Source organism: Triticum aestivum, chromosome 5D, assembly GCF_018294505.1.
Source record: "Triticum aestivum cultivar Chinese Spring chromosome 5D, IWGSC CS RefSeq v2.1, whole genome shotgun sequence".
Lineage (NCBI taxonomy): Eukaryota > Viridiplantae > Streptophyta > Magnoliopsida > Poales > Poaceae > Triticum > Triticum aestivum.
In genome coordinates, this window is record NC_057808.1 from 323,843,397 (window position 1) to 323,915,485 (window position 72,089).

The window sequence follows — 72,089 nt, forward strand, 5'->3', positions numbered from 1 at the left end:
TCTAGTCCATAAAAAATCTCCAGCAAGTTTCGCGGTGTTTGGACTCTGTTTGATATTGATTTCCTGCGCTGTAAAAAACAAGCAAAAACCAACAACTGGCACTGGGCACTGGGTCAATAAGTTAGTCCCAAAAAATGATATAAATTTGCTATAAAATGATTGTAAAACATCCAAGAATGATAAAATAACAGCATGAATACTTCATAAATTATAGATACGTTGGAGATGTATCAAACACCAGGGCGCGCCTGGGTTGTGCCCACCTTGGTGGCCTCCCGCACCACCTCTTTGCTCTATAAATACCCCAATATTCTAGAAACCCTAGGGGAGTCAACGAAAATCAATTCCAGCCGCCGCAAGTTCCAGAACCACCAGATCCAATCTAGACACCATCACGGAGGGGTTCATCATGTCCATTGGTGCCTCTCCAATGATGCGTGAGTAGTTCATTGTAGACCTACGGGTCCGTAGTTAGTAGCTAGATGGCTTCCTCTCTCTTTTTATTCTCAATACAATGGTCTCTTGGAGATCCATATGATGTAACTCTTTTTGCGGTGTGTTTGTTGGGATCCGATGAACTTTGAGTTTATGATCAGATCTATCTTTTTATCCATGAAAGTTATTTGAGTCTTCTTTGATCTCTTATATGCATGATTGCTTATAGCCTCATATTTCTTCTCCGATATTTGAGTTTTGTTTGGCCAACTTGATCTATTTATCTTGCAACGGGAAGAGGTGCTTTGTGATGGGTTCGATCTTACGGTGCTTGATCCCAGTGACAGAAGGGGAACCGACACGTATGTATCGTTGCTATTAAGGATAACAAGATGGGGTCTATTTCTACATAAATAGATCTTGTCTACGTCATGTCATCGTTCTTATTGCATTACTCCGTTTCTCCATGAACTTAATACACTAGATGCATGCTGGATAGCGGTCAATGTGTGGAGTAATAGTAGTAGATGCAGGCAGGAGTCGGTCTACTAATCTTGGACGTGATGCCTATATAATGATCATTGCCTGGATATCTTCATGATTATTTGAAGTTCTATCAATTGCCTTGAGAGAAGCCACTAGTGAAATCTACGGCCCCGGGTCTCTTCTTTATTATATTTGCCTTCGCGATCTATTTTTATTTTTTATTTTATTTTCAGATCTATTAAACCAAAAATATAAAAACACCTTGCTGCAATTTATTCCTATTTATTTTATCTCGCATTCCCCCGAGATCTATTTATTCAATCTATCATATTTTTATCCCGTCTACTTGCCAATTTCTAGCGCCGTTGCCCGAAAGGGATTGACAACCCCTTTAATATGTCGGGTTGCGAGTATTTTTTATTTGTGTGCAGGTGACGTTCACGTAGTGTTGCGTGGTTCTCCTACTGGTTCGATAATCTTGGTCTCGTCACTGAGGGAAATACCTATCGTTGTTGTGCTGCATCATCCCTTCCTCTTTGGGGAAATACCGACGTAGTTCAAGCAAACATCAGAATGCAAGACGGATGACCTTGCCGAAGAAGTTAGGTTTGTGGACCCAAATTGAGCGGACACACGACCGGCGAAAATGAGAACGATGACATTGCTAAAGGAGTCAGAGTTTAGGGTGAGGGTGCTCGTATTATCATCGCACAAGAACTTGTACTCCTCAGACAAAGGGATGAGTGATAGGAGGTGGTAGGGGACGAATAGGTGGTGTGCCGCCACCATCCATGATAATATATACTCCATCCATTCATTCAATGTTTCATCATGTTTCTCTCGTGTTCACTCGAATGCTTCCTTCATTTTCCAAATTAATTCAAGTTATAGTTTTGTCATAAATTTAACCTTTTTAAAGTTTGATAGAGTTTTCATAGAAAAATTGGTAATCCTACGAAGAAGTCGTATATTATAATAATATATTTAATGTTAGATTGTTATAATATATGTAAGTATTAGTCTAGGGACAATTACATTTGAGCCCCTAGTTGGGGCACACCCGTTCGATTTGTCCCTAATTTTAACAAACCCTCGTGCCCAAGTGCATTTGCTTCTCTTATGTTTTTGCCCTTCCATCAAGGTTTTGTCTCGTCAAAGGCATTTGACCATTAGAGAGATGTTTTTCTGGACTGCTTTGCCCCTCCTTACAATTATAGTTAAAAGGGAGAGAAAAAAAGCAATGTTACACTTACATGTGGGACCGAACCAAAAAGAGATGAAATAATAACACCTCTCACACTTACATGTGGGAGCGACCTAAATAGAACAAACACACACACACTCTCTCTCCTCCGTCTCTCTCTCTCTCACTCACTCTCTGCACGGCATGGCGGCGATGCGGGGGGCACGCGGGAGCGACGGGAAAGATGCGGTCATTTTGCCCTGCATTTTCTCTCTCCCCAAACCCATGTCTTAACCCTCTCCACCGGTTCCATGTTGCTATCTCTGCACTTATCCTCCTATGGCTCGCCAAACCGAAGGCTAGGCGAGAGGGGCTCATGTCCTCCACTTTCTTTCTAGATTTGTGTTAGTTTGCGTCCTATATGGTTTGTTTGAGGTATATATGTCCAAATTGGAGGATCCAGATAGATTGTTTTGTGTCGTTGTTGGGCGTGGTCGTCTCCTTCGGCCTTAGCTCCACTACGATTATCCCTAGTACTTCGTACGATAACCTCCACGGTCTAGTGCTACTGGACATGTTCCCCCTCTATTTCTGATCTTCATAGGTGGATTTGAGCATGACACTATGCTCAGAGCTCGCGGTCTTTGTACCCTCTACTTTCCTTGTCTTGATCAGATATTTATCTTGCCAGAGTTGTCTTCCCTTATTTTTCTGCACCAACAAATTTCTCTATGTTCTTCATTAGCTTCCGTTTGAAATTGAATATATGGGTCCTGAGATGGGGAATGTTTCTCCATCTAATTGATTGGACTTGTCTCTTTTTATCTTACTTGGATTTCTATTGTTATTCTTATGTGCTAGAAGGAAGCCTTCCTTAGCACCGGTTTTCTTTTGTCCATGGCCTTGCTCCTTTTCAACCTTACGCTTGGAGGTCCACTTAACGGTCTTCTTGGGGTGTCCATACAAGGCGTGCTAAATCTTATGGATTTGAAGTTCTCGCCAAGTTCAGGGGCATCATCTCCTGACTGTCAATGCAAACTTATTTTTTTCATAGGGGATGGTCCGGTTTGTTGATCTTGGTGTGTAGTCATCCTTCATCCACTATGACGCTAACATTGTCTTCAACCTCGGCCTTTGTTGACCAGAGCCATATGAGGCCTTGGCCATGGTGTCTGCGCCCACTAGTGGTCATGAGCTCCTGACGCTCATAGGTGGCGAGTGGTGAGTTGGTAGGCGGTGGGACAGAGATCTGGCATGCTGCTACACCAGGTGGTGATGATTGCACCTGCGTGCATATGGGCGACTTTCCATTCGCTTGTTCCAACCCTTGCTGATAGTATCAACACATATATTTTCTTCCTACAAGTGCTTAACTGTTGAGCTCAAATTTCTTTTTCCTTTTTGCCAGAATTGTAATTACAAAAGGGGCTTTTTGGTCCCTCTCATGTGCTTTCTAACCATAATAATATATGCAGGGAAATATGCCAAAAAATGAAAGTACAAACCTCCCGACGTATGAATGCACACAAAGAAACCACCAAAGAGTACCCCAAAACTACCCATGAACAAAATCATAACCAAGAACGTGGTACTCAAAGACAACGCCTTATAAAAGGAATTGTCGTATGTACACTAATGTTGCTAGGTCTAACCAAGAGGTCAAACGGCGTGGTTATCACCCCTAAAACGAAACTTTGAGCTAACACCTTCAACAAGAGTATCATGTATGTATGTCGACCCTTCTTACTCCAATCGAAAAGCCTAGGCCTAGTGTTTTCACCCCCAAAAACACATACTCATTGCGGACACTGTTGTCATCTAACCTTGTTGCACGTGAAGGTCTGAGCATCACAAGCCCGTCTTGATGTAGAATGAGCTATTAACCCGCTCGCTTCAAAGGAGAGCGACAAAAGCGTGATGCCATCATGTCCACCATGTTTGGCATGCTGCACCGTCATTATGGACCGCGTCATCGATTTCAACCACACCCACATCCATTGCCCCAAAGCCTACCCGAGATCCACCGCCCACACCAATTCGGGCATGAACTCGTCCCGACCAGGCGCAAGTCGGTTTCACCCATGGTCACAATGCCATCGAGAAGGAGTCATTACCGAGGTCGATGACCTGACGTGGAGACCCACCCCCAAGCGACAACACTAGCGAAGCCGGGATCATGCGAGGAGTGATGTATTGGATCACCTCCAAGGTGAGGCAACACATAAATTAGCTGCATCGGCGGAGGAAGCGGAGAGGATTGAGTTGTGGCAGTTTAAGATATCTGCATGGTCTCTACGGTCTGCCCGGCGGTCGTTACACGCGGATGTGAGGTATCATTTGTTGTTTTAGAAGGTGCACATGTATCTTCTTTTTTTTTGTGCATAAAAATTCTTCTTTGTTTAGGATTACCATAACAAAAATTGTCATGTCGTTTGCATACATTGTAAGTAAATAACTAGTGCAGGAACTCCACTCTAGAAAGAATAGCAGCATATACCAGCCGGGACAACTGACAGGCCGGCCTTCCCAGTCAGTCAGTCAGACAGGTAGGGCAACCAATCAGAAAACACAAAATCTTTCTCTATAGCCGATCGAGGCGCGCGCCAAAGGAACAAAAATAAGTATGGAGGCCCTACGGCCGCAGCGGCCGGAGGTGGACGGGCACGCCGTACTTGGGGCGGAGGGTGAGCACGTTGACCGGCGCGTGGCGGTAGTCATCGGAGATGGTGAAGCGGAAGTTGGCCAGCAGCATGGCGAGGACGACCTTGGCCTCGAAGAGGGCGTACGCCTGCCCGACGCAGTTGCGCGGCCCGGCCGCGAACGGCAGGAACCGGCCGGCGCCCGCCGATGAGCGCCGCCCGGCGGCGAACCGCTCCGGGTGGAACTCATGCGCGTCGGCGCCCCAGATGGACTCGTCGTGGTGTATTGCCAGCACGGGTATCCACACCGAGAGCCCGCGCGGCAGGTGGAGATCCCCGAGCCGGATGTCCTCGAACGCCATCCGCGGCAGCAGCGTCGCCGGCGGGTACAGCCGCAGCGTCTCGTGGATGATCATCTGCAGCTGCAAATTCGCGCGCACACAAGAAAAAACATTAAGATTTTCGCTAAGAGCCGAACGATCAAATGACATAAGACCTTGCTTACGCATGCACGTGCACAGTACTGTAGGACATACCACGGTCAGTTTGGAGAGCTGGTCGGCCGACGGCGGGTCGTCGCCGCAGACCTGGGAGACCTCGGCGCGGGCCTTGTCCTGCCACTCGGGGTGCGTGGCGAGTAGCATGAGCGTCCAGGTGAGCAGCAGCGCCGACGTCTCGTGGCCGGCGAAGAAGAAGGTCTTGCACTCGTCGATCACCAGCCGCGTGTCGTAGCTGAACTTGCCGTCGTCGCCTGCACCCTTCTCCTTCTTCTTCTCCATCTCGGCGAGCAGCATGGCGAGGAGCCCCCGGCCGTACGTGGAGGTCGTCCGGCCCTCGTCGGCGATCTCGCGGCTCCGGCGGATGGACTCCAAGACGACGCCCTCCAGCTCGCCGTTCAGCCGCCCGATCTCCCTCCTGTACTTGCTGGGGAAGTACCTGCACGTACGGCAGCAACACGGATCGATGAGGCCATGATCGGCCGAACACACTCGTCCTCGAGCACATGTAGTGCACACTTGTTTACTCGTATGTGCGCGTACGGCAATGGACATATGCGCACGCACGGATGCGCCAGTGGATGATGGAATCAAACCAAAGCGCCGGACAAATTGGAGTCAGTGCCACTGCCCAAAAACTAACTGGACAGGGATGGGCTGCGCCTGCACGTCACATAGTTATCTAAGACCAATTACTGTGCTATAGCGGCTTAATCGGCTTGTTTATCTTAAGCTGTTAGGATAATTCCACACATTAGACTCGCATATGCACTATGCGAGATGTGGCTGCAAGTGAACCAAAGTGGCGACAAGGGCCAGGCAAGTAGCGAGGGAGTGAGTGGTGTGTTCGAGGCAGGCAAGAGAGGATCGAGCTGGCCGGCCTGGACGAGAGGTGATCGTGACTCACTGGCTGCCGGGGATCCAGAGGTAGCGGCTGGAGCGCGCGGTGAGGCGCTGCAGGTCCTCCAGGAGGTGGAAGATGCGCTTGCCGGTCTCGTAGCTGGTGTCGAACTCGGTCCGGGAGATGATGTCGCCGGTGAGCCGGGTCATGTGGCCGCCGATCTCCACCTCGCCGCGGCCGCGCGCCGCCGCATCCCGCAGCGACAGGATCGTCTGCTTCGTGCACTCCACCATGTGCCCCACACGCCCCTGCGTGCACGTACGTGCGATCCGAAGCTGCGGTCAGGAAAACGAACCGGTAGGCAATGCCACCATGTGTTCGACGAGGTGCGGCGACGTACCTTGAGCTTGTCAGGCATGAACGCCGGCGCGACGACGTGGCGCTGGTGCGACCACCTGGCGCCGTTGGCCATGAGCAGGCCGCGGCCGATGAAGTTCTTCGTGCCCTGCCGCTGCAGCCACGACTTGCCGGTGGCGTGGGCGTACTTGGACGACAGGAACTCCTTGATCATGTCCGTGTCCGTCAGGCACAGCCGCGGCTCGCTCCCGTACCAGTACACGAAAAGCTTCCCTGAAACGCGGAATCCCCATCGGTCAGTACGTACGCACGCCCGGCGGCCGGCGCGCAAGAGCAATGCGGTGGGGCTGTCTTAAATTCTCACCGTATGTCTGCGACCAGAGCACGTAATGGGGCATGAGGCGGCCGACGATGTCGTGGCTCAGGGACGTCATGTCGCCGGCGTTGGCCTCCGCAACGAGGGCCGACACCTGGCGTAGGTTGCCGACGAGCGGGCGCGGCGGGGGACCGTGGACGCCCTGCGCCGCCATGGTTCTACGGATCCTCATTGGCGTCAGGAAGTAGCAAGATAGGGTCACCCATACCGCCCTCAGAAGCAGCACCGAGACAACCGAGGCGATGGCGGTGATCATGGCCGCCACGAACGCCATTAGAGAATTGTATAGGATGTAACAAAGAGAGAAACTGAGATAGCGAGAATTGGAGGCGTTACTCTTAGCTGCCGCCTGCAATGCAGGCTTTCCCTGCGCTTCCCTGGGCTATATATATACCGATAGAGCTGGAGATTACTGGCACGTAGTAATTCCCAAATACCCTATTAAGATATTCTATTTCCTAAGATCGGTTGCCTTCTTACTTTTATTATTTCCTAAAAAACGTATATCTTCTTTTCTTTCGTATCATAAACGGGCACGACTTGTTTACTGACTGATAAGGCGAGAGACAGTGCATTACCGTGTGAGAGAAAGGTTATTCTCCTTTGGTGCGGTCACTACATGAGTGGGCGCCTTAATTAGAGACTAATCTACGGGATTGGATTGCTATGCGCCGAGAGGGTTTACTCTTGTTTATTTAGAAGCAATTGATGTGGTCAATCTATCTTTCCACTAGCAAAAAGTAGTAGTGTATCACTCATATTTGGAAGCCATTTATCTCTCATAAAGATTTTGGGATATAAAGGGGGCGATTCTTAATTAGCTGCTAATAATATTCGTCCAACCTATGGCCAGAGTCTATTTCAAGATCGGTAGAGATCAGGCGCAAAGATCCTACCAAATTCATATGCCAAAAGTTGCATATACACATACAGGAGTCCCAATACACATAAATATATACCCACACAAAAAATACACACGTACATATATACAGAACATCTGCAATCGCTGACTGACAGGTGTGCTCCATGGACGCCAAGGAACTAGACGACCGCTATACAATAATTTTTACTCAATTTATTATGCAAAATGCTCCCTTTGTACGCATAGCTTACGTACCACAGAAGAGACAGCAATATAGTACACTGAGAAATTCCAAAATGAGCACTCGAGGGCAGCATCACAAGGATGGCACCAAATGCTGTTCTGCTAATTATAAGGCTTAGGCAGCGGCATTGGAGGTCCAGCCCCAGGATTTCTTGTCTGAATCAGGCTTAATTAAGAGTATCAGTGTACCATCATTGCATAGAGTATGCAATAACCTGGTCAATCCCTTAAAAAGAATTGGCAAATCTCATTCAGCATCGATAGCTTTATATATTCTCCATTCCCTCTCGCCGCACTTTTCCCATGGACGATTCCGATAGGAAACATAACCCATGGATGGTTCCGAAGCAAAGTTTTTCTTCTTCTGACAAGAGGCATAAACTAGCTTAGCAATCCTGCAAACGGAGCCTAAAAAGTGCAAAAGGAGGCCATTTTTGTTTTTGTTTTTCAAGAGCAAGCCAATTAAGCCTAGCTAGTTCTCTGCACCTCCGGCAACTTGGAGAAAGAAAATGCTGTGTGCTTGGGCTTTAGGCATGCGTACAAAACCTTAGCCTCACACAATATGATTGTTTAGTGTGGAGCTCTCACATTTATATATGCCAAGAAAGGAGAGAGCTCACAGTTCAGTTGGAACAGAAAACAGCGTGAATGAGCTGTATCCGATCGAGGCGAAGTCGGTGCGCCGGCAAATCCTGCTTAGTGCTCCTGCTAGTGACGGTTTAAGAAGAGCAGTTTAGTTCTCTGCGACTAATGATCTGATTTGGCAACTCTTTCCTATGGAAGATTTGGTTCACACACACTCTTGCAGAGAGAAAATATAACTGAAGGCCGAGTCGGTGCTGCTGCTCTTTTGCTGAAGTCTCAGGCAGTTTTCGCTGTTGTCGGTTTTCGGTCAGCCAGTAAAAGTAGGAAGCGCTCGCCGTAAGACCGGCTGTCAGTTGTAACCTCCTCTCTGGTCAAGAATTGGTCAGAGCACCTGCCATTTTTTCAAAGAAATGAACTGCAAGCTTTTTGTTGCTGAAAATAATGCGTAACGGTAGTCGAAAGCTGAAACTGAGCCTTTTCCCCACTGTGTAGAACAAGCAAACTCTGTCATGACTGAGTCATGACGCTTGAATTACAGTCTCTTCCTTGCTGGGAATGTGGATGACCACCTGGAGCATGCAAGGGGGCCACCAGACACAGTGTTGAAAAATCTCTCGCAGAAGTTATTAGTATATTATAAAGATAATAATGAAAGAATCATCCTCCGGTCTCTGCACAATTCGCCTTTACTCACATACCCCCGTTTCTGAAGAGATCAGACATCGTTCTCCTTCAGTTTTACTCTTCTGCGCAGTGCAATGCTACACCGTATCCACTCGACCCAAACCCGCTGCAAACGCTGGCCATGAGGCATTACAAAAAAAAATGATTGGATATATATGCAACCAATTCAACACAACCAAGGACGTATCTTGGAGCCGTTCCATGGGAGCGATTCTGGTATGAAATATCCTGCACGCATCATGGGCAAGAAAATCCATCCCTCGTGCCCAAATTTTTATAGCTTTACGTACTTATATCACACGATATCTTGCCAATGCCGGTGGGCATCTCCCAGCTCAGCGACTAAACTTGGCCAGCTTATGGCAAGCTAAGACGAAGAACTGGTCACCAGTTAGTGAGACTGATTATATTTAGCATTTAGCAAGCACATGTCCACACTACTAGTTAATGACATCTGTGGAGTGTGCATGTAAATATAGTGTAACTCGTACGTCACAGGGATCTCAGAATCTCAGTGAGACATAGCATAGCCACAGAGAACTCTGACTTGTGCAGTGGTTTTGCTTTCTAGAATGTTTATGGCAGCTATTAGCCAAGCTCTGCATATTCAGGAAGCAACTTGTTGCTAGACTATATCGGTTTGAATTTTCTGAACCTTTCAAAGAAACTCGGCGACGAAAGCCGCTTATAAACTTTAATAGGACTTTGTTAGATTAGTGGCACCGTTTGTCTGTCCACCATTCTTTTTGACAGTTCCTCCAACTTGGCAAATAATTTTATCTATGCCATTACAGCTCAAATATGTTGTCTATGTTACTGACTAAACTAAACTTCAGTCTTAGCTTAGCCGTATGTCCTGGCACTTAGAAACCGTGTGGCGTTAGTTTTTTTTTATTGTAAGCTAGTGCGGCGCTAGGTTTTTTTAGCTAGTGTGGCGCTAGGTGGACTGCTTTGTTTTTCTGAGGAATAGCTAGGGTTTTTTTAAGGCAAACTGAGGAATAGTTTTTTTTTTAGAAAACTGAGGAATAGCTAGGTGGACTGCCAGCCCAGTTTCCCTTCTTTTTAGAGGAGAGGCTACTAGGCCAGCTGGGCCATACATTCAGGGCCTGTGGGCCAAACCCTCAGCCCATTCTACTACTGCCGCGTACACGTTTGGGCCTAAACAGTGCACCGCATCGGACAACTACTTTTGGGGTAACTTTCGCCCGGGCTCGAACCCTATATTTCGTGAGGCGAAAGGAGGCGTACGGCGCCTGGAAAAGGATCCCCGAGTACAGCTCAGAAAGGCAGGATACCGAGGGATCCCCTGCGGACGACGCTCCGTGTGCACCGCGTGTGGCCGGTGAACCTCGGGCCGTGGCTGGGCACGCGCCGCGGTTCCGTTGGTCCCGCACGGTGTCTGCTGTTACGGAAGGCATGAAACAGCACACCGAGTTAATACGCCGCCGTCTGCTGCTATTTGGGAGGAGATCTTGCACTTACACCCCTGCGTTGATTGAGCTACTTTAGCTGGCTAAACTTATGGGCACAAGTATAATTCTTTCCTTGACAAGCATAGGAAAGAATGATCCGGTGTGTGTATATAGCATGTACAGTTGCTCTCTTTCTTTGAGTTTATTCGGACCAAGCTGATTGTACCTAGGTAGAAGTTACAAATCGTCCTTGTTCTATGTGTGGCAAAGACAATACGACAATCTATGCAACTATAGAAAAAACAAGAAACACAATATACCAGTGAAGATTTTCCTACAAAAATCATTTATGAGCCTGGGCTTAGCTGCTCTCGACATCATAATCATCAATTCTCCTTGAGATTGGCAGTGTATGCTGTATTGAAGGTTGTATCTCTCCCGTATATTCACTAGAATTGAAAATGCCCCATCGCATTAAATCCTGGTAGGTTACGTTATGAGGCTTCCAGTACATTATAGCGATAGATGGCCATCGAACAATCGTTTTGTAAACATATCTTTCACATCCATTATGGAGCTCAAATAGGTCTGCCAGTGAGAGGACTTGCGGCCAACTTCATTGTATCATGTAGTCCGAAACCTGTGCGGAAAGTGGTTGGCTGGGTGAAACCAAGATATGGCTATGTCAAACTAAACGTTGATGCCGGATTTGACAGTGACACACTGGATGGTTCAGTCGGCGCAGTTCTTCGGGATCATAGCGAGCAGTTTATTGTTGTTGCTAACGAAAAACTTGATACTTGTTTTGATTCATTTACAGTGGAGGCAATAGTTGTCCGTTTGGTTGTGAATCTTGCATGCACCGTGGGTTGCAACAAAGTTGAAATTTGTTTAGATAATGTGGCTCGTTGAAGCTCTGAAAGAGGGTAGTTCTACCTCTGTTGCCAGTGCAATCTTCGTTGATTGCTACCTCTGTTGCCAGTGCAATCGTCGCTGCCACTTTCTTCTCAGACTCACGAATCAGATGATCTCTGATTGCCTTGTTGGCGTGACATTGGAGTGAACATGCAAAGGACAGACCACTCCTGCCTCAGGGCACCTGCCTACATCACCAACACAGAGCGACACAGAAAACTAAATCAAATATCTATCAGCCAAAGCTTGAGAAACTCAGGTTTGGGGATTGGAGATTGTTGTGCCTATCAACTAGATCTAGTGGGAACTTCATCCCGTCCTTCGCCATGGTCATCCGCATAATTCACCCCGGTGGACGCACTCCCATGTCCAGCGAGTAGTCTACACGAAGATGAGCAGTGCCGCGTGGCAAATTGGGCCATGTCTTCGATAGATTAGATGCTGCTTTTCCATGGACCAAAATCGCAAGACAGACAAAAAACGTCTATCCAAATTGAATTGCACTCACGCCGTACACAATGACCCCATCATACGAAACTGTTCCCACCAATATATCTTCAATACTATACTTTTCAGTGGAACTGAACTGACACCTGAGCCTCCATTTGCCAAATCCCAGTAGCACATGCAACGACCGTGATTACAGGAATATGAGCCTGGAAACCAAAACACCCCTCTCATTTTTGTACGCTTACTCGAGAAACCGATGGAGGTGTAGATTTCATGGCATTTGATTATGTGTTAAATTTATAATGATAATCATCGTGTATTTTTTTTACAACAACAAGGTAGTTTCAAGAATTGTGATGTTTAACAATTATATTGATTTTCAATATCTTTCATGGCGCACTTAACAAATTTACGGTGTATCGTAACTCTCTTACTGGAGTAGTTTTTTTTTAAAACACACAAGTAAAGAGCAGTTTGTTGGATGAAAATAGCATAAGCATGACAGATGCTTGTCAGTTGGTGAGAGTTTTTCCTTTTGAGACACGGAGTTGTCTGTGTTTGTAACACGCCAAACGCACATCACTGACATTAATCAGCAAGATGCCCCCGTCTAATCAGTGTCCCTGTCTATCTACTCTTTAGCTTTGAAGCCTCCTCTCCAACGTGAAAAACAAAAACCGATCAAGACACCAAAAGCGACCCTTGCAGAGAAGCACGGCCGTCTTAAAAATACAACAAACCAGAGGGGTTAACCCGCAAAACCACCCGTCCACGCACGGTGCGCCAGGGGCCCAAATAAAAAACAAAACAGAGAAAACTCGCCGCCTCCTTGTTCTCTCCCCTCTCTCTCTCCCCCCCCTCCGCCTCCGCCTCCTCTCGAACTCGTCGAGCGCCGCGACCGACGCACGCGCGCGCGGCGGCGAGATGAAGGTCTCCGTGAAGACGCTCAAGGGCTCCAAATTCGAGATCGAAGTGAACCCCGCCGACAAGGTACGGCCGCTCCCGCCCCGCCTCCCGATCTGTCCGTCTGTCGCCGCGAGGGTTGGCGTATCTGGGCGAGATTTAGGGTGTGGGTTATTGGGGTTGCCTGCGGGGCACGGTTTTCGCGCCGAGGGGTTGGTGGAGTTCGCGGGGAGCTGGCGAGGCGCGAGTCGTGTGCAGCGCGAGCGATGGTCCGCGAATCCAATCTGTGGTTCGTTTGGTTGGGCTCTGCTCTGGGCGGAGCGGGGAGCAGATGCGGAGTTCGTCTAGGTTATGGCCGCGTCGATGTGTAGGTTATGATTGTTTGGCGAATATACAGGGGTTTGGAATCTGTGAGGCTGTACTGATTGGTGTGTTACCAGATGCACAGCCAACTTGAATCCTGACCATGAACCAAAGTGTAGAAGCCAAGGGTCGCTCTCTTGGGACTTTCTCCTTACATGCTACAGGTGGCATCTATTGATGGACCTTTTCATTTGTGTGTGGATGAAACTCTTGAAATTGCAAGCCCTTAGCTGCCGTATTTTAGTGGCGGCTGGTGGTCTATGGGTTATGCTGTCATAACTGCAGAGAATTAATTTATGCAAAATGTAGAATGTAATGCTGGATTATTTTCCTCTCTGTCTGCTAGAGCAATTGAAGCTTTAGAAATACATACATTTGTTGGCTGGTAGAGAACAAGCCTTCTCTGGAATATGTGAATTTCCGTAATTGTTAGGACTATGTGACGAAGGTGGTTGTTCTTTTTTAAGTATTTTGCATCAAACCCAAGGAATGGAATACTGGCAACTATTAGAGGAAAATCAATGTTACAAATTGGAGTCAGTATTGGAGACAGGATTCCGGCTGGCCACATCTTTTTTATCTGTGGACTGTAGTTACCTTTTCTTGGTATGAATGTGCAAGTGCAGTTGCAGTACATAGTGTAGCAACAGAAAGGGAAGGGGCGTTATTAATTATTACTGTATTGCTACTTAGAATTTTGTTACTCATGTATTGTCTATCACTAGTGAAGCAAATAATAAAGAAATATTTGGGTTGACTAACTGAAATGAGATAATTATTTATAGTGACACATGTCATCACTTTATGTGCAACTTCCTTATGGTTGGCCCATTATGGACCATGACATGCGTAAACAAATCGTGACGTTTGAAGGTGGTTGTTCTTTTTCAAGTATTTTGTATCAAACCCAAGGAATGGAATACTGGCAACTATTAGAGGAAAATCAATGTTACAAATTGGAGTCAGTATTGGAGACAGGGTTCCGGCTGGCCACATCTTTTCTATCTGTTGACTGTAGCTACCTTTTCTTGGTATGAATGTGCAAGTGCAGTTGCAGTACATAGTGTAGCAACAGAAAGGGAAGGGGGGTTATTAATTATTACTGTATTGCTACTTAGAATTTTGTTACTCATGTATTGTCTATCACTAGTGAAGCAAATAATAAAGAAATATTTGGGTTGACTAACTGAAACGGGATAATTATTTATATAGTGATACATGTCATCACTTTATGTGCAACCCCCTTATGGTTGGCCCATTATGGGCCATGACATGTGCAAACAAATCGTGACGTTTGACGTTTCACAGTAACATACCAAACACAAGTTACATCTGGCTTTGTTTTCAAATACAGATACACCACTTGTAAACTATTTGCATGACGTTGCTAAAAGCTACTGCATTTGCTAGCTAGGGCCAACGGCAGGCGCATGCAGTCACTAAGTAACCAAGGATCTTTGCCAAACAATCATAGGTGTAAGATACTGGGGTCTTTGCCGTGTGGTTACATGGTATGGGGTTATGTAGGCTTTAGATTCTACCAGCATGGTAGAATCATAGGTGGGTCTTTGCCAAACAATCGTAGGTGTAAAGATATGGGGTCTTTGCAGTGTGGTTACATGGTATGTGGTTATGTAGCATTTAGATTCTACCAGCATGTGAATTCCTGGTTCTTTGGATTCTTTGCAATTGGAATGCTGTAACTTTGTAATTGATTCATTGATTCAGGTTTCTGATGTAAAGAAGCTCATTGAGAGTTCACAAGGGCAGAATGTGTACCCAGCTGATCAACAAATGCTCATATACCAAGGGACAGTTCTTAAGGATGAGACTACGTTGGAGGAAAACAAAGTTGTTGAAAACAACTTTCTTGTGATAATGCTTAGACAGGTATGCATCCTGCTTGATACTAGTTTATATATGTCATAAAATTGTGGAGTAGCATAGCAATGTGTAGAATGATAAAAAAATCATAACAATACCTTGTGCATCGGAAGTATTTGTTTCGGATATCAAGATCTTGAACTCTCGGAACGTAATGAACTTCAGTGTCTATTGGAATTGTCTTAAAAGTTGCAGGTGTTTCTATTTCTGATCCTAGTTTTTGTTAAACTTCGTTTTAGTATGGCTACAGCCTAGAGTTGCTTCAGGACTGTTTCTATTAACTGATCATACGATAGATGATTGTTATTATTGCTTCTGACTCTCGACCTTTCACAGAATAAGGGCTCATCAAGTGCAGCTCCATCTAAATCCAAGGAACCCTCAAATCAGGTGAGTTGGAACTTGATTACACTGATATGGGTTACTCACCACTAATGTCTATTTATGCTCTTTTGGTGCAAAAAATTCTTTCACCCGTACCATATATCCAAAACTTTGTCGTGATTCTTTGGGAGTTATTTGCAGACAGTACCTTTTGCCATATTTTTTCATTGAAACTATGATGGTACAGTTTAAGTTCGTTGTTTCTTTAATTGGCAGATAGTTAAGCTCTGAGCCAACTATATAGTTGAATTAGAATGGCAGATTTTACGAAGTACACAACTATGAGCTCCGACTCGACGCATTTTTGTCATATGTTTTTTTTTTCTGGTTAAGTCAAATTTCTCATTTCCTCACAAAAAATATATACTACTCCCTCCGTTCCTAAATATATGACCTTTTAGAGATTCCAATATGGACTACATGCAGATGTATATAGACATATTTTAGAGTGTAGATTCACTCATTTTACTCCGAATGTAGTCCATATTGAAATCTCTAAAAGGTCTTATATTTAGGAACGGAGGGAGTTCTATATATGACTTGCATTATGTGTTTTCTATTGGTGAGATTCTACTTTTTGACCTGCATTTATTACGCAGGCACCCCCTACTCAGACAGTGCCTGCTACTCCTGCCTCTCAAGCACCAGCCACGCCAGCACCTCAAGCAGTGGCTGCGCCAGCACCTATGTGAGTTTTACTCATATTAAAAAAAAACTGATTTGATCTTTTTCAGGCGTATTCTGTTGTGTTCAGGTTTTTTTTGGTCTCTTTAAAGATATTTTTTGTATATAAAATACCACCTTGCCATTTTAAATGACATGCCATGAGATGCACAAGTCTGTATTTCTTTCTTTTTTATCAGTCACAGAAGATGTGATATTTTAATATCTTGGTATAGTTCCTTTTTAACTTCAGCAGGAGAGTCTCAAAAGGTTGTTAGTAAGTGATAGCCTCCTATCAATGATTTGTAATTTTGTATTATTATTGTTATGCTATATGTCTAGTGGTTGTTGGCAGCTAGATAACCCTATCCTTACCTTTACCGACGCAGTGTACCTGTCAGTGCTCCTGGTCCAGCTGCCACCGCCTCCCCAGCTCCTGCTGTTGCTGTCTCGTGAGTTGATTTATGTTCTTTATTTCATCTTATTTTGATTTGTAATCTCGTAAAATGTTTTTCCAATTTGAAGAAGTTATATTACTTCCTCTTAACCCATTTGACATGATCTTTACTACCATCATTTGTACAGCACTGAAGCAGAAACTTATGGTCAGGCTGCTTCGAACCTTGTCGCGGGAGGCACCCTAGAGGCAACAATTCAGTCAATTCTTGAAATGGGTGGTGGAACATGGGACAGAGACACTGTGCTGCGTGCCCTACGTGCTGCATTCAACAACCCGGAGCGGGCTGTTGAGTATTTATATTCTGTAAGAAGATATATTCTCCCTTAGTTTGGTTATGACTTAATGTTCTTCAATATACACAAATAACTATTGCAGTGAACACATCATGTCTTGCTTACAAATGAGTAAATGACTAGATTATATGATCATGTGTCTTTTACAAACTTAGTTGTCTTCGAATCTATGTAATATGTACTACAGTAACTGCATGTTTTACACAACTTATATCGCAGATCTCTTGGCTATACAACTAATACCCTTCGATCTTTAATGTAGGGTATTCCTGAGCCGATGGAGATTCCTGCACCACCACCAAGTGCCCAGCCAGCTGATCCTGCCCTGGCTTCACAAGCAGCTCAACCTGCAGTTGCCTCTTCCGGTCCTAACGCTAGCCCCTTGGACCTCTTCCCTCAAGTACTCTCTCCCTCTCTCTCTCTCCCTCTATGTGGTCTGCGGTTACCTCTTTTACATATTTTTAACACTTGCCCTTTGTACCTTGCAGGCCCTGCCAAATGCTTCAGCAAATGCTGCTGGTGAAGGAAATCTGGATGTTTTGCGTAACAATGCACAATTCCGAAGCTTACTTTCTTTAGTGCAGGCCAACCCTCAAATCTTACAGGTACATTTCATGTTGGCTTGTTGCTCTTTCTCCTGTGTTAAGTAGTCTACTTGTGACAGTTGACTAACAGGATAATTTTTTTTTACAGCCATTGCTTCAAGAGCTGGGAAAGCAAAACCCTCAGATTTTGCAGCTGATTCAGGACAACCAAGCAGAGTTCCTTCGTTTAATCAATGAGCCAGCTGAGGGCGATGAAGACGAGTATGAATCTTTTTCATCTCCGTGACGTTTTACTTTGGGCTTTTTGCATGTTGCTTGACAATCCCATACTTGCTGAACCAGGAATCTACTAGAGCAGTTTGCTGAGGGTGTGCCTCAGACCATAGCTGTCACTCCTGAGGAGAATGAAGCTATACTTCGTGTAAGCTCATAGATCTTGAGAAAGTTTCTCCACAACTACCCGCATCTGCATTTCCATGTACTCCCTCCGTCCGAAATTACTTGTTGCGGAAATGGATGTATCTAGACGTATTTTAGTTCTAGATACATCCATTTTTATCCAATTCCGCGACAAGTAATTCCGGACGGAGGGAGTACTTTGTTATGCTTATTTGTGGCACCATGAAGAAACCTCACTGCATTTTGCATATGCAGCTTGAAGGAATGGGCTTTGACCGGGCGCTTGTTCTGGAGGTGTACTTCGCCTGCAACAAGGACGAGACCCTGGCCGCAAACTACCTGTTAGACCACATGAACGAGTTTGACGACGGAGCGCCGCAGTAAGACAAAGCAGGTTGTTTCTGAATACATGCACAAGCCCATGGGAACAAGGGTGTGGGGAGACTGATACTCCTGCACTCGCAGGGCAGGCCTTAGAGATCTTTTTGAGATTTTGTCTCGTCCTTTAGTTTGTAATTCTTTTCTGCCTTGCTATTAGTACATACTCTAGATCGTCTTTAAATGTTAATTCACAGACTTAACGACAGCGTATAAAAGTTCTCTGTCAGTTTTTACTGGATCTGCTGATCTAGTGATAGACGAAGTGGCTGTTTCTTCAGGTATCCTGGGTCCTTCGCTTCTGAACAAGCGCGGAACCCACCGGGTGGTCTCTGTGCGATTGAGCCCGTTCCTGTTGGCTTGTTGCCGTTACCTGCAGTGCCTATATTTGGCTCTCCTCTCTTGGCACGCTTTGATCGCTAGTGTTAGTTACGACTGACAAAAGCATGCAGCTTTCATTAAAATGAACATAGGTCTACAGGGGATTATCGACTTTGTCTAAATTTGTTTTGCACATTAAGAAAAAGCGCCTGTTGGGGCATATATAGAGGCCAACGCTTGCAAGCAGACTGCAACATTGCTAGCAACAAAACAAGCTTGTAGTGTGTACTAACGTATGCGGTGCCAAATTCGCGAAATCACTATTCTTCCATTTCCGGAGAGTGGGGTCTGGCACGGTGAAAACCCCACCGTTGTCATGCCCGTCACAGTCGAGAAAATCGTATATTTGCCACTTTGAACATGTGGCTTCGCAGAAATGCCACACACAAGATGGGCTTGGCAGAAATGCCACACAGCTAGTGGAAAAGGTTGCCCAAACGTCTTGTCTAGGTCTCAACCGCGACGTTTGAGAGCTTTTATTGTTGGAAAAGGGGTGGAGGAGCAGCGCCGCCGCGCCAGAGGAGAGGGCCGCTCGCACTCGCAGGGGATTTGGCGCGGGTGGAATCATGGCTCTGGCTCAAATCCGTCGCGGGTCTCCGTCGAGCCACCTTCGGTTGGACGCGCGCATGAGCCGTGCGTGCGTGGCGGCCGATCGATCCACCGCATCTGTTCGTCGATGGGGACCGTCTTCCAAAAATACAGTATCCCTGTAAGGTAACCTCCAGAGCTTTCATACCATGGTTCCTACTGAGAAGTACGTATATCAGCGAGCATGTTCAATCCACATTCTCCCGTTTCTCTTCACCTTTCCGTTCCCATGCTCGTCTCTATTTGACCCAGGATAACAGTAAGATGCATTTCAATGGTGCATACGGCATAGTCATATGAACATATGTTTCACGAGCAAATGGCATGTTCACAAAAAGACCATGGCAAGCAAGGAGCAACAACATAACCAGTAACACGGCACGCAGAATGATACTTCCTCCGTCCTATAATATAAGAGCAATTTTGACACTATTGTAGTGTCAAAACGCTCTTATATTACGAGACGGAGGGAGTAGATGTGGAGCAACAATAACCAATTTACCACACAGTATTAGACAGAGATTTTCTCGAAGCAAGAAGAATGATAGACGACATGGCGCAAATGATCCAGCGAGTACAACGAGTCTCAACTACCTCCATGCTTCAGTTCACCATGCCCAGGCCACCGTCTCACAAAAAATTACAGCGCATGCTTCAGCATTACAGTGCAGCTAACTCCATGCTTCAGTTCGCCATGCCCAAGCCACCGTCTCGCAAAATATTACAGAAAGACATCTATAGGAGGATGTTTCGCCGTTCAGATCAGAGCTCTATGCCTCCACAGCAGAATTTAATGAAACGCCAGTTGATAAGTTACTAGTACCTATCTATGGTAACCACTGATCAGCAGTTTAATCCAGAATAAGCAGAGTATATATAGAGTGACGGAAAAGGAGTTCATTCGTCGTCGTCGTCGTCATCATCATCAGAAATGTCTATCACGCCAGCCCAACTGCTTGGATTTGAAGGAGGTAAACCGGGCAGGTCGGCCGAACGAGGTGGAACCACCTGATCAGCGGCGATGGAGCAAGGAGCTGGTGGCTGTGACTGATCCATAGGGGCTTGGGTCATAGCTGGAGGCACAGCAGCAATGTCCATGATCGTAGATGGATCGGACCGATCTCCGTGGTCCGCAGGAGGGACGGCAGTGTCCATGCGCTGTGCTGCTGGCTGGGACTGGCCTCTAGGGGTTTCAGTCATCACCTGATCAGTGGGAGGGACAGCAGGAACGTCCTTGGATGGAGCTGGTGTCTTCGACATGCCTCTAGGGGCTTCAGTCATCACCTGATCAGTGGGAGGGACAGCAGGAACGTCCTTGGATGGAGCTGGTGTCTTGGACATACCTCTAGGGGCTTCAGCCGTCACCTGATCAGCGGGAGGGACAGCAGGAACGTCCTTGGATGGAACTGGTGGCTTGGACTGACCTCTAGGGGCTTCAGCCGTCACCTGATCAGTCGGCGGGACGACAGGAACGTTCATGCATGGAGCTGGTGCCTTGCACTGTTCTCCAGGGGCTTCAGTCATCACCTCATCATCGATAACAATGACCTCCAAGTGTCCAGATGAGATTTCCTCATCCAGTTTGGCCTTGATGGAGCTGATCCCACTGGTGCCTCGCTTCCTTGACCGTGAATATGTGATCTGAATCGCACGTTCCCTCTCTCTTTTTCTCCGCACACTTCTCTTGTTTACAAGCGGCTCGTCCGATCCACTCGAGCATTCCGGTTCATAGAAGTTCTGCCACAGACTAAAGCAAACATATTCTTTTTTCCCAGCACAACTCTTGGTTTTGCTCCTTGTCTTTTGCCTCTCCGACGCAGCACGGTTTGGTTGCTTCAGTTTACTCTGAGGGGCGGCAGGCTGAACAGTTGCTTTCCGAAAGTCTTCAAACTTATGTTGCTTTGGTGCCTTCACTGTGGAGCTGGTTTTGTTCGGTTGCTTCAGCATAGTTTGAGGGGCAGCATGCAGAGAAATGTGCTTCTGAGCCCCTCCATGCTCAAGTTTCTTGTGTGCCATCTGTGAGGAGATGTTGTCCGGTACTTTTGCATTGCCGCAACCAAAACTCTTCTCCGATGCAACCAAGTCTGGCTTCAGCTTTGTGAGAGGTGCAGCAGGTAGGCTTCTTGATGTTGCCACCCCATGTTTCTCGGATGCAACTGGGTCCTTCTCTAGCTTCAGTTTTTTTAGGGGCGTGGAAGGCGGGACACCGGAGTTCTCAACACCATCCGGCTTATGCAGCTTGCCTACTCTGTCTGGGGTGATACTTTTTGATGGTTTTGCAACCCCATGTTTCTGGAATGTAACAAAACCCTGCAACTGAGGAAAAGGCCCTATGGAGTAAAGGGAAGAGTCTTGCTCAAGCTTCATTTTCTGAGGGGGCGCAGCAGGCCATGGGACAGTGGATTTCTCAACACCCTCGGACTTGCACCACTTCTCTGCATTCCTGGATGTGCTGCTTCGTGGTGGTTTTGCACTGTTGCAAGTCCCTAGAGAGAAAGCTCCATATTCCTCCGATGCGGCCAAGTCCTGCACTAGCTTCAATTTTTTCTGGGATGCATAAGGCTTAACATCATCTGGCTCATGGAACTTTCCTGCCTTCCTGGAGGTGTTACTTCCCGACGATTTTGCATTGTCGCAACTCCCTAGTGAGAGAAACCCATGCTTCTCTGATGTAACAGATGTTTGCTTCCGTTTCAGTTGGCTCGAAAGGACATCCTCTGCCTTCTTTGAGGAGCTACTACCCACTGATTTTGCATCACTGCGACTCCCCATAGACAAAAGTTCAATATTCTCCCATGCAACAAACTCTTGCTTCGGCTTCAATCTTCTCCGACTGCGAGGGGCTGCAGACAAAACAATTGCTTTCTGCACTTCATCTGAATCTGATTGTTGTACAGCTCCTTGTGACTTGGTCATTTCAGTTGTTCCAGTCCGAAGAAGCAACTCTCCACCTGAAGAAGCCATGTTGTAAGTTGATGTGGCAACATGAATTTACTACAATAACAAGTTACCTATAGCAAGAATTGTCTTTGGTTTTGAAGTCTACGCGAACAATATTTCACACTAGTGTTGGAAGCACCAAAGTTCACATAATGAAATGATTAAGCAAAAAAATCACTATAGCAACATGTTTACACGACCCACCAAGTTACTCAAGTGTAAGTGTTCTGGAGTTACCATACAGTGGACTTGATCCTTCATTCGTAAGGCAACAGATGATCTATTTTTTGTCAGACATCATGGTTTTAGTTTCAGTGCCACTCCTGACACAAACATCTTGCTTTTTCACTTAATTGTATAGAATAAAGAATATATAATAGATAAACACCTACAACATCAGCAAAGAATTTTCTAATACAGGGCAACTATCTTGATTCTTGAATGCATTGCTACAGAATTAAAAATAAAATGTGGGCACAGACAGTTGTATGCTGAAAAATTAAGACACAAGAATGCAAGAATAGTCATATACCAAACAAAATTTAGGCGTAATAGTAAAACTGAAGCACGGCATCCAAGTTTGACCTTGATACTCTTTATGGTTAGTTCAGAGCTCATAACCAAAAGTGTATTAGATACTGATTCTGACTGTACCTTTTCGGACCATCCTTTGCCCTCGTGGTTTGGTTACCACATATGTACCACCACAATCCATCTTGTGGCTGCAGAAAATAGCATCAGTCAATACACCTTTGAAGTTCACCTTGCAAACATTAGTCAAAAGTAAATATTATCTAGAAATACATTAAGAGAAGTCATGGAGAGTATTAAAAATAACAAACAAGTGGCATATGCATCTAATTATGAGTTTGAGAGGTTATTCTGCATCTAAATGATTCAGAGCAATTAACAAGAAGAAATGCACCACCCAGAGTCCAAGGGCATATCTTTATCGACTTTGTGGGAGAAAACAACAATTAAGAATGTAAGGTGCAACTTTACAACTATATCGATAAACATCATGAGTTATATGTCAGGGTAAACTTATGCAGTCTTACTTGTGCCACTGGCAAAGCATGTTGCCACAGGTTGCATCTTCGCTAACATTCTCGATACAGCAGGAATCAGATGGAGGTCCCAAATTCGTTGCCCTCAGAAGTGTAACGCCACACCATTCACACTGAAATTTAACAATTTGAACATGCTAGTAAGAGGTAAACTAGAAAGAAATTTAACAAAAAGGAAACAATAAAAAGAGAACTATGGAAAGCAGTACCTTCCATGGAATCCCCTGGATGTTGCAGGATTTTTCCTCACTGAAATCATGGGTAGTGGTGATACGGTAGCCACCCGTCGGTCTCTGGGTAGGGTGGTGCAAGCATAAATCCAAATCATCAATGGGCCGTAATGGTTAAAAACATAGCTGCCAGAAAATACTAACCATGAGATCCTCAGCAGTGCAAGTGTTGATAGCATCCATCCAATCACGGAAAACAGGACCATGGCTGGTACATGAATGCACAGAAAAATTAAGCTACAGGCAGGCTGGGCGATGACTAAAATTTGAACACGTAACCTTAGTTAAAAGGAATAAGCATTTACCCGAGGTTCTTCATACCATGCTTTACAAATATGATTGCATGAATCATCAGATGCAGCAGGGCATTCTTCATATCAGCATTTGTGCGCCATTGCAGCATTGGCTCATAGAGTATTATTTTGCTAAGGTCTCCAAAGGAACAGGATCCGAAACAACTGCTTATAGACAATCAAATCAGTGCTTTCTTTATTTTATTTTCATATAAACTTTCTAAACACAATTTAATAGTTGAGCACAACACTACATAACACACATTTTATAGTTCAGAACCAACATATAGTAAGAAAATGCTCTTGCTAAAGTCTATCCAGCTATTGGAATAATGAGCTCATTAATGATGTGTTGCCATCTACGTATAAAAAATGAATGTTGAGCTTAGCTCAAGCAAGCAGACAATGGGGAAAATGCTACTATATTTGAAAAAATAAATAATATTTGAAGTCATAGAGTGTTATGGTTTTGCTCATGTCTCCAAAGGAACAGGATCCGAAACAACTGCTTATAAACAATCAAATCAGTGCTTTCTGTTTTTCTTTATTTTATTTTCATACAAATGTTGCAAACACAATTTAATAATTGAGCAGAACAGTATATAACACACATTTTATAGTCCAGAATCAACATATAGTAAGAAAATGCTCTTGTTGAAGTATATCTAGCTAATGTGATAATGAGCTCATTAAGTAAAGTCCGGAATCAACATTAAGGATGTGCTTAATGTTGTCCAGAATCAACATTAAGGATGTGCTTAATGTTGTCCAGAATCAACATTAAGTATTTATTGTCATCTATAAAAATGAACGTTGAGCTTAGCTCAAGCAAGCAGTCAATGGGGAAAATGCTATATTTGAAAAAAAAAATCAAGGTTTGAAGTCATAGAGTATTATGGTTTTGCTCATGGCTCCAAAGGCAGAAACAAGTCAACAACTGCTTATAGACAATGAAATCAGTGCTTTCTTTATTTTATTTTCATATAAACTGTGCAAACACAATTTAATAATTGAGCAGAACAGTAGTATATAATACACATTTATAGTCCAGAATGAACATATAGTAAGAAAATGTTTTTGTTAAAGTATATCTAGCTAATGCAATAATAAGCTCATTAAGGATATGCTGCCATCTACAAAAATGAATGTTGAGCTTAGCTCAACCAAGCAGTCAATGGGAGTATATTTGAAAGCAAACACACACACACACACACAACAAGATCTGAAGTACCTTACTGTAAATAGCATCTGGAGCACAAACAATAATTTTTGTAGGAATACTTATTTTTTCCTGTATCTATAGACACACATGCAAAAATTTAAATACACCGATTTGACGTAATGCTGTAATAGCCAATGAATCATTTCCTTTTCCTAGGCATTTTTGCACTGTGAATAGATACGTACAGCGAAGCAATAACCTCTAGCAGAGTCTGCAATGCACATGTATTTACGCCTTACGAAACATGAGTTTGTAATCCTATTATTAAGGTTTTTTAATCTCGAACACCAACGGGGAAAATAAAACTCGGGCACCATCGATGTTGGAGCGAACTCTACGACACACGCAAAAAAAAAAAACTAATTTGAAGAACAACAACCCTCGGGAATCTGAACATTTTACACGATTCCCTCGGAAGCACCCAGCCTCCCACATGGAGAACAGGGAATGGAAGGCAAGATTACGAAGAATCGAAAGAAGAAGGAAAAAAAAGGCGTCTTTTATGTGAATCGAGGCGTCAAATGCTAAACAATGAAACATTTCTCTTTGAGGAGATTGGGAAGAATCCAAAGCACCACGATCCTAGGCAGGACTGTCGTTGGAAGACGCTAGAACAAATTCGGTGAGCAAGGCATCGCCTACCGGGGGCACCAACAAGAACCTACCTGCCCCCCACCCCCCCACCCCTGCCCCAACCCCAAAAATCGAAGAAACGGGGAGTGCAAGAGGCGCACGTACGTGGTCGTCCTCATGCGCGGGTAGGCCCACTCGACGGCGAAGGCGGCGGCGTCGAGCTCGCCGCGGAAGTAGAGCCGGTCGTAGTGGCAGAAGAGCTGCCACAAGTCCGGGCTCTCGTCGGCGTCCGGATCCGCCATGGCCTCCCCCGCTCACAAGCGCTCTCACACAAATGCAAGGACGAAGCGGCAGCAAGAGCCCTCCCTTCTTCTCGGGTGAGCGGCGACGGCAAGAAGAACCGGCGGGGAGAAAAGAGGAGGGGAAAAAATTTGGGGTTCTTGATCCTGGAGACGGCCGCCGCTGCCGGTGCATGCGAAATTGGCGAGAGAGAGGAGGGGTCTAGGGAGGCCTGTGCGACGGTGTGGGTAGTGGGTAGTGGGTGTGTCAGTGAGGCTGACGAGTGGGCCCGGGCGGAGACGCTGGTTCTGCGTGGGCGCTGTGTACTTGCGGGAAGGAGAGGGCAGGGAAGGGAGGGACCGAGGAGGGGAGGCTGGAGGTGAGGTGCTGTGTGCTTGTGTGGGTGGACGGCTGGGATTCTGCGGCGCTTGGTGGGGGCGCGACCTGAGCCGCCGGATGGGAGGGTCACGCGGGCTGGACTGGCTCTAGCTTTGGTTGGGTTCTCGCATGTGGGTGTGGGTGGCCCCGCGCCCGGCGGGCAGGGGCTACAGGAGTAGGGCTTCACAAGACCGGGAAAAGGGGCAAAGACGCTTCTCGCAGAAAGGACAGTAAATGGAAGTGTGCAACTTCTTTCAAACTGTGCCCATCTACCATCTTGTCGTTAACCTCTTTACTGTGCCCATCTTGTTAACCTTTTTTTTAGGGATCTTATCTTTTGCTTCTGCTACCTGTGCTCACCCTTGGCCCCTGGATTGAAGGGAATTTGCGGGGTTTCCGCAGCGAACTCGGCTCCATAGCATTGGCTTTGGAGCAGAGAGGAAAGCATTGTTGGAGCTTTTCTCTAAACACTGTTTTATTGCGGTGATTCTGAACACTGTTTCTACCCCATGATTTGCATCGCACAACAAATCGGAAGATTCGCCCGGGCCTCTGCTGCGCCGCGTGTAGCTGGGAGAAAGGGGGCGCGCTCTGGATATCGCAGAGGGATGCCAGAGCTTGGCTGCCTCGGGCCTCGGCCACCACGCAAGGGCATTCCCCTATCAAAAGAGAAAACTTCCCCATCCACTGAATGTTTTTCTCTCTTTCAAATGGGCTTCCAAGAATAATTTTGTGCTTCCGCGCGAAAAAAGAAGTGATTTTGTGCTATTCTTGTCTTTTAATCCTATTTGTACGGCTTTTTGTTCACGTGTTCCGAATGGGGCTCGATGTAGTATTTCACGGATGCTTTGCGGGAGAGAGCAAACTAGAAAAAAAAAATCAAGAACCAAGAGCAAACACATAAACTTGTTTTCTGAAGCACCATGTAACCCCAGTTTTGCATCACAAATGAATATGATCACCTATGAGACAAAAAACAGTGACAAAAAGAAGTGTCGCCTAATTAAGAGCAATTCTAGTAGAGTCTTTATAGTGGCCAATTGCCATAATAACTGTCAATATGGCAATTCTGACCCAAAAAAAACTAGCGGAGTCGACATACATGTCAGAATCACCAGGATTTATGAAGCGCTCTCAATATTTGGCCTCTCATGCTCCATATTTTGTGTGCCAACTTTTGTAGCGCCTCCATATGAGAGTTGTGTGTATGGCGCCAAGGAAACTTCAGTCCACCACCTCGTGTGGGGACCAGAGAGAGACCGGAGAAAAAGAATGCCCCACTGATGAGTGGGTCCCATGATATGGAGGCAACCAACATGTATACGCTGCGCATCACCTTAGCAGCCTCCATAATGCATCGAGCGCGGTCCATATGCATATCGAGGTTGTCAACATGGCGACTCTGCTAAAGTTGCTCTAAATGGTGCTATTTATGGTGTCATATAGAGTTTGGTGGCATGGGATTTACTTACGAAACTTTACTTACTCGAGGATTATGAATGCACATTTTGGATCTTTAAACTTCAATGTTGAAATGTGTACTTGAGTAGTAAGGTTATGAGAGGTAAACACATGACATGCGAAGGTGAAAATGCAACTAATCCCCAAGTGGTTTTGGTAATTCATAACAACATATATCTCGTTGAACTAATATCCATTTGAGATAAGTATTTCAGGATGTTCAATGATTGGCATGACATGGACTAGAGATGTGGACCCCTCAAAATGCTAAGGACAAGGATTGCGAAAAGCTCAAGACTCTACATTTTTGTTTAAATGATCCAAGATCACATTGAGTCCATAGGAAAGCCAATACTATTAAAAGGGGATGAGGTGTTGCTTAGGCTGGCCATAGTGGGAGTAACATAACCGGTAACATGCACTTGGGACTAGCAAACATGCTTATGTGGCACACAATTAAAGAAGAGAGAGAGGGTTAGAGTAACATAGGTAGATATCGTATCATGTTAAATGCTATGCTACTTTGCGTCATGCATGGCAATAAATACGATCATCTATGATACTACTTTATGATACTATGCACTATGGAGGTAGTATCATACACTAGTATCATATGCATGATACTAGTATATGATACTCCCCATTATTAGTAGCCTTAATGATCTATTTGCTCAAGTGCTTAGTGATATTGCTCCAAAACCCTCACCACTTTCTCTAGCCAAATATGTCCAAACCCTAATTCCCAACTCGGCCTCACCGATATTTCCCATTCGGAGCCACCGAGTTCATCTGGACTTAGCACAGCCAAAATCCTAACAATTCGGTTCCACCGATATGGATCTCAGTCCCACCTAGATGGCCTTGCTAGCTCTCTGTGACTTGTTGCAATCACTTCGGTCTTACCAAGATGTTGCAATCGGTCTCACCGAGATGGCATGACTGATTCTCGGTTGCATTATTGCTTCACTTCGGTCCCACCGAGATGATGCAATCGGTGCCACCGAGATGAGGTTTGCCCTAAGCCCTAGCACATCGGTCCCATCGAGTTGTTCCCGTTGGTCCCACCGAGATTCCTAACGTTCATATTTTTGCACAGATTAGTGCCACCGAGTTTTTTTGGTCGGTGCCACCGAGATGGGTCAAAAGTGTGTAGCGGTTGGATTTTTGTGTGGAGGCTATATATACCCCTCTGCCCCTTCTTTCTCATTGAGGAGAGCTATCAGAACATGCTTACACTTCCACCATTCATTTTCTAAGAGAGAACCACCTACTCATGTGTTGAGAGATCAAGAGATTCCATTCCTACCATTTGAACCTTGATTTCTAGCCTTCCCCAAGTTGCTTTCCACTCAAATCCTTCTTTCGCCATAGCCAAATCTGTGTGAGAGAGTTGAGTGTTGGGGAGAATATCATTTGAAGCACAAGGGCGAGGCTTTCATCATCAACACACTGTCTATTACCTTTTGGAGAGTGGTGTCTCTTAGATTGGTTAGGTGTCGCTTGGGAGCCCCCGTCATGATGTGGAGTTGAACCAAGAAGTTTGTAAGGGCAAGGAGATCGCCTACTTCGTGAAGATCTACCCGAGTGAGGCAAGTCCTTCATGGTCGATGGCCATGGTGGGATAGACAATGTTGCTTCTTCGTGGACCCTTCGTGGGTGGAGCCCTCCGTGGATTCGTGCAGCCGTTACCCTTCGTGGGTTGAAGTCTCCATCCACGTGGATGTACAATAGGACCACCTATTGGAACCACGCCAGAAACCTTCGTGTCTCCATAGCATTTGCCTTATCCAAACCCTTCCCATTACCTTAGTATGCAATGTTTTATATTCCGCCGCTATACTCTTAGAATTGCATGTGTAGGTTGATTGCTTGACTTGTCATAATTGCTAAAGTCCGTCCAAAACTAAAATTGGGGAAAGGAAAGATTTTTATTTGGTCAAGTAGTCTAATCCCCCTCTAGACATACTTTCAATCCTACAAGTGGTATCAGAGCTTTGGTCTCCGTAAGCCTTGATTTCCATTGCTTTGTTGATCATAGCCTTGGTTTCACAACCTAGAAGAGTATGGCGTCTACTGAGAGTAACTATCACAATAGAGGTACTTATTTTGATGGTACATATTTTGCTAGTTGGAAGCATAAGATGAAAATGCATATTCTTGGTCATAACCCCGCCGTTTGGGCTGTTGTTCGTATTGGCTTGCAAGGTGAATTCTTTGAGGATGGTAGAGAACCGGATCGTGAAGCGACCGTGGAAGAATTGAAGATGTTGCAATACAATGCTCAAGCTTGTGATGTTCTCTTCAATGGATTATGCCCCGAGGAATTCAACAAAATCAGCCGCCTTGAGAATGCAAAGGAAATTTGGTATACTTTGGTTGATATGCACGAAGGTACCGAATCCGTCAAAGATCCAAGTTGGATGTGCTTCAAAGTCAACTTGACAAGTTCAAGATGAAAGATGGTGAAGGAGTCGCTGAAATGTACTCTAGATTTGCTCTCATCACAAATGAGATTGCCGGCTTAGGAAGTGAAGAGATTGCTCTCATCAAGGAGATCCTTAGAGCTTTGGATGGCAAATATGATACCGTGTGCACATTGATCCAAATGATGCCCAATTACAAACATCTCAAGCCCACATAAGTCATTGGTAGAATTGTTGCTCATGAGATGTCACTCAAGGATAAGGAAGACCTCCACAACAAGTCAAGTGGTGCATACAAAGCTTCTCCTACAACATCAAGTGACAAGTTAGTCTCCAATGAAGAATTGATCTTAATGGTGAAAAGCTTCAACAAGTTCTACAAGAGTAGAAGCAAAGGGAGAAGCTCCAAGTCAAGGTCCTACAATGAGAAAAGATCTTCTAGTCGTGATCGTAATTGCTACAATTGTGGAAGACCCTGACACTATTCCAATGAGTGTATGGCTCCCTACAAGAAAAGGGAAGACTCATGAAAAAGGAGAAGTAGAAGAGACGAATCACCTCCGAGAGAGAGGAGTAGAGATGATTGTTATCACTACTAGGGAAAAGCCTAGTCATTACCACCAACACTAGTTAATAATAATCATCATAGTCATTACCACCAACACTAGTTATTTAATCATCATAGTCATAGTGTAGCACATCATCATCTTCAAACTCATTCTAGCTAGCTAATCACTCCTGCTGCTGCTCTCTCTCTCTCTCAGGTAAAATAGCATAGAACATGTGTAGCACTCCTGGTTCATCATATTGGAGCATGCAGATGAACCTGTCTCCTAATTGTGGCCCGCGCTTCTGATTGCTGCCCCCTAGTACTTCTCTGCTGCGATCCTTCACAATTTTGCTCCAGTCTTTGACTATTAAGACTTGCTCGCTTCAAGAAATTCTAAATGCACTCATGTGCAGTGTAGGATGTCTTGGCCGTAAGCTAACCATTTTCATGCGACCTTTAGCCTCGATCCAATGAGGCACAACTATCATTGGGAGTCCCCGTTGAAGAACATTGTAGTAACATACTTAGCAATAAAGTTTAGCTTAAAAAATAATGTATGCAAAAGATGCACCGAGGACAAATAGTAAAAATCTTACCATCTTTCCTAAATAGATGTGACCGTAGTTCAATACGCACGCTAGTGGTCGCACGTTTTGAGTTCTAATATTTCGAAGTCCAGGAAAATAATCTGTCTTGACAGTATCAAGATCCTCAAGCCATGAAACATAATGACTTATCTCCTCGCAGTTTAGTTCAGCCCTGGGACAGTAATAGGTCATGTCTACCAAGCGCCAGACATGTTTTTCTGAATAATAAGATGTCAATAGAAATTAGTTGTCAACTATTTTTGAATAAACAATATCCAAGACATAAATATGGTTGAGAAACTCACATAATGGTAGAACTGGAGGCGTCTACACATCGACCCAGATGTCGATATTACCTTCAACTTCATCTTCCAGACGAATATCAAAGGTGATAAGCATATCAGGTTCAAATGCATAAGCCTTGCATAGTGCTCTCTAATTTTTGCATTCAAAATAGGTGTAGGTGTCTGCATTGTATAATTTTACGGCAAAAGTATAACCATGATCGGTCCTCAAGTGAACTCTCTTTACCTCCATACTTTCCATAGTACTGAAACCAATCTTATCCAAGACATACATTCTTGCATGGCAGGGGATACACTAGTAGAATAGTAAAAAAATAAAATTATAAGTTGAAGCAAAAGAAGCATAAGTCATGCTTAATTACGAAAAAAGACTTGTCGTTGTGACTTATTGTATCCACTTCGAAGGTCTCATCCAGCTTGATGCTGAAGCGCCTACCACCAACTAGGTGAGGCCTGTCACACAGGCCGCGCTCGCCTTCGCAGTATTCGCACATACCGAAATCCTTTTCATCGTCAGGCATTTCCTATGTTCATAGTTGAAACATTAATTGAAAATCGATCGAAGGCAACTACCAGGAAACTCAACACACGGATCACTATTACTCAATATGCAACGGGTTGACTTTAGGTCTGTCGAGTCTTCCTTCCTAAACTCTCATCTCACGTATATGGTGGGCACTCCCTCTCTGATATTGCGACCGTCGGTGATGGTCGCTACTCCTCCTTTACCTAGTGCATTACAAATATCTAGCACAAGGAAAAGAAAGAGAAGCGACCCCCACGACAACAGTCGACATTCTTCTTCTCTCATATATGGTGGACACTCCCTCACCGATTTTTCGACCGTCAATGATGGTTGCTACTCCTTCTTCCCCTAGTGCATAACAAAGGTCTAGCATAAAGAGAAGAAGGAGAAGCGACCCCCACAACAACAGTCGGCATTCTTCTTCTCTCATATATGGTGAAGACTCCCCCTCGCCGATTTTTTTACTGCCATGTATGGAGCCCTGACAGACTTAAAGTCAACTCAAAATGTCGTTTAATTCTCTTTCTAGAAAATCCGGGGCACTTGATATTTCCTACATATTCTAGCACAAGTCATGCTTAAATTCACGGAAAAAAGGCATGACCTTTGCTAAAATAGGACATATTGAGAGCCTGAAATTTGCCGGAACGGAAATGAATCAACACTCCGGCAAAACATAGGCCACTCGGATTTTCCCTGAGATACAAAGATGTCCATACACATACAACGATGCTTAAACTTGCAATTCCATCCGGATCAATTATCATAAGCATTCGCACATGAGCTCACCGACTAAATACCCTAGTTCTACTCTATTCAACACACCGAGGAGTGGAGAAGGATGAGGTGGACTTTTAGCTCACCGACTCGGGTGTAGAGGAAGTAGAGGTAGCTCGGATGATGATCACTCCAAGGAGACACGACTCTACAAAGCCCGCATATTCCACCGAGTACAATTTTAGATCATCAAATCTCATATAGCATTCTTTGATGACAAAGTGATAATGACATAAAAATAAATAAATTTTCCAATACATTTCTATATTGAAAAACAAAATTACAAAAAATTTCTATACCTAAATTTTCTTACTAAAAATAAACTAGTTCTATTAATTCAACTAGTTCAACTAAGCACTTACTATAAATAAAAATAATTAATTTTCTTACTAATTCAACTAGTTCAACTAAGTACTTACTATAAATAAAAATAATTATTTTTCTTACTAATTCAAGTAGTTCTATTAAGAACTTACTATAAATAAATTAGTTCTATTAACCACTTAAATTCTTTGTACATTCTACAAATTCTACCTATCTATACCATTGAAAAAACCTACATTCTACCTATCTATACTATCAACTAAATCTATCGAGGGAGGAGGGGCTATGGAGGGAGGAGGGGCTATGGAGGGAGTAGGGGTTGTGGAGGGAGGAGGGGCTATGGAGGGAGGAGGTGCTGTTGATGGAGGGGCGACTAGAGGAGGGAGGAGCAGGGGGAGGGACGAGGGGAGGAGGAGAGGCAGCTAGAGGAGGGAGGAGTGGGGCGGAGGAGGGAGGAGGGGTAGCTAGAGGAGGTAGGAGGGAGGAGGAAGAGGAGAAGGAGGAGGCTTACCAAGGCAGGAGGACGGCGGCGACACCCACAACAATGCAACAACGTCGGCGGCAGCGGCGACGGGGGCGATGGTAGGAGGAGGACGGCGACCGCGATAGTGAGACATGAGAGTGAGAAAACGGGCGGGCGCGCGTGGGTATAAGGCTGGATTAGCAGTAGCGCGGTTTAGGAGAAAGCGCTACTACTACACTTAGCCTGGCGGCAATGGTGGGGTACTTTTAGTAGTAGCGCTCTTCGCCCTGGCCGTGCTACTGCTATGTTCATAGCAGTAGCGCCTTTTGTTGCACCGCGCTACTGCTAAGTAGCAGCAACGCCCCATTTTATCCAGCGCTACTGCAAAAGTTCTGTGTATAAGGTTTTCCCTAGTAGTGTATGAACGAAGACCCTCTCAAAGAAGCAAGAATTAAGAAAGGAAAGACAAGTCATAAAAGAGCTACACAAGACGAAGACATCAAGCTCATATTGGTGACTGGATTTACGGCTCCAACTCCGACAACTACTCTAAGAGAAACTATCACCCCGACTCCGAATATACACAAGATGAAGGTGTTGCTGGTCTTGCACTAGTATCATCCAACTCCCATGACATATTTGATTCACCAAATGAAGGAATTGGAAGATGCTTCATGGCTAAAGTCCCCAAGGTATCACACCCCGAGTATCTTGATTTCAATAGTGATGAAGATGATTTCCTAGGTGATGATGATTTGCTTGTTGATAAAACTAGTGCTGTGAGCTATAATGAACTTGCTAGTAATCATGCTAATCGAGATGAAAGAAATGAAAATGATAATAAGGAGATTGATTGTCTAAAAGAACTAAACACTCTTAAGTTAGCTCATGAAACAAATCAAGAGGATCATAGAGAGCTCCTAAGAACTCATGAGAAGCTACGCTTCGAGAAGCTAAATTTAAAGCAAGAGCATGAGTTCCTAAAATCAATCAATGATGATCTTCGAAAAAGGGTTCTTATTACATTGCCAAACATCTCCTCTTGTCTACTTACATGCCACAAGTTAAACCTAGTAACAAGAGCAAGAAAGATTCTTCTTCTAGTAGTAACAATAACCATGCAAAATCCAATATTGTTTCTTATAGTAATTCTCTTGATTCCACTAATGATTCTCTCAGCCAAGTTACACTTGAGCAAGAAAATAGCTTATTGAAGGGAATTATAGAGAAAGGTGTTTACAAGAGTCTTGTCGGGAGTAAGCAATTTGAGGAAATTGTACTCAAGCAAGGAAGACACCGGAAGAATCAAGGTGTTGGTTTTGAATGAAAGTTCAATGCAAATGGAGTTCAATGGGAAGAAGATCAATACCCCAAGACAAAGTTTGTTCCTCAACAAGAGAAGTATGACCCCACTTCATTTAAGGGAACACAAGCTCAAGATGATCTTTCACCACAAGACCACAAGCTAAAAGGCAAAGGACAAGCTTCAAGAGGAGATTGACTCATTTGAAGAAGCTCCTAAAGCCATGGTCAAGTGGGTTCCCAAGAATACGTCAAGCTCTACTTCATCAAGTTCAACTACAACTCCAAGGATTCCCATCAAGTTGATGTGGGTCCCAAAGAAGAAGAACTAGAGTGTTCTTGAGGGTGAATCCACCAATATACTTCACTCATGTTCATTTTGGCAAGGACTTGTGCAATCAACTTTCATATCTTGCACCAAGTTCATGGAGTCACAAACCCTCTTGTTGGTAAGACAAGGGACAAGGTAACCTAATGCTTTCATGGACATCATCATTTGTGCATTTTTCTCTATGTCTATGGATATCCTTGTATGTTCCTTGTTGGACTAACCCATGTAGGTATTGAAAGTGCAAAACTCCAAAGGATTGCTCCGAACTCTTGATGATCTACATCAACATTGAGCATCCACATCTTCACTATCTACATGAATTCATCATCGACAAAACCCAAGGTTAGTTCATCCCTCTTTGGGGGGTTATCACATCTAGGGGAGCTTCGCTCTAAAAATTGAGCTAAAGCAACTGTAATGGTGTGAACACATAATGCTTTATCTAAAAGTGGCAACCCCACTTGTGCTTAAACAATGAGTATGACCTATGATCAAATGTTCTCATTTGACTCCTAAGTCAATATACTCATATATAGATGACCTAGTCATCGCCAATTGCTTGATAGATTCTAAAATTGGTTGTGCATGTTTGACACATATTTCATTTGCTATTTTATTGTGTGAGCATGTTGATTTGCATATTTTCTCCATTTAAATACATCCATTTGTTGCTTTGATTGTCTTAGTTTTTGTTAGCCAAGTGGATGTATAAGAATTCCTAAGAACCTTCTTGATACGGGGCTAACCCGGTGTAGGCCGATCTTTCACGATTGGAGGGATTCCCACGATGAACACGAGGGGAATAAGAGGAAACACTCAAGAACAAGTCCAATCACACATCCACTAGACTAACAAACACATAGATCCACAAGATACAAGAACAACAAAGGGAAAGATAGAAGGTAAAGTTCATCTCCAAGAGGAGGCCTTGAATCCTAGACGGATCTTCTCGTGAGGGGCCTTGAATCCCGTAGGATCTTCTCACATGCTCACATGGAGGACTTGAACTGAAGGAAATATGCCCTAGATGCAATAATAAAGTTGTTATTTTATATTTACTTATATCATGATAAATGTTTATTATTCATGCTAGAATTGTATTAACCAGAAACTTGATACATGTGTGGATACATAGACAAAACACTGTGTCCCTAGTAAGCCTCTACTAGACTAGCTCGTTGATCAAAGATGGATAAGTTTCCTAACCATAGACATGTGTTGTCATTTGATGAATGGGATCACATCATTAGGAGAATGATGTGATGGACAAGACCCATCCGTTAGCTTAGCATGTTGATCGTTCAGTTTTATTGCTATAGCTTTCTTCATGTCATATACATATTCCTTTGACTATGAGATTATGCAACTCCCGGATACCAGAGGAATACCTTGTGTGCTATCAAACGTCACAACCTAACTGGGTGATTATAAAGATGCTCTACAGGTATCTCCGAAGGTGTTTGTTGGGTTGGCATAGATCGAGATTAGGATTTGTCACTCCGAGTATCGGAGAGGTATCTCTGGGCCCTCTCGGTAATGCACATCATAATAAGCCTTGCAAGCAATGTGACTAATAAGTTAGTTGCAGGATGATGCATTACAGAATGAGTAAAGAGACTTGCTGGTAACGAGATTGAACTAGGTATGATGATACCAAGGATCGAATCTCGAGCAAGTAACATACCGATGACAAAGGGAATGACGTATGTTGTCATTGCGGTTTGACCGACAAAGATCTTTGTAGAATATGTAGGAACCAATATGAGCATCCGGGTTCCGCTGTTGGTTATTGATCGGAGATGTGTCTCGGTCATGTCTACATAGTTCTCAAACCCGTAGGGTCCGCACGCTTAACGTTCGATGATGTTTTGTATTATGAGTTATGTGTTTTGGTGACCGAAGATTGTTCGGAGTCCCGGATGAGATCACAGACATGACGAGGAGTCTCGAAATGGTCGAGAGGTAAATATTGATATATTGGACAATGATATTCGGACAACGGAATGGTTCGGGTATATTTTGGAGTACCGAGGGGATTACCGGAACCCCCTGGGGAAGTAATGGGCCTTCATGGGCCATATGGGAGAGAGAGGGGAGCCCGCAAGGGGTGGCGCACGCCCCCCAAGGGAGTCCTAATTGGACAAGGGGGAGGGGGCGCAACCCCCTTTCCTCTTTCCCTCTTCCTCTCCCTCTCCTTCCCTTTTCCCCCTCCGAAAGAAAGGAAGGGGGGGCGACTAGGATTGGGAGCCCTAGTCAGTCCCCCTATGGCGCACCCCATGGACGACCTCCTCCCTCTCCTCCTTTATATACGGGGGCAGGGGGCACCCAAAGCACAATAGTTATTCTCTTAGCCGTGTGCGGTGCCCCCTCCACAGTTTACTCCTCTGGTCATAGCGTCGTAGTGCTTAGGCGAAGCCCTGCGCGGATCACATCACCATCACCTTCACCACGCCGTCGTGCTGACGAAACTCTCCCTCGACCCTCTGCTGGATCAAGAGTTTGAGGGACGTCATTGAGCTGAACGTGTGCTGAACTCGGAGGTGCCGTACGTTCAATGCTTGATCGGTTGAATCGAGAAGATGTTCGACTACATCAACCGCGTTCAGCAAATGCTTCCGCTTTCGGTCTATGAGGGTACGTGGACACACTCTCCCCCTCTCATTGCTATGCATCTACTAGATAGATCTTGCGTGATCGTAGGAATATTTTTGAAATCGCATGCTACGTTCCCCAACAGCGGTATCAGAGCCAGGTCTATGCGTAGATGATATGCACGAATAGAACACAAAGAGTTGTGGGCGATAATAGCCATACTGCTTACCACCAACGTCTTATTTTGATTCGGTGGTATTTTTGGATGAAGCGGTCCGGACCAACCTTACATGACCACGTTCATGAGACTGGTTCCACCGACAGACATCCAACTTGTTTTGCATAAAGGTGGCTGACGCGTGTCTGTTTCTCCAACTTTAGTTGAATCGAATTTGACTACGGCCGGTCCTTGTTGAAGGTTAAAACAACACACTTGAGGAAAAATCGTTGTGGTTTTGATGTGTAGGTAAGAACGGTTCTTGCTAGAAGCCCATAGGAGCCACGTAAAACTTGCAACAACAAAGTAGAGGATGTCTAACTTGTTTTTGCAGGGCATGTTGTGATATGATATGGTCAAGATATGATGTGATATAAGTTATTGTATGAGATGATCATGTTTTGTAGAAGTTATCGGCAACTGGCATGAGCCTTATGGTTGTCGCTTTATTGTATGAAATGCAATCGCCATGTAATTGCTTTACTTTATCACTATGCGGTAGCCATAGTTGTAGAAGCAATAGTTGGCAAGACGACAACGATGCTACGATGGATATCAAGGTGTCAAGCCGACGACGATGGAGATCATGACGGTGCTTTGGAGATGGAGATCAAAGGCACAAGATGATGATGGCCATATCATGTCACATATTTTGATTGCATGTGATGTTTATCTTTTATGCATCTTATTTTGCTTAGTACAGTGGTAGCATTATAAGATGATCCCTTACTAAATTTCAAGGTATAAGTGTTCTCCCTGAGTATGCACCGTTGCTACAGTTCGTCGTGCCGAGACACCACGTGATGATCAGGTGTGATAAGCTCTACGTTCACATACAATGGGTGCAAGACAGTTTTGCACATGCAAAATACTCAGGTTAAACTGGACGAGCCTAGCATGTACAAACATGGCCTCGGAACACTGAGACCGAAAGGTCGACGTGAATCATATAGTAGATATGATCAACATAGAGATGTTCACCATTGAAAACTACTCCATCTCACGTGATGATCGGACATGGTTTAGTTGATATGGATCACGTGATCATTTAGATGACTCGAGGGATGTCTATATAAGTGGGAGTTTGTAAGTAATATGATTAATTGAACTTAATTTATCATGAACTTAGTCCTGATAGTATTTTCATATCTATGTTGTAGATCAATAGCTCGCGTTTAGCTCCCAGTTTTATTTTTGATATGTTCCTAGAGAAAACTAAGTTGAAAGATGATAGTAGCAATGATGCGGACTGGGTCCGTGATCTAAGGATTATCCTCATTGCTACACAGAAGAATTATGTCCTTGATGCACCACTAGGTGATAAACCTGTTGTAGGAGCTGATGCAGACATTATGAACGTTTGACAAGCTTGGTATGGTGCACTCGGTATGATGACTACTTGATAGTTTAGTGCACCATACTTTACGACTTAGAACCGGGACTTCAAAAACGTTTTGAATGCCACATAGCATATGAGATGTTCCAAGAGCTGAAATTGGCATTTCAAACTCATGCCGTGTTAAGAGGTATGAGACCTCTGACAAGTACTTTGCCTACAAGATGGAAGAGAATAACTTAGCTAGTGAGCATGTGCTCAGAATGTCTGAGCACTACAATCACTTGAATCAAGTGGGAGTTAATCTTCCGGATAAGATAGTAATTGACAGACTTCTCTAGTCACCATCACCAAGTTACTAGAACTTCGTGATGAACTATAATATGCAAGGGATAACGGAAAAGATTCCCAAGCTCTTCGCGATGCTGAAATCGGCGAAGGTAGAAATCAAGAAAAAGCATCAAGTGTTGATGGTTGACAACACCACTAGTTTCAAGTAAAAGGGCAAAGGAAAGAAAGGGAACTTCAAGAAGAATGTCAAGCAAGTTGCCACTCCTGTGAAGAAGCCCAAAGCTAGACCTAAGCCCGAAACTGAGTGCTTCTACTGCAAAGGGAATGGTCACTAGAACCGGAACTACCCCAAATACTTGGCGGATAAGAAAGATGGCAAAGTGAACAAAAATATATTTGATATACATGTTATTGATGTGTACTTTACTAGTGTTCATAGTAACCCCAGGGTATTTGATACTGGTTCAGTTGCTAAGATTAGTAATTCGAAACAGGAGTAGCAAAATGAACAGAGACTAGTTAAGGGCAAGGTGGATGTGTGTTTGAAATGATTCCAAGGTTGATAAGATCACCATCGCACACTCCTTTTACCTTCGGGATTAGTTTTGAACCTAAAATAAATGTTATTTGGTGTTTGCGTTGAGCATGAATATGATTGGGTCATGTTTATTGCAATACGGTTATTCATTTAAGTCAAAGAATAATTGTTGTTCTATTTACTTGAATAAAACCTTCTATGGTCATACACTTAATATAAATGGTTTATTGGATCTCGATCGTAGTGATACACATATTCATAATATTGATGCCAAAATATGCAAAGTTGATAATGATAGTGCAACATACTTGTGGCACTACCGTTTAGGTCATATTGGTGTAAAGCACATGAAGACACTCCATGCGGATGGACTTTTGGAATCACTTGATTATGAATCATTTGATGCTTGCGAACCATGCCTCACGGGCAAGATGACTAAGACTCCGTTCTCCGGAACAATGAGCGACCACTGACTTATTGGAAATAATACATACCGATGTATACGGTCCGATGAGTGTTGAGGCTCGCGGCGGGTATCGTTATTTTCTGACCTTCACAGATGATTTAAGCAGATATGGGTATATCTACTTAATGAAACACAAGTCTGAAACATTTGAAAAAGTTCAAAGAATTTTAGAGTGAAGTGGAGAATCATCGTAACAAGAAAATAAAGTTTCTGCGATCTGATTGCGGAGGCGAATATTTGAGTTACGAGTTTGGCCTTCATTTAAAACAATGTGGAATAGTTTCACAACTCATGCCACCTGGAACACCATAGTGTAATGGTGTGTCCGAACGTCGTAACCGTACTTTATTAGATATGGTGCGATCTATGATGTCTCTTACCGTTACCACTATTATTTTGGGGTTATGCATTAGAGACAACTGCATTCACGTTAAAGAGGGCACCATCTAAATCTGTTGAGACGGCACGGTATGAACTATGGTTTGGCAAGAAACCTAAGCTGTCGTTTCTTAAAATTTGGGGTTGCGATGCTTATGTAAAAAAGCTTCAGCCTGGTAAGCTCGAACCCAAATCGGAGAAGAGCGTCTTCATAGGATACCCAAAAGAAACTATTGGGTACACCTTCTATCACAGATCCGAAGGCAAGATATTTTTTGCTAAGAATGGATCCTTTCTAAAGAAGGAGTTTCTCTCGAAAGAAGTGAGTGGGAGGAAAGTAGAAGTTGATGAGGTAATTGTACCTTCTCTCAATTGGAAAGTAGTTCATCACAGAAATCAGTTCCAGTGATGCCTACACCAACTAGAGAGGAAGCTAATGATAATGATCATGAAAACTTCAGATCAAGTTACTACCGATCCTCGTAGGTCAACCAGAGCACGTTCCGCACTAGAGTGGTACAGTAATCCTGTTTTGGAAGTCATGTTACTAGACCATGACATACCTACGAACTATGAGGAAGCGATGATGAGCCCAGATTCCGATAAATGGCTTGAGGCCATGAAATCTGAGATAGGATCCATGTATGAGAACAAAGTGTGGACTTTGGTGGACTTGCCCGATGATCGGCAAGCCATTGAGAATAAATGGATCTTCAAGAGGAAGACGGACGCTGATGGTAGGGTTACTATCTACAAAGCTCGACTTGTCGCAAAAGGTTTTCAACAAGTTCAAGGTGTTGACTACGATGAGATTTTCTCACTCGTAGCGATGCTTAAGTCTGTCCGAATCATGTTAGCAATTGCCACATTTTATGAAATCTGGCAAATGGATGTCAAAACTGCATTCCTTAATGGATTTCTTAAAGAAGAGTTGTATATGATGCAACCAGAAGGTTTTGTCGATCCTAAAGGTGGTAACAAAGTGTGCAAACTCCAACGATCCATCTATGGACTGGTGCAAGCATCTCGGAGTTGCAATATACACTTTGATAAGGTGATCAAAGCATTTGGTTTTATACAGACTTATGGTTAAGCCTGTATTTACAAGAAAGTGAGTGGGAGCTCTGTAGAATTTCTGATAATACATGTGGATGACATATTGTTGATCGGAAATGATATAGAATTTTTGGATAGCATAAAAGGATACTTGAATAAGAATTTTTCAATGAAAGACCTCGGTGAAGCTGCTTACATATTGGGCATCAAGATCTATAGAGATAGATCAAGACGCTTGATAAGATTTTCAATGAGTACATACCTTGACAAGATTTTAAAGTAGTTCAAAATGGAATATTCAAAGAAGGAGTTCTTGCCTGTGTTGCAAAGGTGTGAAGTTGAGTAAGACTCAAAACCCGACCATGGCAGAAAATAGAAAGAGAATGAAAGTCATTCCCTATGCCTCAACCATAGGTTCTATAAAGTATGCTATGCTGTGTACCAGACCTATTGTGTACCTTGCCATGAGTTTGGCAAGGGGGTACGATAGTTATCCAAGAGTGGATCACCGTACAGCTGTCAAACTTATCCTTAGTTACCTAAGAGGACTAAGGAAATATTTCTCGGTTAAGGAGGTGATAAAGAGTTTGTCGTAAAGAGTTACATCAATGCAAGCTTTTACACCGATCCAAATTACTCCGAGTCTCAATCTGGATACGTATTGAAAGTGAGAGCAATTAGCTAGAGTAGCTCCATGCAGAGCATTGTAGACTGATACGTCTCCAACGTATCTATAATTTTTGATTGTTCCATGCTATTTATTATCTACCTAGGATGTTATATGTATTTACATGCTATTTTATATGATTTTTGGGACTAACCTATTAACCTAGAGCCCAGTGCCAGTTTTTGTTTTTTCCTTGTTTTTGAGTATCGCAGAAAAGGAAAACCAAATAGAGTCCAATTGACCTGAAATTTCATGGAGATTATTTTTGGACCAGAAGAAGCCCACGGAGTATCGGAGATGGACCAGAAGAGTCCCGAGGCACCCACGAGGGTGGGGGGGCGCACCCTACCCCCTGGGCGCGCCCTCCTACCTCGTGGCCGCCTCGGAGACCCCCCTGACTTGTTCCCGACGCCAAAAATCCCTATAAATATGGAAACCCCCGAAAAGAAACCTAGATTGGGAGTTCCGCCGCCGCAAGCCTCTGTAGCCACCAAAAACCAATCGGGACCCTGTTCCAGCACCTTGCCGGAGGGGGGATCCCTCACCGGTGGCCATCTTCATCATCCCGGCGCTCTCCATGACGAGGAGGGAGTAGTTCACCCTCGGGGCTGAGGGTATGTACCAGTAGGTATGTGTTTGATCTCTCTCTCTCTCTCTCTCTCGTGTTCTTGATTTGGCACGATCTTGATGTAGCGCGAGCTTTGCTACTATAGTTGGATCTTATGATGTTTCTCGCCCTCTACTCTCTTGTAATGGATTGAGTTTTTCCCTTCGAAGTTATCTTATCAGATTGAGTCGTTAAGGATTTGAGAACACTTGATGTATGTCTTGCGTGGGATACCCGTGGTGACAATGGGGTATTCTATTGATTCACTTGATGTATGTTTTGGTGATCAACTTGCGGGTTTCGTGACCTTGGGAATCTATGCATAGGGGTTGGCACACGTTTTCGTCTGGACTCTTCGGTAGAAACTTTGAGGCACTCTTTGAAGTTCTTTGTGTTGGTTGAATAGATGAATCTGAGATTATGTGATGCATATCGTATAATCATACCCGCGGATACTTGAGGTGACATTAGGGTTTTGGTTGATTTGTGTCTTAAGGTGTTTTTCTAGTACCGACTCTATGATAGATCGAACGGAAAGAATAGCTTCGTGTTATTTTACTATGGACTCTTGAATAGATCGATCAGAAAGGATAACTTTGAGGTGGTTTCATACCCTACAATAATCTCTTCGCTTGTTCTCCGCTATTAGTGACTTTGGAGTGACTCTTTGTTGCATGTTGAGGGATAGTTATATGATCCAATTATGTTATTATTTTTGAGAGAACTTGCACTAGTGAAAGTATGAACCCTATGCCTTGTTTCCTAGCATTGCAATACCGTTTACGCTCACTTTTATCGCTTGTTACCTTGCTGTTTTTATAATTTCAGATTACAAAAACCTATATCTACCATCCATATTGCATTTGTATCACCATCTCTTCGCCGAACTAGTGCACCTATACAATTTACCATTGTATTGGGTGTGTTGGGACACAAGAGAATCTTTGTTATTTGGTTGCAGGGTTGTTTCAGAGAGACCATCTTCATCCTACGCCTCCCACGGATTGATAAACCTTAGGTCATCCACTTGATGGAAAATTGCTACTGTCCTACAAACCTCTGCACTTGGAGGCCCAACAACGTCTACAAGAAGAAGGTTGTGTAGTAGACATCAAGCAATTTCTGGCACTGTTGCCAGGGAGGTGAGTGCTTGAAGGTATATCTTTAGATCTTGCAATCGAATCTTTTAGTTTCTTGTTTTATCACTAGTTTATTCTATAAAAGAAAAACTACAAAAAAAATGGAATTAAGGTTGCCTCATATGCTTCATCTTTTTAATGTCTTCCGTGAAAATAAGGATTCCGATAATTGTGCCAAAGTGCTAGAAGAAGAATGCATTAAAATGTTTGGCACTAAAACTTTGAATGATGAGCATGATTGCAATGTTGTTAGTACGAACTCTTTGAATATCCATAGTACTAATGATGATTGCACTATTCATGATGAAAATGTCTCTTATAAGCATGTCAATTTTTGTGGAGTGCATAGAGTTTGCAAGTACACACCAAATAGGGAAGATAGATTTTGCAAGAGGCATATGTATTTAGAAACCAAATGGTTGCAAGAAAGGCTAGATGTTTGTGCTAAAAATTTAAATTTTCTTAGTCATCCTTGTGAACTTTGCAATGAACGTGGTCATTTAAATATCCAATGCAAATTGTTTCATGACCGTATCGTGTCCAAAAATTATGATGACACTATTTCCCTTGCGCATCATAATGAACTTAGTTCGCTTGTGGGTTATGAAGAAATGAAACATATAACTAAGGATATGCCAGAATTTGTCCTTGATAAAGTTCTTGATTTTGATCTAGAGGAAATTTATATGTATTGTGCGGTGAATTGCATTGAAAATCCTTATATTGCCAATTACATAAATACAAGAAAACAAATAGAAGAGAATACAAATGAAAGGGAAGAGATTTCCCAATATCCTCCTATTCTTTCTTATGATGAATCAGGTAAAGAGGAGGAGCCTTCTATTCAACCAATCTCATTAATAAGGAGCTCCAAAAAGAGGATTAAACCCACACATGATGCGAAGAAGAAAAAGAAAAGACGGAGAAGCAAAGGTAAAAAGGCATCCCTCTCAAATGATGTTGCTCCTACTACTCATTGTGATGATAATAGTTGCTATAATATTGGTGCTATCCATACTATTAATGATGAGAGTGATTATGCTTATGATATGAAAAGGCCCAAGCTTGGGGATGCCATGTTTGATGAGAATGACATTTTTGAGAATTTATTTGCTGCAATTAATGTTTGTACCAAGCTTGGGGATGCTATGTTTAATGAAGATGATATTTTTAGTCTCCTAAGTTTTGACATGCAAATTTATTATGATGATAGCATGCCTCCTACCTATGATGATTATATTGATGAAAGTGGGTTTGGAAGAGTGTCAACTTTAGGAAGTAATGATCCCACTATTTTGGATGGTGTTGAATCTTATTGTGACAATTATGAAAGTAGATTTGGAGAGGTCATGACTTTATTTAGTAATGATTCCGCTATCTTGGAAGAGGTTTCAATCGATTATGATGAGAACAAAGTTGCTACTTATGATGATTATTGTGATGACACTTATGCTATAAAAAGTAGTGATGATTATATTTATAAAACTTGTCATGATTATGATTACGCTTTTTCTAAACATTAATCTTTTAATATGGAAACAATTTATAGTATTCGAGTTTCTTATGATACTCCCACTATTCCGAATGAGAAGAATTTTGCTTATGTGGAGAGTACTAAATTTCTATGCTTGTAGATCATGAAAAGAATGCTTTATGTGCTGGCTATATGGTTGAATTCATTCATGATGCCACTGAAAATTATTATGAGGGAGGAACATATGCTTGTAGGAATTGCAATAATATCAAGTTTCCTCTCTATGTGCTTAAAGTTTTGAAGTAATGCTTGTTTTGCCTTCCTATGCTAGTTGATTATTGTTCCCATAAGTTGTTTGCTCACAAAATCCCTATGCATAGGAAGTTGGTTAGACTTAAATGTGCTAGTCATATTCTTCATGATGCTCTCTTTATGTTTCAATTATTATCTTTTACGTGAGCATCATTGAAATCATCATGCCTAGCTAGGGGCGTTAAACAATAGCGCTTGTTGGGAGGCAACCCAATTTTATTTTTGTTCTTTGCTTTTGCTCCTGTTTAGTAATAAACAATTAATATAGCCTCTGTTTAGATGTGGTTTTATGTTTTAATTAGTGTTTGTGCCAAGTAAAACCTTTGGGAAGACTTGGGTGAAGTCTATGCGATCTTGCTGTAAAAAACAGAAACTTTTGCGCTCACGAGATTAGCTGCCATTTTTTTTACTGAAGAGTGCTTTTAGGTTGATTATTTTTTCATATGATTAATAGAAAAATTCCTCAGGTCCACCAATTTATTTCAGAATTTTTGGAGTTCCAGAAGTATTCGAATGATATAGATTACTGCAGACTGTTCTGTTTTTGACAGATTCTGTTTTCTATGTGTTGTTTGCTTATTTTGATGAATCTATGAGTAGTATCGGAGGGTATGAATCATAGGGAAGTTGGAATACAGTAGATATTACACCAATATGAATTTAGAATGAGTTCACAACAGTACCTAAGTGGTGGTTTTATTTTCTTATACTAACGGAGCTTACGAGTTTTCTGTTGTGAAGTTTTCAAGTTTTGGGTAAAGATTCGATGGACTATGGAATAAGGATTGGCAAGAGCCTAAGCTTGGGGATGCCCAAGGCTCCCCAAGGTAATATTGAAGGACAACAAAGAGCCTAAGCTTGGGGATGCTCCGGAAGGCATCCCCTCTTTCGTCTTCGTTCATCGGTAACCTTACTTGGAGCTATATTTTTATTCACCACATGATATGTATTTTGCTTGGAGCGTCATTCTATTTTATTTTGTTTTGGTTGCTGTTTGAATAATATACCAAGATATGAAATTCTTAAATGTTATAGAGTCTTCACATAGTTATTCAACTACTCATTGATCTTCACTTATATTTTTTGGAGTAGTTTGTCGTTTGCTCTAGTGCTTCACTTATATCTTTTAGAGCACGGTGGTGTTTTTATTATTGATCTCTCATGCTTCACTTATATTATTTTGAGAGTCTTTTAGAACAGCATGAATTTTCTTTGGTTATAAAATTAGTCCTAATATGATGGGCATTCAAGATGGGTATAATAAAAACTTTCATATAAAGTGCATTAAATACTATGAGAAGTTTGATACTTGATAATTGTTTTGAGATATAAAGATGGTGATATTAGAGTCGTGCTAGTTGAGTAATTGTGACATTGAGAAATACTTGTGTTGAGGTTTGCAAGTCCCGTAGCATGCACGTATGGTAACCGTTGTGTGACAAATTTGAAGCATGAGGCATTCTTTGATTGCTTTCCTTATGAGTGGCGGTCGTGGACGAGCAATGGTCTTTTCCTACCAATCTATCCCCCTAGGAGCATGCGCGTAGTGCTTGGTTTTGATGACTTGTAGATTTTTGCAATAAGTATGTGAGTTATTTATGACTAATGTTGAGTCCATGGATTATACGCACTCTCACCCTTCCATCATTGCTGGCCTCTTCGGTACCGTGCATTGCCCTTTCTCACCTCGAGAGTTGGTGCAACCTTCGCCGGTGCATCCAAACCCCGTGATATGATACGCTCTATCACACACATAAGCCTCCTTATATCTTCCTCAAAACAGCCACCATACCTACCTATTATGGCATTTCCATAGCCATTCCGAGATATTGCCATGCAACTTTCCACCGTTCCGTTTATTATGACACGCTTCATCATTGTCATATTGCCTTTCACGATCATGTAGTTGACATCGTATTTGTGGCAAAGCCACCGTCATAATTTCATACATGTCACTCTTGATTCATTGCACATCCCGGGACACCGTCGGAGGCATTCACATAGAGTCATATTTTGTTCTAAGTATCGAGTTGTAATTCTTGAGTTGTAAGTAAATAAAAGTGTGATGATCATCATTATTAGAACATTGTCCCATGTGAGGAAAGGATGATGGATACTATGATTCCCCCACAAGTCGGGATGAGACTCCGGACGAAAAATAAAAAAAATATATAAAAGAGGCCAAAGAAGCCCAAAGAAAAAATAAAAATAAAAAAGAGGCCATAAAAAAAGAGAAGGCCCAAATAAAAAAATGAGAGAAAAAAAGAGAAGGGGCAAGGTTACTATCCTTTTTCCACACTTGTGCTTCAAAGTAGCACCATGATCTTCATGATAGAGAGTCTCTTATTTTGTCACATTCATATACTAGTAGGAATTTTTCATTATAGAACTTGGCTTGTATATTCCAATGATGGGCTTCCTCAAAATGCCCTAGGTCATCGTGAGCAAGCAAGTTGGTTGCACACCCACTTAGTTTCTTCTGTTTAGCTTTCATATATTTATAGCTCTAGTGCATCCGTTGCATGGAAATCCTCCTTGCATTGACATCAATTGATGGGCATCTCCATAGCCCATTGACTACCCGCGTCAATGTGAGACTTTCTCCTTTTTTGTCTTCTCACACAACCTCCATCATCATATTCTATTCCACCCATAGTGCTAGCTCATGCTCATATATTGCGTGAAAGTTGAAAGAGTTTGAAAAGGCTAAGTATGAAACAATTGCTTGGCTTATCATCGGGGTTGTGCATGATGGGAGCATTTTGTGTGACGGAAATGAAGCATGGCCAAACTATATGATTTTGTAGGGATAAGCTTTCTTTGGCAATGTTATTTTGATAAGACATAATTGCTTGGTTAGTATGCTTGAAGTATTATTATTTTTATGTCAATATTAAACTTTTGTCTTGAATCTTTTGGATATGAATATTCTTGCCACAATAAGGAAGATTACATTGATATATATGTTAGGTAGCATTCCACATCAAAAACTATGTTTTTATCATTTACCTACTCGAGGACGAGCAGGAATTAAGCTTGGGGATGCTTGATACGTCTCCAACGTATCTATAATTTTTTATTGTTCCATGCTATTATATTATCCATCTAGGATGTTTTATATGCATTTATATGCTATTTTATATGATTTTTGGGACTAACCTATTAACCTAGAGCCCAGTGCCAGTTTCTGTTTTTTCCTTGTTTTTGAGTATTGCAGAAAAGGAAAACCAAACGGAGTCCAATTGACCTGAAATTTCACGAAGATTATTTTTGGACCAGAAGAAGCCCACGGAGTATCGGAGATGGACCAGAAGAGTCCTGAGGCACCCACGAGGGTGGGGGGCGCGCCCCCCAACCTCGTGCCCGCCTCGGGGACCCCCCTGACTTGTTCCCGACACCAAAAATCCCTATAAATATAGAAACCCCCGAAAAGAAACCTAGATCGGGAGTTCTGCCGCCGCAAGCCTCTGTAGCCACCAAAAACCAATCAGGACCCTGTTCCGGCACCCTGCCGGAGGGGGGATCCCTCACCGGTGCCCATCTTCATCATCCCAGCGCTCTCCATGACGAGGAGGGAGTAGTTCACCCTTGGGGCTGAGGGTATGTACCAGTAGCTATGTGTTTGATCTCTCTCTCTCTCTCGTGTTCTTGATTTGGCACGATCTTGATGTAGCGCGAGCTTTGCTACTATAGTTGGATCTTATGATGTTTCTCCCCCTCTACTCTCTTGTAATGGATTGAGTTTTCCCTTCGAAGTTATCTTATCGGATTGAGTCTTTAAGGATTTGAGAATACTTGATGTATGTCTTGCGTGGGATACCCGTGGTGACAATGGGGTATTCTATTGATTCACTTGATGTATGTTTTGGTGATCAACTTGCTGGTTCCGTGACCTTGGGAATCTATGCATAAGGGTTGGCATATGTTTTTGTCTTGACTCTTCGATAGAAACTTTGAGGCACTCTTTGAAGTTCTTTGTGTTAGTTGAATAGATGAATCTGAGATTGTGTGATGCATATAGTATAATCATACCCGCGGATACTTGAGGTGACATTGGAGTATCTAGGTGACATTAGAGTTTTGGTTGATTTGTGTCTTAAGGTGTTTTTCTAGTACGAACTCTATGATAGATCGAACGGAAAGAATAGCTTCGTGTTATTTTACTATGGACTCTTGAATAGATCGATCAGAAAGGATAATTTTGAGGTGGTTTCGTACCCTACAATAATCTCTTCGTTTGTTCTCCGCTATTAGTGACTTTGGAGTGACTCTTTGTTGCATGTTGAGGGATAGTTATATGATCCAATTATGTTATTATTGTTGAGAGAACTTGCACTAGTGAAAGTATGAACCCTAGGCCTTGTTTCCTAGCATTGCAATACCGTTTACGCTCACTTTTATCGCTTGTTACCTTGCTGCTTTTATAATTCAAAAACCTATATCTACCCACTACTAGGAAAAAGGCTACTAGCAGCGCGGGTAAAATGACTACTAGCAGCGCGGGTACCCGCGAGTAGCGTGGGTGCACCCGCGCTACTACTAAAAATTTAGTAGTAGCGCTGGTGCACACCCGCGCTACTACTATCGAAATAGTAGTAGCGCTTCTAGTATACTAGGCGCTACTACTATGCTAGATAGTAGTAGCGTGTAGTTTTCCCCAGCGCTACTACTAACAAATTATAAATTAAAAAAAATAAAAATTACGTGCATTATTCATAGATAGAAATCAGGGACACGTCTAGTGCAAAATAAATTAAACACACACAACCGAAGGTGGCTACCTTCCCTAGTGTTCCACCACCAGCCTAAACAGACCACTTCTCTACATGTATCTACCAAGGCTCAGAGTTCAGACGCCGGAGGACCCGGATCCTCCCTCACCCTGAAAGATGGCGTCGAGGTCCTCCACCGTGCCATGAGTGATCACATGGACGATCATCCGTGCGACGCGGTCGCTGGGCTTCACGTCGAAGTCCACCTCTAAGTAGTTGAAGAGCACGACGCCCACCAGGCTGTCGTAGTCAGTGTCAATCACCCCTATGGCCACGTCGGGAAAGTGAAAACTTGTTAGTACGCATCAGCGTTCAAATCCGGTAGGGTATTTTCTTTCTTTTTAGCACATGCACATGCATCAATAGTAACAGCCGAAGGGTAGTCCTTACTTTTTGCACGAGACGTGAAGAAGGCCAGGTCCCCTCTTTGTTGCACGAATGAATCAAAGGAAGACACTACCACAAGACATGAAGAAGGCCGGGTCCCTTCTTCTGTAAATAGCTCAAGTGCCTGAAGTTGCAAGGAATCTTAATACAATAAACTCATAGTAATGCATAATAACAAGAAAAAAGAAAAAAAATCATGAATCCTAAAGAAAAAGATCATTATGTGAGTCAAGATAATGTGGGTAACAGTATTCATTAATAAGAAAAATGGGCTGAGATTTCTCAAGTGACATTTGTTTCACCAACAATGATTAATGACGAGGCATGTAAGATTTACATGCGCAGCATCAGCATACCCTCTGGTCCTTGCAAGAACTTGAAGACCAAGGTTCTAGCTTTCTCCCCACTGACTAGCACAAGTGCAGCAGCACCGTCACTGTACATTAACCCAAGATCTGCTTTTCATAGGAACAGTAAAAGCTCTACTTAACCCAAGATCTGCAATTTTCAGTATCATCTTCTCCTTGTCCATGGATCAGAAAACATAAATCAGAAAACAAAGGTCTAACTGATGAAGGACACCATGGCCATGGCAGTGTGCAATTCATTTGCATAACTGATACAAAAAACTCTACAAGAAAGTAAAGAAAGTTGTCTATTAGCCCGAAACAGACCTATCAAAATTAAACTGGACTCTACCATCTGCTATCCAATGAAAATTAACGATAGCATCCTCAAAATAAAGGCATGAAGATGAATTGATTCCAAAGCTAACAACAAGTTAATCTGTACTTGAGTGTATGCAAAATAGAGAACGCCAGCAGCAGTCAACATTGAGTTTCAATCATTATACTAGCACTACTTAGTTCCTAATTTAGTTTCCTGCAACTAGGCTAGAGTAGTAGAGTTTGCATATTTTTCGACGAATTCAAACCAGCTACAAGTTTACAGTGTAGTTTGCTCTGATTGCATATCAATGTTCTGCACGTTTCCGATGCAAAACTCAGAGTTCAGAATGGGCATATATGAGGAAGTGCCAAGTCCTCAGATCGATGGATAGGAGACTCAGCCGACGTAGCATCGGCAGAAAGCCAGGTGAGCAGGGCAAGGGCAAATCAGCCTCAAAACTAATTAAAATCGCTACCTTGACGACCTGAGTTGGGAGCGGCTTAGGGGCAGGCCCACGGCAGTAGGCGTCGACAAACTTCTTGAGGTCAGTGTCAAGGAACTCGAAGACGAGGTAGAGGACGGGCTTCCCTCCACCGCCAGCGCCGCCGCCCTTGGTGGCCTGCTCGACGGCGAGGAGGCGGACGATGTAGAGGGAGCTGGAGAGGAGGCGGAGGAGGGAGATCTCACGGAGCGCGGTGGTCGGGATCCCTTCGTCGTCTCGTCCATCTCCAGGCGGGTCTTCTTGAGCGCCACCACCTGGCCCGTCGCCTTGTCCTGCGCCTTGTACACCTTGCCGTAGGTGCCCTCCCCGACCTTCTCCAGCTTCTCGTACTTCTCCATGGTGCTTCCGACGGTCCGAGGTCGGCGTCGTCCTCCTCGATGCGGCTTGTGTGATGGGGGCGGAGGGAGGAGGCGCAAACCCTAGGTGGCCTGCCGCAGCACCACCTCGTACACCGCCTCCTCCATCACCGTCCGCGCCGCAGCACCACCTCATACACCGCCACCTCCATGCCGCGGCGGGGAGCAGCCTGGGCTGGCCGTCACGATGGGCCTTGTCGGCTGGGCGGTGGAGGAGGGCTGCGCGCGTGTGCGGCCACACGACGGAGGATCCCGACATGGATCAGACAAAGGGAGAGATCCCATTGGCAGAGGAGATGAGAGGAGGTGGAGGGGATGTGAATCGGGGGTGGGTGGGGTGCGGGACTGGGTGGACTGGGACGGTTGACGGGGTGGGGGATGGAACTGAAAGGCTAGCGGTAGTGCAGGGTATCTCACCGGCGCCACAGATATCAGCGATGGTTTAAAACCCACGCTACTACTACGGTCTTTCCGCGGGGCACGGTCGAGAATATTTACTAATAGCGTGTTATTTTTTGCCACACGCTACTAGTAAATAGTACTAGTAGCGCGGGTCATTATAGCGCGCTACTAGTAAATAGTAGTAGCGTGGGTAAATAAAGAGCGCTACTAGTAAGCGTCTGTGTATAAGCTTTTCCCTAGTAGTGACCATCCATATTGCACTTGTATCACCATCTCTTCGCCGAACTAGTGCACCTATACAATTTACCATTGTATTGGGTGTGTTGGGGACACAAGAGACTCTTTGTTATTTGGTTGCAGGGTTGTTTGAAAGAGACCATCTTCATCCTATGCCTCCCACGGGTTGATAAACCTTAGGTCATCCACTTGAGGGAAATTTACTACTGTCTTACAAACCTCTGCACTTGGAGGCCCAACAACGTCTACAAGAAGAAGGTTGTGTACTAGACATCATAGCCATAGAAATTTGCAAAATACATACAGATCTGAATGTGGCAGACCCGTTGACTAAACTTCCCTCATAAGCAAAACATGACCACACCTTAGTACTCTTTGGGTGTTAATCACATAGCGATGTGAACTAGATTATTGACTCTAGTAAACCCTTTGGGTGTTGGTCACATGGCGATGTGAACTATGGGTTTTAATCTCATAAAGATGTGAACTATTGGTGTTAAATCACATGGCGTTGTGAACTAGATTATTGACTCTAGTGCAAGTGGGAGACTGAAGTAAATATGCCCTAGAGGAAATAATAAAGTTGTTATTTTATATTTCCTTATATCATGATAAACATTTATTATTCATGCTAGAATTGTATTAACCGGAAACTTGATACATGTGTGGATACATAGACAAAACACCGTGTCCCTAGTAAGCCTCTACTAGACAAGCTCGTTGATCAAAGATGGTTAAGTTTCCTAACCATAGACATGTGTTGTCATTTGATGAACGGGATCACATCATTAGGAGAATGATGTGATGGACAAGACCCATCCGTTAGCTTAGCATGTTGATCGTTCAGTTTTATTGCTATAGCTTTCTTCATGTCATATACATATTCCTTTGACTATGAGATTATGCAACTCCCGGATACCAGAGGAATACCTTGTGTTATCAAACGTCACAACGTAATTGGGTGATTATAAAGATGCTATACAGGTATCTCCGAAGGTGTTTGTTGGGTTGGCATAGATCGAGATTAGGATTTGTCAATCCGAATATCGGAGAGGTATCTCTGGGCCCTCTCGGTAATGCACATCATAATAAGCCTTGCAAGCAATGTGAATAATAAGTTAGTTGCGGGATGATGCATTACGGAACGAGTAAAGAGACTTGCCGACAACGAGATTAAACTAGGTATGAAGATACCGATGATCTAATCTCGGGCAAGTAACATACCGATGACAAAGAGAATGACGTATGTTGTCGTTGCGGTTTGACCGATAAAGGTCTTCGTAGAATATGTAGGAACCTATATGAGCATCCAGGTTCCGCTGTTGGTTATTGATCGGAGATGTGTCTCGGTCATGTCCACATAGTTCTCGAACCCGTAGGGTCCGCACGCTTAACGTTCGATGACGATTTGTATTATGAGTTATGTGTTTTTGTGACCGAAGATTGTTTGGAGTCCCGGATGAGATCACGGACATGACAAGGAGTCTCGAAATGAAGATTGATATATTGGACGATGATATTTGGACACCGGAATGGTTTCAGAATGGTTCGGGTATATTTCGGAGTACCGAGGGGTTACCAGAACCCCCCGGGGAAGTAATGGGCCTTCATGGGCCATAGGGGATAGAGAGAGGGGATCCCTCAAGGGGTGGCGTGCGCCCCCCAAGCGAGTCCAAATTGGACAAGGGGAGGGGGGCGCGGCCCGCTTTCCTCTTTCCTTCTCCCTCTCCTTCCGTTTCCCCCCTTCGAAAGAAAGGAAAGGGGGGGGCGACTAGGATTGGGAGTCCTAGTCGGTTTCCCCCCTATAGCACGCCCCATGGCCGGCCTCCTCCGTATCCTCCTTTATATACGGGGGCAGGGGGCACCCAAAGCACAACAGTTATTCTCTTAGCCGTGTGTGGTGCCCCCCTCCATAGTTTACTCCTCCGGTCATAGCGTCGTAGTGCTTAGGCGAAGCCCTACGCAGATCACATCACCATCACCGTCACCACGCCGTCGTGCTGACGAAACTCTCCCTCGACCCTCTGCCGGATCAAGAGTTCGAGGGACGTAATTTTGCTGAACATGTCATGAACTCGGAGGAGCCATACGTTCGGTGCTTGATCGGTTGAATCGAGAAGACATTGGACTACATCAACCGCGTTAAGCAAACGCTTCTGCTTTCGGTCTACGAGGGTACGTGGACACACTCTCCCCCTCTCGTTGCTATGCATCTCCTAGATAGATCTTGCGTGATCGTAGGATTTTTTTTGAAATTGCATGCTATGTTCCCCAACATGAACTCCATGGGAGTGGTAGTCTCTCTCTCTCTCTCTCGCTCTCAAGAGGAGGAGTGGCAGAAGGAGCAAAGCTCACTTAAGAATGAGCTATCACTTTGCTAAACCTAGAAAGGAGGTGGAGGTGGTCTATTTATAGTCTAAGCCACGAAGGGGTAAGTGGGAGAGGGATACAAGGCCATAGGCCCACAGCTGCGCACATGCAGTTACGGGACGCCCGGAGGGGTCGGACGTCCGGTGGCTCGGGACGGTCCGGACGTCCGGCACGCGTTGGAAGTCCGTTGACTTTTCTCGGGTGTAGCGGTGCTGGATTTCCGGTGGATGTCAGACGTCCGGGCGCTGGGACTCGTCAGACGTCCGGTGGTCTTCGATCGTCCGGCCGCGATAGCACCTGTCTGATGTAGTTCTTCTGGCCGTCTGGGATGCATCAAGTACCGGATGTTTGGTGTCGTCCGGACGTCCGGTGGTTGTAGCTTGTAGCAGCTCTGTTTCTTCCGTCTTCTCTTCCACGCTTCCCGCGCGGATGGTGTATGCGTTCCTTGGCGCTTGCGCTCCTCCTCGTCGTTCGTGAAGCTACGACAATACCTATGCATGCACACGAGAGGAATGTCAAGCAGTATACCGTCCCCGAAGGTGTCAAGTGAGCACGCGTAAAGGAGATGATTCACCTTTATGTATGTGAAGTATATGTCGCACGTGACACTTGTCAAACGGACTCTTGACATGGTGATGTCCGTAGGATGCTCCGCATAATCTCCCCCCCCTTGGGAAAGATCTGACCTTGGATCGAAAACCAAATCACCATGGGAAAGAGATGGCTTAGCCATGTAGAAATGTATGATCACCAAGTACTCATCGTCTTCAAGCTCGAAATGGGCACTCTCCAATGTCGCACCGTCTTGGGATGCCTTCAAAAGAAGCAAGAACAACAAACACTTGGAAAAAAAAATGTGGTTAGCGTTAGTGAAAAGCCAAGCATTCAAGAGGTGATTCACCCAACAAGTGTCGTCATCAATCATAGCATATGGTGTGACAAAGGATTGTGACATGGCATGTAGGCACATAAATTGAGCACAAGCAAAGATATCATGGGGACAAGCATGTAAATGTGAGGTAGTGATGCAAATATGTGTGACAAGAGAATAAGCATCTACCTTAAGGTTGTTGCAAACATGCATCAAGCGCTCAATAAACGGTCTATGGTAGGCATAGGAAGCATTCACCACACCAAATGAAATGAAGTGTCTAAACACATGGGTCAAGTGCAAGACAATCCAAGCATAACGTGCATAGGGTTGTAGTGAAGATAGTATGGCACTCAACACAATAGAAAGAACAATTGTTCATCATGTGTGAGGCAAGCAAGGCAAGCATGTAGCAATCAATGGGACATGGCATATGTGAAGAAATGACATTGTTGCAACCAAGCATATGATAGAAGCAAGGAGTGCAAGAATTGGATGCAACACACAAGGTATATATGTCATGAGGCATGGCAATGTGGCGATCGTGAATGAAAGCAATATCACTAACATGTGCGCAATCAAGGGGTCCAAGATGACAAATAAGTCTCATGGTGCAAGCAACACAAATAGTATCATCCACAATATTCATGCTCATGGTTTTGGGTTTCTCGAAAGAGAAGGATATCACCTTGAAAGCATGTCCTTGTGCGTCGTTCACAATGCCGAAGCACAAGCAAGTGCGATGTAGAATCGTCGTGGTAGAAGGTGGTTCGCTCTCAAGAGCTCGGATGGTCAAATCACGTGAAGGGGAAGTCGAAACAAAGTCCAAGTATCCTACAAGTGCACAAAACAAAGCAAAGAACGTATGCGCATGGTAGATAAACACATCATCCATCATGATGGTTCTCTTCTCTTGCACATAACCACTAGAAGCACAAGTGCATGAATAATATGATGCAACAATGGAGATACTCATGGCACTAGGTATATGATGCAAAGAAGTAAGACAAGCATGCTTCACAAGTAATATGTCAAAATCTTCAAATATATGCGAGAATGCTATGGGAGCAATCTCATTAGCAAGACTAAAAGCATTATTGCACTCAATACATGTCAAATCATCTAGCATGAGAGAGGAAACACATGGAGATATATGACAAGAAGCAATAACAATCATGTGCAAAGCATGTAGATGGTTGTCATCAACTGCATGAAACGAGCAAGTATGAATCATCGGTGATGCAACAAGGCAAGTAACCATAGTAATCAAGTCGTGCAAACTAGTGGAGCAAAGATGCAACACACTAGAGCAAATCATGGCAATCATGTCATGTGAGCAAATAATAGGCATAGACAATGCAACATGACATATCGCAAGCACGAAAGCAAATCATGGTCAAAGTATCATCATAGGCATGGAGTAGAAAGCAAACATGGCAATAACAAGAAATATCTCCACCAAGCTTGCAAATACACATACAAGTACTAGAATCAATCATATGTGTAATGCAAAGCATGGGTCACAAATGCATGGCAAAGGTATATGAATGAGCATATCATGGAAAGTGAACATGGGAATATGGGCAAGTGATACATAATGGACAATAAGCCATAACCATGTGAGGGCCATGTAGAAGAAATGCGCGAAGTTTTTGCGCAATGCGAATGGTGGTAAGGATAATCCACGGGGTCCCAAGTCATTCTTGCTCTCTAGAGCTCGTTTTGTCAACTCATGGGATTGTGAGGGTGACAAGTAAGTATGGGTACCTACATAAAAGAGACACAAACAAAAGAAAGTGTGTGCATGGTAAATGTACACATCATCCATCATGATGTGTATGTGCACATGAGTTAGCACAAGATAAGCATCGCTCGAAGAAATTTCAGGCACGATAGAGAAATATGTCATCCATCATGAAAGAATAGTTATCATGTATAGGATGATGGGGACACAAATTAGAGCAAGTATGTGGCACAACAATAGCATTTTTATTCATGGGGAGCATATGGTGCACACAAGTATTGGGATAATGCAATGGATGTGATGGATCAAAATCTCCTAACACGTATGAGGAAACTATGGGGCCTCCTCATGAGAAATATCAGAAACATCATATCAAGAAAATGGACAACATCCAAAACAATGCATATCCGAAGCTAGGTGGTCATGACATGGCATATGATGGGTATGATGCAAAGGGAGCATATGAATATCATTGCAAGAAAAACAAATTCCAATAACCATGAGCTTTATCTATGCCATAAGTGCAAATTGGGTTTATCTTAATGGCATATGCATAGTCACTACAATGAGATTGTAAATATGGCATATGGTTGATCTCATGCATAGCATATGACAAGTCAAGAGGATTGTCAAACATGATGTGACCGAGAGAATTATCACAAGAAATCCTATGTAACATGGCATCACAACTAATAGACTCCACATGGCAATCATCAAACTCATCATAAATGGGTAAATCATCGCATGGGGAAATCATACTAGCATGAAGCATGGTAATAGGTGGATCAACATCATGCAAGCAATCAATGTCAAGAATGTCCACTAGTGGGACTAGAGCATCACCGTCACCTTTGTTACCTTTCTCATTCCACTCAAGTGGTGTAGGTGAGGTGGGAAAGACCAAATGGATCATTATCATCAACTTGATGGAACCATGTGGGGGGGGGGGGGTTGCATCATATTCCACCATGGCCATCGTCTTGTCCAAAGGGAGGACGAAGTTGTCAAGTATCGGTGCGTCATCATATATGGGACCTAGCACCAAATGAGAAGACACAATAGAGGTAGAGATTAAGTCGTTAGAAATCAAAGTGGTCTCACATGACTTTTCAACTATCTCACTCTCTCTATGTGGTGGCTCACTCACTCCCTCAAAATAGGTGCACTCAAATTCACATATGGTGGAGTTGCTCATCTCACTCAAGTGGTGGGGGTTCTGGCTCTCCTCACATGGGAATTGGGGAAACTCATCATATATGGGGCTAGTGGTGAAGTCACTCTCACTCTCAATATGGTGGCACAAGTCACTCAAGTAACCATCATACGTCGGCATGGTCGAGGTGAAATGCTCAACCATCTCGTCACCGTCACCGTGGATGAAGGCCGAAGTTGGCACATCATCACTCTCCTCCATGACCAAAGAGAAAATCCCCTGCTCTATCATCTCGTCACCGTCGCCATGGATGAAGGACGAAGATGGCACATCATCACTCTCGCCTCCAAAGATGGAAGCATCATCCTTGCTCGTCACCATGTCGTTCGCCTCCAAAGCTTGGTCCTAGAATGGCTCCGTAGTCGTAGTCGTCACCGCACCATCTTGAAAAAGAGTCAAAGTAGACTCGGCATCATCAATGCCATAAAGAGGGATGGTGGTGGAGTCGAACTTGGGAGCATCGTCTTGGAGCTCGTCGGGCTTGGACATCATGGTGATACTAGCCTCATGCTCGCCATCTTGGAGCTTGGTCTTCAAGAAGTGCGCTTGGGGTGGAGAAGCCTTGGCCTTCATGAGTTCTTGTTCCACCTTGAGAGCACCAATGTAGTTGTCGTCGAGGGACTTGTAGTTCTTGAGGAAGATCAGCTTGGAGATGTCGTTGTTCAATCCCATCATGAAGTGGAACTTCACCAAAATGGGGTCGTCCACACCAGCTCGTCGCAATGGGAACATCTTCATCTTGTTGAAGTACTCGTCGATGGACTTGGATCCTTGGATGGTGTTTTCCAATTGTCGTAGAAGATGTTCCATGTAGTTGGAAGGCAAAAACCCTCGCCGCATAGCTTTCTTCGTCTTGGGCCAAGTCATGGCGAAGCTTGTCGAAGGTCTATGAAGCCACCTTATCAACGCATAGTCGTGGAAGTTTCTTGTGGCGTGATACGTCTCCGTCGTATCTACTTTTCCTAACACTTTTGCTCTTGTTTTGGACTCTAATTTGCATGATCTCAATGAAACTAACCCGAACTGACGTTGTTTTCAGCAGTACCATGGTGTTGTTTTTGTGTAGAAATAAAAGTTCTCGGATTGGAACGAAACTTTTGGGAGAATTGTTTTATAATAAAAGAAAAATATTGGAGCCAAGAACCACTGGAGGGGCCCCCTGGCTAGGCACAAGACACCAGGGCGCCCTGGTGGGTTGTGCCCACTTGGTGGCCCCGCAGACCCTAATTCCAACTCTATAAAATCCTGTTTTTGGAGAAAAAAATTCCTATTTCACGATACGGGGCCGCTTCCACCTCCTGTTCTTCATCGGGAGGCCAGATCTGGAGTCCGTTTGGGGCTCTGGAGAGAGGGATCTTCGATCTTCGTCATCACCAACCTCCTTCATCACCAATTCCATGATGCTCCCCACCGGGAGTGAGTAATTCCTTCGTAGGCTCGCTGGTTGGTGAGGAGTTGGATGAGATTCATCATGTAATCGAGTTAGTTTTGTTAGGGCTTGATCCCTGGTATCCACTATATTCTGAGATTGATGTTGTTATGACTTTGCCATGCTTAATGCTTGTCACTTTGGGCCCGGGTGCCATGATTTCAGAACTGAACCGTTTATGTTTTCACAATTATATCGATGTCCTAGATCCGATCTTGCAAGTCATATTCACCTATTACGTGTTATGATCCGTAAATCCCAGTGTGACAGTAATTGAGATACTTTCCGGTGATGACCGTAGTTTGAGGACTTCATGTATTCACTATGTGTTAATGCTTTGTTCCGGTTCTCTATTAAAAGGAGGCCTTAATATCCCTTAGTTTCCTTATGGACCCCTCTGCCACGGGAGGGTAGGACAAAACATGTCATACAAGTTCTTTCCATAAGCACGTATGACTATTTACGGAATAGATACCTACATTATATTTATGAACTAGATCTAGTTTTGTATCGTCCTAGGTTATGACTATTATATGATGAATATCATCCAACGAATCCACCGATTCAATGCCTACGAATTTCTGATATGTCTCCAACGTATCTATAATTTTTGATTGTTCCATGCTGTTATATTATCATTCTTGGATGTTTTATAATCATTTTATAGTCATTTTATATCATTTTTTGGTACTAACCTATTGACATAGTGCCAAGTGCCAGTTGCTGTTTTTTTGCATGTTTTTTACATCGCAGGAAATCAATACCAAACGGAGTACAAACGCAGTGAAACTTTTTGTGGATTTTTTATGGACCAGAAGACATCCAGTGGGCCGAAGAAGCACCCGGGGGGTGCTCTGAGGGGAGCACAACCCACCAGGGTGCGCCTGGAGGCCCAGGCGCGCCCTGGTGGGTTGTGCCCACCTCGGGTGCCTCCTGAACCGCCTCTTTACTCTATAAATACCCCAATATTCCAGAAACCCTAGGGGAGTCGACGAAAATCAATTCCAGCTGCCGCAAGTTCCAGAACCACCGGATACATTCTAGACACCATCACGGAGGGGTTCATCATGTCCATTGGCGCCTCTTCGATGATGCGTGAGTAGTTCTTTGTAGACCTACGGGTCCGTAGTTAGTAGCTAGATGGCTTCCTCTCTCTCTCTCTCTCTCTCTCTCTCTCTTGATTCTCAATACAATGGTCACTTGGAGATCCATATGATGTAACTCTTTTTGTGGTGTGTTTGTTGGGATCGGATGAACTTTGAGTTTATGACCAGATCTATCTTTTTATCCATGAAAGTTATTTGAGTCTTCTTTTATCTTTTATATGCATGATTGCTTATAGCCTCGTATTTCTTCTCCGATATTTAGGTTTTGTTTGGCCAACTTGATCTATTTATCTTGCAATGGGAAGAGGTGCTTTGTGATGGGTTCGATCTTACGGTGCTTGATCCCAGTGACAGAAGGGGAACCGACACGTATGTATTGTTTCTATTAAGGATAACAAGATGGGGTCTATTTCTACATAAATAGATCTTATCTACATCATGTCATCGTGTTCTTATTGCATTACTCTGTTTTTCCATGAACTTAATACACTAGATGCATGCTGGATAGCGGTCGATGTGTGGAGTAATAGTAGTAGATGCAGGAGGAGTCGGTCTACTAATCTTGGACGTGATGCCTATATAATGATCATCGCCTGGATATCATCATGATTATTTGAAGTTCTATCAATTGCCCAACAGGCCCAATAGTAATTCTTTTACCCACCGTTTGCTATTTTTCTCGAGAGAAGCCACTAGTGAAATCTACGCCCCCGGGTCTCTTTCTCATTATATTTGCCTTTGCGATCTATTTTATTTGCTATTATTTTCAGATCCATTAAACCTAAAATACAAAAATACCTTGCTGCAATTTATTTTATCTCGCGTTCCCGCGAGATCTATCTATCAAATTATTACAACTTTCTCATGTCCGTTTGCCAATTTCTGGCGCCGTTACCCGAAAGGGATTGACAACCCCTTTAATACGTCGGGTTGCGAGTATTTGTTATTTGTGTGCAGGTGTTGTTTATGTAGTGTTGCTTGGTTCTCCTACTGGTCCGATAACCTTGGTCTCATCACTGAGGGAAATACCTACTGTCATTGTGCTGCATCATCCCTTCCTCTTTGGGGAAATACTGACTTAGTCTAGCAGACATCAAAAGGAATTTCTGGCACCGTTGCCGGGGAGACATCATCAACATTTACTAGGTTCCTAATCACAAATCTCATCTCCTTTCAATTTACGTTATTTTCCATTTGCCTCTCGTTTGCCTCTCTCACTTCAACAAAAAAATTGCCGTTTTATTCGCCCTCTTTTTCGTTCACCGTTTTCTTGCCGGATCTGTTTTTGAGTGCAATCTTGTTGTGTAGTCATAGTGACTCAAGATAACACCAAGTTGTGTGATTTCTCAAATACCAACAACAATGATTTTATTGGCACTCCGATTGCTCCCGCCACTAGTGCGGAATCTTGTGATATTAATACTGCTTTGCTGAATCTTGTTATGAAAGATCAATTTTCCGGTACTCCTAATGAGGATGCCGCGTCCCATCTTAACATATTCGTGGAATTATGCGATATGCAAAAGAAAAAAGATGTGGACAATGATGTTGTGAAGATGAAATTATTTCCGTTTTCTTCGCGAGATCATGCAAAAATTTGGTTTTCTTCTTTGCCTCGCAATAGTATCGATTCTTGGAATAAGTGCAAAGATGCTTTTATCACTAAGTATTTTCCGCCTGCAAAAATTATTTCCTTTGGAACCCAGATCATGAATTCCAAGCAACATGAATAGGAGCATGTTGCACAATCTTGGGAAAGGATGAAAATGATGCTAAGGAATTGCCCAACTCATGGGTTAAATCTTTGGATGATCATACAAAATTTTTATGCGAGGTTGAATTTTGTTTCTCGTAATCTTTTAGATTCCGCCGCGGGTGGTACTTTTATGGAAAGGCTCCTACTAGTAAAAAAGTTAATTAGGTTGAAGAAATTTCTTCTTTGAGTGAAAAAGTTGATGCTCTTATTAAATTGGTTGCTAGTAAAAGTGCTCCTATTGATTTCAATGATATACCTTTGTCTACTTTGATTGAGAAAAATAGCGATGCCGTAGATGTGAATTTTATCTCGCGAAACAATTTCAATAACAATGCTTATAGAGGTAATTTTAATCCTAGGCCTTTTCCTAGTAATTCCTCTAATAATTATGGTAATTCCTATGGAAATCCTTCTTATAATAATAATAGGAACACCTCTGATCTTGAGAATAATATTAAAGAATTTATCAACGCTCAAAAAGTTTTCAACACTACAATGGAACAAAAGTTGAATAAGGTTGATGATTTGTCTAGAAGTGTTGATACAATTTCTCATGATGTAGAAGATCTCAAGATGAAATTTTTTGTGCCTAAGGTTGAGGAATCAATTAAAGCTCTTTTTGTTTCTATGGATGAAAGTAAGAAAAGAACCGTTATGCTTAGATCTAGAAATGAATTTTTAGAAAAGGCGTTTTCTAGTGATTGCTTTCATAAAAGTGATGAAGATCTTAAAACGATCGGTGTTTCTTCTATTGATTCCTTGTTTAGTAAAATTAATATTGATGAAAAAGGGACTGAAGAAGAGTCAACTTTAGCTAGAAGGCGTCCCGATAATTCAGAGGGTGAAAATCTTGTTGAGAAAATTGATAAAAGTGGGTTTGAAGACGTCAGAACTTTAACTAGTGATGTGCCCACTCTTTTGGATTACAAAGACTTTAATTATGATAGTTGCTCTTTGATTGATTGTATTTCTTTTGTTGCAATCCATGATAAATTCACCCCATGCTTATGAACAAAATAAAGCTTTTACTAAACATATTGTTGATGCTATGATGAAAGCTTTGGAAGAAAAGTTGGAATTAGGAGTTTCAATTCCTAGAAAATTACATGATGAGTGGGAACCTACTATCAAAGTCAAGATTAAAAATTATGAGTGTTTTGCTTGATGTGACTTGGGTGCTAGTGTTTCTACAATTTCAAAATCTTTATGTGATGTGCTTGGCCTTACCGATATTGAAAAATGTTCTTTAAATTTGCACTTGGCGGATTCTACTATTAAAAAGCCTGTGGGAAGAATTAATTATGTTCTTATTCTTGCAAATAGGAATTATGTGCCCATAGATTTTATTATTCTTGATATTGATTGCAATCCATCTTGTCCAATTATTCTTGGTAGACTTTTTTTACGCACTATTGGTGCCGTGATTGATATGAAAGAAGGCAATATTAAGTTCCAATTTCCACAAAGGAAGGGTATGGAACACTTCCCTAGAACAAGAATTAGGCCACCCTATGAATCAATCATGAGGGCATCTTATGGATCTAGAAACAAAGATGACAAAACTTAGATCCTTGATTTATGCCTAGCTAGGGCCATGAAACAATAGCGCTTGTTGGGAGGCAACCCAATGAATAAAATTTATTTTTGTCTTTTGCTTTGTGTTCTTGAGTGTTTGCACAATTATTCTACTGTTATGATTGTGTTTTTTGTGTTTTAATTAGTGTTTTTGCCAAGCAAAGCCTTTAGGATCTTCTTTGGTGATAGTTGTTTTGATCTTGCTGAAAAATAGAAACTTTTTCGTCCAGAGTTACAATTTTTAAAAATCCCAGAAGCGACGAAAAATTCTGATTTTTTACAGTAGATTGATATACAAATTTCTCAGGTTGTCCTAAGTTTTCAGAATTTTTGGAGTTACAGAAGTATTCGAAATATCCAGATTTCTACATACTGTTCTGTTTTTGACAGATTCTGTTTTCTTTGCATTGTGTGCTTGTTTTGATGATTCTATGGTTTTCTTTGAAGAGCTTTCGCCATAGAAAAGTTGGAATACAGTAGATATAATGCAAGAATAAAATATGAATGGGTTGCAACAGTACTTATAGTAGTGATTTGCTTTCTTATACTAACGGATCTCATGAAGGTTTTGTTGAGTTTTGTGTAATTGAAGTTTTCATGTTTTGGATGATGTTACGATGGATGAAGGAATAAGGAGTAAGAAGAGCCTAAGTTTGGGGATGCCCATGGCATACCAAGCTATTATCTATAGGGAAGCAAGAAACTAAGCTTGGGGATGCCCCGAGTGGCATTCCCTCTTTCTTCTAACGACCATCGATATTTTACTCGAAGCTATATTTTTATTCGTCACATACTATGAGTTTTGCTTGGAGCGTCTTGTATGATATGAGTCTTTGCTTGTTTTGATTTTTGTTTTAAGTCATGAATCCTTGCTGGACACACTTGTTTGAGAGAGCCAAAATTATGCCATGACTTGTTAGAATTGCTCTATATGCTTCACTTAAATCTTTATGAGCTATGGAATTGCTCTAGTGCTTCACTTATATCTTTTTGAGCATGGTGTGTGATACGTCTCCAACGTATCTATAATTTATGAAGTATTCATGCTATTATATTATCTGTTTTGGATGTTTATGGGCTTTACTAAACACTTTTATATTATTTTTGGGACTAACCTATTAACCGGAGGCCCAACCCAAATTGCTGTTTTCTTGCCTATTTCAGTGTTTCGAAGAAAAAGAATATCAAATGGAGTCCAAACGGAATAAAACCTTCGGGAGAGTTATTTTTGGAACGGAAGCAATCCAGGAGACTTGGAGTAGACGTCAGGGAAGCTTTGAGGATGCCACGAGGCAGGGAGGCGCGCCCCCACCCTCGTGGGCCCCTCGTGGCTCCCCTGACCGACTTCTTTCGCCTATATATGTCCATATACCCTAAAAACATCGGGGAGCAGAATAGATCGGGAGTTCCGCCGCCGCAAGCCTCTGTAGCCACCAAAAACCAATCGGGACCATGTTCCGGCACCCTGCCGGAGGGGGGATCCCTCAGCGGTGGCCATCTTCATCATCCCGGCGCTCTCCATGACGGGGAGGGAGTAGTTCACCCTCGGGGCTGAGGGTATGTACCAGTAGCTATGTGTTTGATCTCTCTCTCTCTCTCTCTCTCTCTCGTGTTCTTGATTTGGCACGATCTTGATGTATCGCGAGCTTTGCTATTATAGTTGGATCTTATGATGTTTCTCCCCCTCTACTCTCTTGTAATGGATTGAGTTTTCCCTTTAAGTTATCTTATCAGATTGAGTCTTTAAGGATTTGAGAACACTTGATGTATGTCTTGCATGTGCTTATCTGTGGTGACAATGGGATATAACGTGATCTACTTGATGTATGTTTTGGTGATCAACTTGCGGGTTCAGTGACCTTATGAACTTATGCATAGGGGTTGGCACACGTTTTCTTCTTGACTCTCCGGTAGAAACTTTGAGGCACTCTTTGAAGTACTTTGTGTTTGTTTGAATAGATGAATCTGAGATTGTGTGATGCATATCGTATAATCATACCCAAGGATACTTGAGGTGACATTGGAGTATCTAGGTGACATTAGGGTTTTGGTTGATTTGTGTCTTAAGGTGTTTTTCTAGTACGAACTCTATGATAGATCGAACGGAAAGAATAGCTTCATGTTATTTTACTACGGACTCTTGAATAGATCGATCAGAAAGGATAACTTTGAGGTGGTTTCGTACCCTACCATAATCTCTTCGTTTGTTCTCCGCTATTGGTGACTTTGGAGTGACTCTTTGTTGCATGTTGAGGGATAGTTATATGATCGAGTTATGTTATTATTGTTGAGAGAACTTGCACTAGTGAAAGTATGAACCCTAGGCCTTGTTTCAATGCATTGCAATACCGTTTGTGCTCACTTTTATCATTAGTTACCTTGCTGTTTTTATATTTTCAGATTACAAATACTCATATCTATCATCCATATTGCACTTGTATCACCATCTCTTCGCCGAACTAGTGCACCTATACAATTTACCATTGTATTGGGTGTGTTGGGGACACAAGAGACTCTTTGTTATTTGGTTGCAGGGTTGTTTGAGAGAGACCATCTTCATCCTACGCCTCCCACGGATTGATAAACCTTAGGTCATCCACTTGAGGGAAATTTGCTACTGTCCTACAAACCTCTGCACTTGGAGGCCCAACAACGTCTACAAGAAGAAGGTTGTGTAGTAGACATCAGTGTGCTTTAGTATTTTTGAAGAAATGCTCTCTTGCTTCACTTAGATTTATTTGAGAGTTAGTAATTTTTTAAAGAAATTCTCTCTTACTTCACTTAAATTAATTTGGGAGAAAGAAATATTATGCTCATGATCTTCACTTATATTTGTTTGAGCTTATCAAAAGCAACACATTAAAATTAGTTCCAAAGTGATAGATATCCAAGAAGGATATAATAAAAACTTTCATGAAGATCATTGGACAAAAGAAACTTGGGATTATTATCTATTTATCACTATGAAGAATCTGAAGGATGCCAAGACTAAGATTTTTTCCTCTAAGACGAGGGGAGGTAAGGAACTGTCATCTAGCTCTGCACTTGATTCCCTTCTATTTTGAGTAAACTTGCAACACCACCACATGCTATTAATCCTGATATGTCGCAATTATTGATGATGCTACTTATGCTATGGATAATGATTATGATGATGCTAGTACCTTGCTTGAGGATAACGTGCCACTAGGTGAATTTCTTGATGAACAACTTGCTATTGCTAAAGATATGTTGAAACTGATGTAATTATTGAAGCTAAAAATCTTGAAACACCTATTAGACCTATCTCTCCTAGATATGAAATGCCTAAGATACCTTAAGATCATGTTATGGATGAGGAGATAGCTAGAGACTTTCTTGCTTGCAATGATAGAGATGATCTTAAGAAATTATTATGCAAACTGAAAGAAAAATCTTTGAAAGCTAGAATGAAATGTGATCCTAAGTTTGCTACTTCACCTATCTTTGTTACTGATAAGGATTATGAATTCTCTGTCAACCCACAGTTAATTACTTTGGTTGAATCTGATCCTTTCCATGGCTATGAAACTGAAACTGTTGTGGCACACCTTACTAAATTAAATGATATAGCCACCCTATTTGTTCATGATGAGAAAATTTGCTACTATTATATCCTCAAATTATTTCCGTTCTCATTAAAGGGCGGTGCTAAGATATGGTACAATACTCTTGCTCCTGGTTGTGTGCGTAGTCCCCAGGATATGATTTATTACATCTCTGAAAAATATTTTCCTGCTCATAAGAAACAAGCTGCCTTACAGGAAATATTTAACTTTGTGCAAATTGAAGAAGGGAGTCACCCACAAGCTTGGGGGAGGCTTCTCCAATTTCTTAATGATTTGCCTGATCATCCACTTAAAAAAATGAAATACTTGATATCTTCTATAATGGACTAAACGATGCTTTTAGGGACTTCCTAGATAGTTGTGTTGGTTGTGTTTTCAGGGAACGAACTATTGAACAAGCTGAGGAATTACTGAATAACATATTGAAATATATGATGATTGGTCTCTTCCTGAACCACCGCTTAAACCCACTCTGAAGAAGAGGGGTATATTATTTCTCAGTCCCGAAGATATGCAGGAGGCCAAGAAATGTATGAAGGAAAAAGGTATTAAAGCCGAAGATGTCAAAATTTACCTCCTATTGAAGAAATACATGGACTTAATACACCACCCCCACGGGTGGTAGAGGAATAAGATGAGTTTCTTTAGGAAGTTTGTCTCCAAGAAAAATGCTAAGGGAGTCATTGGGGAATCATCAAACAATGACCTCCATACTCGGAGAAGGGCGGAGGTGCGGCCGTGTGAATGGCCGCATAATGCCTTTATGGAGGGGGCCGTGATTCATCAAGAGTTCACCCAGTTCGCTGCAAATTTTAGGCTAACCAACTTCATCGCAGCTGAGTGTGAACAATACCATCTCCTCACAAATTCCTTTGTGCAAAATTTTCATTTTCTGAGTAGGAATAATCCTCCCGAGGTGCAGTTTAATTTATATGCTGAAACCCGTCAGATACCACTCACTCGCTTTTGTGATATATGTTTGATCCCTTCTGACAGGGAAATAAGAGAGCCTAGACCTGCAGAGTTTGAGGACTTTTATCATACCCTGATAGTAGGAGATGAGAGAGGTGTATCGAGTGTTACTGCCACTAGCTTGCCGTTTCCTTGTGTGCATTATTTTTCTCTATTTATCACGCAGTGTTTAATTGCTAGAGAGAAGTCGGTGCACTCAGTGCTCCCGACTTCGCCATTTTACGCCGTGCACTATACAACGATAACACCTTTAGCCTAGGGGCTATTATTGTACACCGTTTGCACATTAATAGAACCAAGGGCAAAATTCATGATGGTATTTATGCTACTCGCTTAGCGAGTCACTTTAACATTCAGATACGCCAACATGATTATCCTCTGTCCATGGTTTATCCAAATCACCAGGCATTGGTGGCTCACCAGTTTACTAATGATGCTGACTCTATTAATAATATTCGTTATAACCTGGTTTATAGCATGGAAACCCGTGATATTATTCCATTGCCTGCACCTTCTTTGTTTGATTCTATTGCCAGGGGCGGATACAGGGTCATGCCCGTGGATATTATTGCCTACCAAAACGCCCAGGCGGCTGCAGAGGAGGAGCCTCAGGAGTGGGACGCTCAGGTTCCTCCGCCGCAACACTTTGACATGGGACTGGATGGCTACTATGGATGGTGATTACCAAGCTAGGCCAAAAGCCTAAGCTTGGGGGAGTACGTATTTCCACCGTCATTATATTCATGATCACACATTTCATTCCAGTTGTCAGTGTTCACACTTTTTCATTGTATTATCCATCCTAGATTTATTTTTTCTCGCTTTCTTCTTGTGTGTTTGAAAAACTTTGAGAAAACCAAAAAAAATTCTTGCTTCTTTTCGGTTTTCCTTTCTAGTTTAATTAGTTTTAGTATTAAAAGAAAACCCAAAAATATTTCTCGATTCTTCTTCTTGCTTGTTGGGAGCTCTCCCGTGTAAATAGTTTTTCTCATCTTTGTTTTTCTTTCTTTAATTTGCTTTCTTTAAGAAAAAACAAAAAACTCCAAAAATATTTTAGTGTGTTTCTCTGAATTTGTTTTCTTTTTATTGAGTCATACCAAGGAGAAGACCACGATGAAAATGTTGAGTGCCTCTCATATGCATTATTGACGATCTAACAAAGAGCCCAAATTGCTTTGTCTTCTCCTTTTGAATAAATTGTTTAGAAATTCTAGCTTCGTCCACGGCTCTCTCACACTATTATTATTTTCATATCATTCGGTCATGCAAGTGAAAGGCAATAATGATGATATTTGATGAACTGGTTGTGGCAGACAGAAACGGGTATGAACTCAACTTGTTATGTTTTTGTAAATATGTTTAACCTAGTATCCATGATTCAGCATATTATGATCAAACATGTTTGCAATGAAAATTAGAGATTATAGTTCCTCATGCCATCCTTAAGTAGCTAGGAGTGGATAATGATTTATCTTGGATGTTAACATTGCGTTAAAATGATTGTGATGTAGTATGATGATATGGTATCCTCCTCTAAATGTTTCAAGTGGCTTGACTTGGCACATGTTCATGCATGTAGTTGAATCAAAACCAACATAGCCTCTATGATATTTATGTTCATGGTGTCCATATCCTTCTCATGCTAGTATCCAATGTTCATTATTCATAATGCATGTTCATGACCATTTTCGATCTATAGCTGTCTGCTTCTCAACCTATTTGCTAGCCTTCACCTGTACTAAGCGGAAATACTGCTTGTGCATCAAAACCCTTAAACCAAAGTTATTCCAGATGAGTCCACCATATCGACCTATATGCGGTATTACCTTGC

General features: G+C 43.0%; 3 protein-coding genes and 1 pseudogene across 3 annotated transcripts; 1 reads left to right on the forward strand and 3 right to left on the reverse strand.

Annotated features, from left to right (window-relative positions):
* Nucleotides 1-4,461: 4,461 nt before the first annotated feature.
* On the reverse strand, nt 4,462-7,157 carry LOC123124776 (cytokinin hydroxylase). The gene is made up of 5 exons (XM_044545334.1): nt 6,803-7,157; nt 6,482-6,711; nt 6,148-6,389; nt 5,280-5,679; nt 4,462-5,165 (listed from the first exon to the last, which is right to left on the reverse strand). Exons 1-5 carry the CDS (start codon nt 7,086-7,088, stop codon nt 4,737-4,739), a joined length of 1,587 nt encoding a protein of 528 aa, XP_044401269.1. The 5' UTR covers nt 7,089-7,157; the 3' UTR covers nt 4,462-4,736.
* Nucleotides 7,158-12,717: 5,560 nt separating this feature from the next.
* On the forward strand, nt 12,718-18,478 carry LOC123121483 (probable ubiquitin receptor RAD23). The gene is made up of 11 exons (XM_044541480.1): nt 12,718-12,955; nt 14,960-15,121; nt 15,452-15,505; nt 16,099-16,187; nt 16,552-16,614; nt 16,748-16,925; nt 17,178-17,315; nt 17,404-17,520; nt 17,609-17,721; nt 17,803-17,881; nt 18,115-18,478. Exons 1-11 carry the CDS (start codon nt 12,890-12,892, stop codon nt 18,241-18,243), a joined length of 1,188 nt encoding a protein of 395 aa, XP_044397415.1. The 5' UTR covers nt 12,718-12,889; the 3' UTR covers nt 18,244-18,478.
* A 1,070-nt stretch (nt 18,479-19,548) lies between these two features.
* On the reverse strand, nt 19,549-26,124 carry LOC123121482 (uncharacterized). Its single transcript, XM_044541479.1, has 7 exons — nt 25,697-26,124; nt 23,749-23,901; nt 23,588-23,651; nt 23,423-23,506; nt 23,205-23,326; nt 22,801-22,868; nt 19,549-22,157 (listed from the first exon to the last, which is right to left on the reverse strand). Exons 1-7 carry the CDS (start codon nt 25,831-25,833, stop codon nt 20,104-20,106), a joined length of 2,682 nt encoding a protein of 893 aa, XP_044397414.1. The 5' UTR covers nt 25,834-26,124; the 3' UTR covers nt 19,549-20,103.
* A 24,898-nt stretch (nt 26,125-51,022) lies between these two features.
* On the reverse strand, nt 51,023-53,307 carry LOC123124777 (cyclin-dependent kinase B1-1-like; annotated as a pseudogene).
* Nucleotides 53,308-72,089: the final 18,782 nt, after the last annotated feature.

Excerpts from the sequence above, each read along its gene's own strand:
- LOC123124776 (XM_044545334.1), bottom strand. The coding sequence starts at position 7,088 with ATGGCGTTCGTGGCGGCCATGATCACCGCCATCGCCTCGGTTGTCTCG. Across the intron at positions 6,712-6,802 it reads GCTCTGGTCGCAGACATACG|GGAAGCTTTTCGTGTACTGG; the intron begins GTGAGAATTTAA and ends TCCGCGTTTCAG. Across the intron at positions 5,166-5,279 it reads AGCTCTCCAAACTGACCGTG|CTGCAGATGATCATCCACGA; the intron begins GTATGTCCTACA and ends GCGAATTTGCAG.
- LOC123121483 (XM_044541480.1), top strand. The coding sequence starts at position 12,890 with ATGAAGGTCTCCGTGAAGACGCTCAAGGGCTCCAAATTCGAGATCGAA. Across the intron at positions 15,122-15,451 it reads TTGTGATAATGCTTAGACAG|AATAAGGGCTCATCAAGTGC; the intron begins GTATGCATCCTG and ends GACCTTTCACAG. Across the intron at positions 16,188-16,551 it reads GTGGCTGCGCCAGCACCTAT|TGTACCTGTCAGTGCTCCTG; the intron begins GTGAGTTTTACT and ends TTACCGACGCAG.
- LOC123121482 (XM_044541479.1), bottom strand. The coding sequence starts at position 25,833 with ATGGCGGATCCGGACGCCGACGAGAGCCCGGACTTGTGGCAGCTCTTC. Across the intron at positions 22,869-23,204 it reads ATGCTTTGCCAGTGGCACAA|CCACAAGATGGATTGTGGTG; the intron begins GTAAGACTGCAT and ends TATTTTCTGCAG. Across the intron at positions 22,158-22,800 it reads GCAAAGGATGGTCCGAAAAG|GTGGAGAGTTGCTTCTTCGG; the intron begins GTACAGTCAGAA and ends TGGCTTCTTCAG.